Source organism: Lolium perenne, chromosome 1, assembly GCF_019359855.2.
Source record: "Lolium perenne isolate Kyuss_39 chromosome 1, Kyuss_2.0, whole genome shotgun sequence".
Classification (NCBI taxonomy): domain Eukaryota; kingdom Viridiplantae; phylum Streptophyta; class Magnoliopsida; order Poales; family Poaceae; genus Lolium; species Lolium perenne.
The window spans coordinates 108,203,258-108,275,346 of NC_067244.2; the positions used below are offsets into that span (position 1 = coordinate 108,203,258).

Consider the following 72,089-nt stretch of genomic DNA (forward strand, 5'->3'; position numbering starts at 1 on the left):
AGTAACTTTATTAACTTTTCGAAAATCAATGCACATTCTATACCCTACAACTACTCTTTGAGGAATGAGCTCATCATTATCATTAGGCACAACAGTCATACCTCCTTTCTTGGGAACGCAATGCACAGGACTAACCCATCTACTATCAGCAATAGGATATATAATACCAGCTTCAAGGAGTCGTAATACCTCATTCCTTACCACTTCCTTCATCTTCGGAATTAGACGACGCTGAGGTTCAACAACAGGCTTTGCATCATCTTCCATATTAATAGCATGTTGGCAAATAGAAGGAGAAATCCCTTTCAAATCATCAAGAGTGTAGCCAATAGCGCTTCGGTGCTTCTTCAATATTTCCAATAACCTTTCTTCCTCAATCTCTGAAAGCTTAGAACTAATAATAACAGGATATATTTTCTTATCATCAATATGAGCATATTTAAGATTATCAGGTAAAGGCTTTAAATCAAAAACAGGATCTTCCTTTGGTGGCGGTGTTGTACCCAAATCTTCCACCGGTAAATCATGCTTGAGAATAGGTTGGCGAAGAAAAATTTCCTCAAGCTCATCTCTTTCTTTCCTAAAAATTTCGCTCTCGCTATCCTCCAAATGTTGCTGCAAAGGATTATTAGGAACAAGAACAATAGATGCACATTGCTCCATTTTAATATCATTACTAGGCAAATCAGCTTTATAAGGAGTTTTAGTAAATTTAGAGAAGTTAAACTCATAAGATTCACCAGCAAATTTAGTCAAAATTTTCTCTTTCTTGCAATCTATAATAGCTCCACAAGTATTTAGAAAAGGTCTACCAAAAATAATAGGACAATAATCACTAGCAGCAGAACCAAGTACCAAAAAGTCAGCAGGATATTTAATCTTACCGCATAAAACTTCCACATCTCGAACAATACCAATTGGAGAAATAGTTTCTCTATTAGCCAGCTGAATAACCACATCAATATCTTCAAGTTCACAAGAATCAATTTCGTGCATAATCTCCGTGTAAAGCTCATACGGAATAGCACTAACACTTGCACCAATATCACATAATCCATAATAGCAATGATCACCAATTCTAACAGATAGCATAGGAACACTAGCTTGTTTGGGTTTATTAGGATGTGAAACAATATGTGAAGCATCTTCACAGAAAATAATATGACCATCCTCCACATTTTCAGTCACAAGATCTTTAATTATTGCAACAGCAGGTTCAACTTTTATTTGTTCCTCAGGTTCTACAGGTTTCTTTTCACTTTTATGAACCGCACTATTTATAACAGAGTACTCTTTCATTTTAGTAGGGAAAGGAGTTTTTTCAATATAAGCTTCAGGAATAACATGATCAGCAGTTTCAACTACTACACATTTATTAATAGATGAATCAATTTTATCTTTATACGGTTCATGATACTTATCAAAATTCTTCTTTGGCAATTCATAATGAGAGGCAAAAGCTTTATAAAGATTTACAGCAACTTGAGAATCAAGACCATATGTAGCACTCATATTACGAAATTTATCAGTATCCATAAAAGCTTCAATGCATTTATAATCATAAATTATACCTGATTCTCGATCTTTGTCGTTCTCCCATCCTTCAGTATTTTCTTGGATCCGATCAAGAAGGTCCCTTTTAAACTCTTCTTTGTTGCGTGTAAATGATCCAGAACACGAAGTATCCAGCAAGGTCTTGTCTTGAAAAGAAAGTCTTGCATAGAAATTATCAATAATAACATTACCAGGAAGCTCATGAATGGGGCATTTGAGCATTAAAGACTTCAATCTCCCCCAAGCTTGGGCAATACTCTCTCCATCATGAGGCCAAAAATTATATATGCGATTCCGATCCTTATGAATTTCACTTGGAGGATAGAACTTAGAATAAAACCGGGGCACAATATCATTCCATTCAAGAGAATCCCCATTATCCAGTAATTTATACCAATGCGCCGCCTTACCAGACAGCGACAAAGAGAATAGTTTCTTCCTCACTTCATCCATAGCAATACCTGCACATTTGAATAAACCGCATAATTCATGCAAAAACAGTAAATGATCACCGGGGTGGACAGTTCCATCCCCTTCATAGCGGTTATCCATAACACGTTCAATAATTTTCATAGGTATTTTATATGGTATCACTTCCTCACCTGGCGCCTCATCCACTACCGTTGCAGTAGTAGTAGATTTTCCAAATAAAAATTGAAGAGAAGATCTCTCCATAATGACTTATAGCAGCAGGCAGAAATAAAATCAGCACAACAGTAAAGGTTTTCCTTACCAATTCCACTTGCCAATAGCGCTTCACTCCCCAGCAACGGCGCGGAAAATAGTCTTGATGACCCACAAGTATAGGGGGTGTATCGTAGTATCTTCGATAAGTAAGAATGTCGATCCCAACGAGGAGCAGAAGGTGTTGACAAGCAGTTTCGATGAAGGATTCACTGTAAATGCTCACAGACAAGTATTCAGGGGGTTTTGATGTAACAGTTGAATAAAGTACGAGTATGTAAAGTGCGAGAGTAATAATTGCAGCGAGTGGCTCAATCCTTTTTAGCACAAAGGACAAGCCGGTTTGTTTACTTATAATGACCAAACGTTCTCGAGGACACACGGGATTTTAGTCTAGTGCTTTCGCTACATACGGCTAAATAATCTTCATTGTTGTGATAAGTGTTGTGTGGGTGAACCTATGCTAATGTACCGCCCTTCCTAGGACTAATACATACTTGTGATTATACCCCTTGCAAGCATCCGCAACTACAAGAAAGTAATTAAGAAATAAATCTAACCACAGCCTTAAACTCTGAGATCCTGCGATCCCTCCTGCATCGATATACCAACGGGGGTTTAGGTTTCTGTCACTCCGGCAACCCCGCAATTGGCAAACGAATACAAGATGCATTCCCCTAGGCCCATAAATGGTGAAGTGTCATGTAGTCGACGTTCACATGACACCACTAGAAGAATAACACCACAACTTAAATATCACACCATTGAATATTACTCATCCATAGTTCACTACTAACATTTAGACTTCACCCATGTCCTCAAGAACTAAACAAACTACTCACGAGACATCATACGGAACATGATCAGAGGTGATATGATGATGAATAACAATCTGAACATAAACTTGGTTCAATGGTTTCACTCAATAGCATCAACAACAAGTAGAAATCGATACCGGGAGAGTTTCCCCTATCAAACAATCAAGATCAAACCCAAATTGCTATGGCGGTGACGATGTCCAGCGGTGATGACGGCGGTGATGATGGTGGAGATGATGATGATGGTGATGGCGATGATGTCCAGCTCGATGACGGTGACGATGGCGTCGATTTCCCCCTCCCGGAGGGAATTTCCCCGGCGGATTCCTGCCCGCCGGAGAGCTCTTTTCTCTCTGGTGTTCTCCGCCCCGCAGAGGCGGCTGTAACTCTTCGCGAGGTACCCTCTGTGGCTTAGGTCTTCGGGACGAAGGGTTTGGCGAAGAAAAGGAGGCGAAAAGGGTCGTGGGCCCTCCACACCATAGGCCGGCGCGGCCAGGGCCTGGGCCACGTCGCCCTAGGGTGTGGGCCCACCCTGGCTGCTCCCGGCTCCTCCTTCTGGCTTCCTTCGTCATCTTGAAAAATAGGATTTTTGGTATAATTTCCTTCCAAAGTTGATCTTCCGAAATAATGCGTTCTAACGGTGCTTTTTCCAGCAGAATCCTGGCTCCGGTGTTCGATCCTCCAATAATGATGAAACATGCAAAATAGATGAAATAACATAAGTATTGTGTCCCAATATGAAATATATCAATGAATAACAGCAAATTATGATATAAAATAGTGATGCAAATTGGACGTATCAAGCATCACACGACAGAGTTTGAAGTTCTTCTACTGCGGCTTGAGCAGCCCTAAGAGCTTTATCCGGAGTGCTATACTTTGGCTTCTCTGCCAGTGAAAGGGACACCGACACAGATTTACCGGAATGCACTACCAGCACAAATCCTTATCTAAGTTACGACCTATAAGCCGGGTAGCAGCTACTCTAGCAGGATCTGCGCTAACAGAAGCAAAGCCTTGGGCTACATTGTACTCACGTAGGGTGATGTTGAGTGCCTGCTGGGCACGAGCTATCTCGTTGGCTCCAGGAAGAAGCGCCTGGAGCTGTGCCTCCAGCTCAGCTTGAGTCATCACCCCGTCGGCATCGGGTGCAACTGGCATTGACAACACGTCCATGGCGGCTTGAAGAGGAGTTGATGCCGGGGGCACGTTGGAGGTTTCGACGATGTTCTGATTCCGCTCCAGCGTTGGCTTGGATGGGCGCGCAGACTTGGTGGGGACGTTGTTGCCACCGATAGCTCATTTGCCAGCATCACCCGCGCCAGCCATCATCACCTTGACGCTGCCAGCGGTGCGATCGGTACGAACCCCGTGGGGCGCGCGTGACACCGGTGGATCCGGAGCCACCAGTGCCATTGCAGGGAACCTGCGTGCCGGCACAGTGCCGATGTAGACCCGGTGTGAGCCGAAGAGCATGACGCTGCCGTTCCTGGGGAAGGTTGTGTTGTTGGCGAAGCTGCCGGTGTTGTCGTTGATGAAATCCAACAAGCCGAGCTGCTAGATAAGACCAGGGACCACATGCTCGCCGGAGGCGGTGACGAACCACGTCCGGATATGAACCCCAATCGGCGCAGCTGCTGGCCCCATGATGGGCGCCAACTATGGTCATGATGAACAGACAGATGGCATAGGTAGGCTTATGTTGGGGCCAAATGTGCACCAAGGGATCGGAGGAGGGGGAGACATAGGAGAAACTCGCACAAACACACACGCGAAACACGGTCTACCTAGGTTCAGGGCCCTCGTGAGGAGGTAACACCCCTACTCCTGCATGTCTGTACTATATGAGCTAAACAGGGAACTACAATGGTCATGTTCTAGCTCTTGGCCAGAGGAAGAAGATGAAGTCTAGAGGGAGAAAACCCTAAGTGTGATGACCTAGAGAGCTAGATGGAACCTCCCGTGCAAGGGAGCTACCCCTCTCCTTATATAGTGGAGAGGAGGCTTACAAGATAAGGAACTATGGAAAAGGGGAATCTTGGCCTGCATCAGTCGGTCTATGACTATAGCCTTGACCCTCAGCGCGTGAAGTCCTTGCCTGTGTCTTCTGTGTGCTGACCTCTGCTAGTCTGCGCACTGTAGCACCATCATCACCTCCGCACTCTGGCTTTAGTTGGAAGCTAGTGGGGCTTCGTCATAAATTTGATCTTCTGTATCTTCTCAATGTCCTGTAGCGACAGGACCAGATCTTTGACCCTGGGACCGGTATATGACCGTTGCCCCTATGCCGGATCCACTACATTCTTATCCGGGTTAAGCCGGAGCTTCGTCTCTTGTCCTTCCTGAGACTTTGGCTTAACCTTGATATATCCGGCTTAGTTCATGCCCGTATCTCTTGTTCTGGCATAACTCTCCTAGTATACCGGACCGCACAAACTTGGTGACCTTTAATCTGGTGACCCTTATGTTCGATGAATATTAGACTTGTCTGGATTACCTATGTAAACTGCTTTCTAATCATCTGACTTAGGCACTTTTTCCATTCCCTTGACCAACCGGGGGTCATCCCCCCGACAATCCTTGCATCCAGAACACTCTTTTGCTCCAGGTAAGTTCTAATACGAATTGCTTACTTGCATTTTGGTTAGCTGAACAATGGCCTTGTGCTGACTTATTCTTTCTAGGCTGTAGCGCAGTTAATGATCCTACTGCACATATCCTTATGGATATTGAAAACTCTGGTAGTTCAACTCAGGTTGACAATGTGGCTGAAGGCATGTTTCATATATTTATTTATTTGTTTCCTCCTGGAGTAACACCATTATACTGCGATATACTAAATAGTGGTATTTTATATGTTGATCCAGACGTCGAAGGAAATGATATTCTGGAAATTGTAGAGAACGTGGGAAAAGGACCCAACAGGTTGTCGGAATCTCCGGGTGCCACACTTCTTGTCGTCATTCCAAAAAGGAAGACCATGCCGGTGTCAGCTCAAAATGTTGCAAACATTGCGACTGAATGCAACATGGAAGTCATGAAATTCGTACCTATTCGTTCGCATTGGAGTAAGTACAAGGGGGACGCTGGGCTTCTCTGTAACTATTACAGTAAACTTGCGGTAAGTACGGCCTTTTCACCGCCTATAATCTTTATTTGAAGATGCTAATTTTCTGAGTATCATTTGTTTATGCATGATATTTCATGTCACTATAAAAGTGGTAAGATGGACATTAAATTCTCACCAGTGAAAAAGCTTTGTACAAACCTTCTTCAGAAAGGCCTTCGGCAATATCGGTACCTCCTTAAAAAGAAGTACTTTGACATAGATCCAAATGACGTGCCAAAAGGAAGTCCAGTTCCATCGATGGATAACGATGAGTGGAAGGCGCTAGTAGACCACTGTAGGCATCCCAAAATGGTGGTCAGTTCCTTTCTGAACTCAAAGTTTCTGCCTTGTACATTGTAATGTACACATTTACAAATTCTACAATTCTTGCAGAAGATATGTGCTGCCAACAAAAAAATCGTTCATTACTATCAATCAACTGGGTCGCAAAGCTATGAAGTGCACTTGGAAAATTTGGTAAGAAGTGATGGATGTTTGTAGTTTGGTGGCCATTTTGATTTTATTTGGTTCAGTGCGTGTGATCATTGCTTCCATTGAACGAAATTCCTGTTTTAATTGGTAGCTATTTGTATGAACTTTTGTTCGCATCATTGCTTTCCTGCAAATCTATATGTTGGCTTCATATTTTGCAGTGTACTACTCTTGATACTTATCCACATGAGAAACAAGAATTATGTGAAACTTTGTGACCAGATCCCCATAGAGCCATTAAGCAAGTATCACGTATGTGTTTGATTTCATTGAGACAAGTACAAAGTTAAAGAACCCACTCCTCTGAATATATTAAAGGAATGCCACTTCAGCTAGAAAAATGGATTCTCCACCGCTGTAAAAGATGCAATCGTAAGTGAGCTTTCATAGGGCCCAAAAAAGAATAAGGATAGGCCTTTCTTTGCAGCCTGTAGACGGCTCAATGATGATCGACAACATGATGGGCCGCAATTAAGGTCGTAATATGAGCCTTGGAAATCATAGCCTAATTGGACCGATGGGCCATCAATGGCCATTTTGAGGTGTGCCACGTGCCTACTTCCTCGTGCGCCACGTGTCACATTGTGGAACGTCCACGACGGTACACGTGTGAAAAGCAGGATGGACATCACGTACGGTGGTAGGTTGCAACTTTAAAAATCTTTATTGGCCCATGTGGTAACTCTTAGAAACAACACATTCTTCTCTTTCATTGGGCCACCTGTCTGCCGTTTACTAGTCCACGTGCACGAAGCTTGGTCACGAGCTTCTCGCAAGACGAAAAAAATGACAGTCACCCGAAGGTACTGACATGTTAGTAATTGGCCTGACAGCCTGGCACAACGATCGCTGCAGAGGGGACCGGTGCTATGACGGATATGGCCATCACGACGGACCAGGCCGGGTGGGCTTCGGGTTTGGGCACTGCCGTCATGGATCCGTGATGCACTTCCCTAACCGTCATCAGGGCCATCTGTGATGCGAGGTTCTCCGCGGTCTTCCAAACCGTCAAGATCACGTCTCTGTGATGATTTTTGGCCATTCGGCGACGAACTAAAATCATTATGGACTTACGAGTTTTTTGTACTAATAGCTCTAGGTAGAGGACCAATCCGTGTGAAATACCTCTCGACTCATCAAAGCACACCATTCCCGCTTACTTCGTCAATCCGTGAGACGTTAATAGGCCATCACGTGTTCCTAGATTATCATTTTGACCAACATAATACAAGGTTTATATTACAAATATATATCATTACAATGTTTAGACGTTCTACTTTCTAATGATGTAATTTGTGTGTTGTATATATAATTCATGGTATGTTGGTCAAACTGATGATCTATGGACACATGATGGTCTCATAGTCTCGAATGGAGGTAGTACCTAATAAAACACCTTCTATCCAAAAAAATAAATAGCATGCACTTCCGTAATCTTAAATGATATTTGTAGTTTTTCAAAGATGGTGAGTCACATAAGACGATGACAACTTGTGAATGTTTCATTTTCTGATTTTTTAGTTAGTTAAACCTGATCTAATGAGATCGACGATAACTTCCATATATAATTTTTTTAGTACAACCTAAGAATACTTTCAAAAACATGTAATAAATTATATGTGTGTAGTAAGTGGTCTATAATTTTTATACCATATTGTGTGGTCCACTATGGTTTTGCCTTTAATTTTTGGTAAATGCTTCACAAATAAATTATTACCGACACTAAGAAAATATAAAATGAGTCTTAGTTAGAAAAAGATGAAAAATCCAATTCGTCCAACTTTTGTTTTCATTACAAGGTACGCTATAGTGTCTCAGACACGCATGACGTCCTCAATTATAGACAAACTATTTATACTTAAAGGCATTAGCTAGATCATTCGATCAAGTCGAAATGCATGCATCTTTTGGCATGAAGTAACTCGTTCGTACGGAGTTTTGGAAAAACCTATAAATACCCGGCCATGCATGTTTGAATTTTTTACTTATTAGGTCACTTAAAATAACTTCACATGAAGGTTTTACATTTTCTATTTTTTTCTAAACTAGCATAGGGGCCCTCGCAAATGAGAGGGCATCGTCTGAATATGTCTAAAAATTATTATGGTTTTATAATCACCATAAATACTATCCAGAATTAAATATCAACAATGTTTGGGAGACATGTTGGATCACTTTAATTTGATTTGTGGGAGAATAACTAATGAATAATATTAATTTTGATTTATTGAAACAAATTTATAATTGTACAACCTCCATCAGTGGTATACTATTTATTTAATTGTTTGTGTTCAAGGTTTAACCGTAAAATTTACTTTCAACTTTTTGTTAACGGTTATTAAATCGTATCCAAAGGTATTTTTATTGTTATATATGTACAATAGGCATGAAATTCACACAAGCGGGATATTAAATTGGTAAAGCTCTTTTGTAGTACACAATACCCAAAAAGAGTAATAAAAGAGAATAAGATAATAAGAATATCTAGATATCAGAAGTGCGCTCTAGGCCAAGCAAAGGAACCCACAAAAGAAATGAATAGAGTGAATCTCATCTGCATGGTCTGGTATGTCGTGTTTTATTTGCATATATAAACGGATTAGGACAATGGTTGTGATGCTATTATAGAAACTGACGGAACACGTTTCAGTTGAGACCAGATTTTTTTCTTGTCCGAGATTTCCAAAATTACGTCGAAAACCGATTTTATCGTTTACCATCGGTAAAGGGTGATACCATTTTTTGTTACTTTTATTCACACAATTACATCAAATTAAAAAATTGACTAACTTCAACCAAATTTATAAATTCATTTGACAAATGTTGCATGGTATTTTGACCAGTATTTTTGGTAATATTTTTTTAGAAACTTTAAACGAATTTATAAATTAGTTTGACAAATCTTAAGAATTATTTTGCCAGTATTTTTGGTATTTCGAAAAACTGGATTTACTAACGCCCACCAGTATTCTTTTGCCAAGGAAAAAAAACTGGGTGAAATCCGCCCACAAACCATATCAATGAGCCTGGCGCGTCCTAGTTAAAACCATAGTTTTTTTCTCGGCCAACATTTTCAGAATTTTACTGGCTACCACCGAAAAACTGTAATATCGGACGCGATTTAATTTATAAATTCATTTGACAATTCTCGGGCGGTATTTTGGCTGGTATTTTTAGTAATTTAAATGAATTTATAAAATTGTTTGATAATTCTTGGACGGTATTTTGGCCAGTATTTTTTGGTAATTTAAATGAATTTATAAATTGATTGAAAAATCTCAAGCGTTATCGATTTAAGTGGCTAGCACCGAAAAACTGTAATATCGCACGCGATTTACTTTTATTCACACAATATGATTAAACTAAAATAAATGAAAAACTGTAAATAATTTATAAATTCATTTGACAATTCTCGGGCGGTATTTTGGCTGGTATTTTTGGTAATTTAAATGAATTTATAAAATTGTTTGATAATTCTTGGACGGTATTTTGGCCAGTATTTTTTGGTAATTTAAATGAATTTATAAATTGATTGACAAATCTCAAGCGTTATTTGTCCCTGTATTTCCGAAAAGCGGATTTACCAGTGCCCACGGTATTTTTTTGCCGAGGAAAATAACCCTAACTGAAGCACACATGTCCCGTATTGTGCATGATCTCATTAGAACTGCCTAAACGCATCGCTAGGTAATACTTCAGATCTCACTTTTTTCTTAGCAATTTACTTCCCACCTTTTCGGGTGCCATCACGCTTGGCCTTATATCTAGGTAGTGTATGTTTTTTTGTTTCCCACGTTCTTATCTTGTAAGGCATTTTCTTTTATATTTTAATAGGTACCTTCAATATGGAACGTGTCAAACCACTTTAGTAATTATGCACGTAATTATTAATCTCTTGTTTAATCGTAGCCATATAATTCAGATATAGTTTTTCTTTTAGTATATAATAGATAGATAATAGATAACAAACTATATTTAAATCCTGATAAAACAAAAAAAACTAACAATAAATCTTGGTTAGAGATGGAAATTTGAAAGAAGAAACCCTAAACCACACTTAGAGTGCATGTTATGCGTACGTGTGTGCATCACATCCAAACAGTTTGACCATCCTTTTTAATCGCACACAGCTGCCTAGAGCTCTAGGAGAATACGACTAATTTAAACAACAACTTTAACCGGTCAATTTTCTTTATTAGATGACCGGTCAATCCTTATGGTGCAATAACTTGTTTTATAATCGGTACATAGTCGAACGTGTCAACTGTTACGTAACTGTTAGACTCTTATTAAATCCTAACCATAAATTTTAGATCTAACCATCAACATAATTAGGATGATGTGGATTAACCTTGTGTCTCTATTTTAGACATCCGTATTTTGCTTTTAGTATATAATAGATTAGTAGTAGTGAACCTAACCATTGATCTAAACCAAGAGAATCATCAGAAACTTAAGTATATTATTAGGAAACGGCCTATATAAATGATTTTATCCGCAAACCCAAGGTCATGTGTACATAGAAACGTGTATGCTAGTTTTTGTACCTTAATTGGGGTGTTCCTCTTTTCGGCTATGGTTTTTTTCGTCGGTTCACAACGAACCCTAGTTTTGGCACTTAGAAAATAAAAACTAGTTTTCCACGCATTAAAACAAATAATAATAGCATGGTCAAAATTGTAGGAAATTACAAAATACATGTGTGTGCGAAAATTTGACTTAATTTGACAAACTATGCTAATGGCTTCCCCTATGATCTAGCTAAAACCCCTTAACCCAAAGCCCTTACCGTTACCACACACCCCGACAAGGCAAAAATGACCATTACAATGAGACAAAGGATAGAACCGAGCATTGCACAAGGAAAAAAGTGTAGCGCGCTAGAAAAAACAATTTGGGCTATACTCCCTCTATCGTGAAATAAGCGGGCGTCTAGGGTTAAAATTTGTCCAAAAAAGTGTGTACTTCACGTTTTGCAATGCACCTCAAAATTTGTCCACAAAAAAGTGGCCGTAAAAATATATCTCGCTCATCACAAGGGATGTAGTTTCTTCAAGAGTAGTACTACCTCCATCACAAAGCTTAAGGCTTTTTTTAAAAAGTCAAACTAAGTAAAGTTTGACCAAAATTTTAGAACAATCTACAACTAGTATAATGTTTTGTAGGTACCGTACAAAAATATATTTCATTATATATTTAATGATATTATTTTTTTATTTGGCATGTTAATAGGACTTTGCTCGTCGGCTGATCTACCGTGCGAGAACCTCGTTCTCCGGCGGCTTCGGATCAATGAGGTAATCCAGGTAAGGCTTGGTCCATGCAGCAGTGATAACCATCACCTATTTTGCCAGAGATACTGCCATGTCTGAGTTTTACGAGTTATCGCCCTTCAGCGACGGTATCCTAAAATGCTCCAGGAAAGTCCGGGTGGAACTGGCTTCCGGCCGGATCCGACCTTCGATACCATATCTGCCGATGTATTGTCGTCTCTTCTGACGTACTTGACTTCGTATCAGAGGAAGCACTTGGATATCTCGTTAACTTCATCTCTGTAGGCCGCCGTGACGGAATTCATGGCGTTCCAGCTTCCAGCTACTTACTGTGCTACCAGGTCGCAGTCTCCGCAGCATATGATGTGCTTGATTCCGATCTCCTTCGCGATGTTTCCATGTAGTAAAGCCTCGTACTCAGCTGCTTGAAGATGGGAGTCGTGAGAGATCGGCCCGATGTTTGCATCATCTCAGATTGCAACACAGACCTTTTGAGCGCTCTCGAAATAATCAAGGATTCATCGGACACTGACTAGGGGTGGCCCTACCTAGAGACAAGGTGGTGAATGAAGCACATGGCAGCCAATTTTTACTCAATGTTCAAGAACAAGGATTTGTTCAAGCTATTCAAGAGTATGTGCATGCGGGAGACATCAGCAAAGATGAATGCTATTTGTGCTGGAATCAATAAAGAAATCGAACGTGTTGCTTGAAACTGAGAGAAGACCGGAGGGGCCGGAGGACTGGATTAAATTTGAGTACATGGATTAATGAGAATTTCCCTGATTTAAGTAAGTGGGTGCAAGCTAACAACACGGTGGATAAGTACGGCATAATGAACAGCAACATGTCAGAGGTGTATAATGGCATGCTGAAAGGTGTGCGAGCCCTCTCTATCACAACCCTGATTGCTGAAATTTGGAACTGGACACTGTCATACATTGCAAACATAGTGCAGGTCGTAAACGCACGATACAAAATGAACAAGCAATGGTCTGAAAAGATACAACGACATTTAGATGAGAAAGCTGAAAACTCCAAAAGTCATTGGTTTCGTCAAATTGATGCACTTAATAATAAGTGGGAAATCCACGTATGAGCCAAGTATGTGAAAGTCCACCATAGAGGATCATCAAAGCATGCTTTTCAACTTGGCCCCAACCCGTGTGAATGCAGTTGCAACCTCGCGATGATGTTACATGGATAGTTGAAGATTTCTTTGGAGGTCGTATTATGAGCACAGATGGTAGTTTGATTCCCCCAAATCTGGAATCTCAGTACGTATTTCAGACTCCGTCACCAGCACATGAGACACGTACAGAGAATGAGAAAAATCAGTACGACCGAGGTTTGGAGCAACCGTATCCCCCTCGTCTAGGGTTGTTGCCTTCCGGTCCAAGGCCAAGGCAGCACCGTCGTCATCGTCGACAGGACTGATACGCATGGGCCTTACCTGTATGTATCACATATTTATCTATGTGCAAATTCTTCTTGTCTCTTCTCATCCTTGGGTATCTTCTTGTGAATCCTAGCTTGTAACCTAAGAAGCTCTTGTCGTATTTCCACCGGAGTTTGACCAGGCATACCTGCATGCCTAGAAAAAAGCCTACCTACCTCGACGAGGAGGGTCACATTCGTGACGAGATCTTGGAGATTCTCTATGTTACTGGCACTCAAACAGGCAGAGGAGAGAAGAGGACCGGCCATATACGACTTAAAACTACAATCGCCAGGAGGAGCCATCTTGGAGCGGCTAATATTGCCTTGAAGAAATGAACGCCCGGGGAGGGGTTTTATAGCGCCCGAGGAAGAGAAAGGGAAATCTTGGCGGCAGATCCTTGCGGGAAAAATTAGGCGGCAACTTTTACCGGGAAATATTAGGGGCGAATTTTTGGCGGGAAATCACCACTACTTTATTAAGACATCTCACGAAATTAAGATACAACAGATGCTAAAATTAAAATACGGGTAAACATTACAAAGGAATTTAAGATACACCGACAAATTATAACTGTAATTAAGATACATAGCTACTACGACAAGTCACTCTACTTACCTGCGTCCAACATAGCCATTTTACGGTCTTGTCGCCACATTCTTCTGCTGCCTACGTCTCAAGAACTGTTTCTCTTAATATGTTTCTTTCCACTTCACGTGCATCCCTGCGCACCTCTTCCTCCGCATGCCTATGATTTTGAGTTTGCTCCGCCCTTAATTTTTTTATATATCCGTCTCTCTCAGCTTTATCATTAGCGGCAACCTTTTCCCAATGCAAAATTGAGCGGGAATCTCAGACAAATCACTCAGGCTCATGTCGCATGGAAATCAGGGCTAGTCACACCGACCAGAAAAGTCTGTGGCGTCGAGCGAGAGCAAGTATGTGTGCCTGCAAGTGCGTTGTGCAGTTGTCGGATGGCGAGGCCTGCCTCCACTTCGTGGGGCGGCATGCTTGACGTCAGCTTGCCGCCGCAGGGAGGGGCGGCATGGCCCACCACTATCGATGCCGGTCATGGCGCAGCTCGACGACTAAGGTGCCGCCACGGCACTGGACGGCAAGGTCCTGCCGCCACAGCACACGGTGGCATGTGCCACGTGTCGCCTGGGGGCACTGCCGCCACTGAGAAGATGGTCGTTTTTTGTCAACTACAATTCTTTTTTATCAATGAATTAGGCAGGGTGGTTTCTTTTGCCAAAAAATTCGGTCAACCAAGCGATCAAAGAAGCAGCCGCAGCCAAGAGATCACACACGTGATGATAATAGACATTGAGCACATACATGCAACCAAACACCACTCAAAGGCATACAGAAACACTAAGGCAGAGTACAATGAGTAATCATATATATAGAGGAAATAATATATTCGACAAAGGCAAAAACGAATATCACGTTTATGTATGCTGGATGGTACGAATTTCCCATAAAATTTCTCCTATAAATGTCCCTAGACTACCCAGCCAACCAGGCCATCTGAAAGGGGCAACCCAATCTGGTCCGTCCATTTCACCGCACACAGTAAAATCTTTCCCCCACTTTTCCCCTTAGCCGTCCGTTGCAGTAACTTTTCTGTTACATGCCGCTGTTCGTAAATTGTCTATGACGCTTGGGCCCATTTTTGTGCGGGACCGGCAGCAAGAGACAGCGGCTGGCGCTCGTTTCGGTCGCTCGTTTCGGTCGTGTTGCGTGAAGCGGTGAAAACCCTAGATCGGGATTGGCCACTCCTCCCCAATCCCCGATTCTTCTCTCCTCTCGGCGACGCCCACTCCTCTCCTCGTCCCCGTCCCCGTCCCCGTCCTCTTCCTCCGCTCTCGAGGTCGTCTTTCGGCGGAGCGACGACAGGGATCACAAGGGCGGCGGCGGCTGTTGGATGCTCGTACGTGAGGCACGGGAGCAGAATACGTGAATACGACCGCCGCCAGAGGGAGCGCGGCCGCCGCCGCTTCGTGCGACGTGAGGCGTAGCCGCCACGGCCGGTGCCAGCTTCTTCCTCCCCATCGGCCAGGTGACCTTGTTGACTCCTCCCTCTTCACCGGCCAGGACAACTCGCCGGCACCTCCACCTCACCGGCCCAGGAGAGATCCCCTCCCTCAACGTCGCCGCTTCCTGTGCTCGCCGCCGTCCATGAGCCGATTCCGCGGTGCAGATGAGCCTCGAAGCAGGAGGCGGGGCGGAGGCAGGTGGCGTCCATGGGGATGAGGTTGCAAGGTGTGATGCCATTAGAGCAGAAATGGCATATCCATGGTCTAGGGTTGTGTCTCATCTCCCTCTTCCCATTGGCCTCACAAGCTGAGCTCCTTCCGATTCGTGGAGGATTCGGTGGTCAGCGGCAAGGTAGGCAATCCCTATATATTTGTCTTGTGGTTTGCTGCCAATCTAGATCGTTCTAATCATCAAGGTTTAGAGTACAAGACGGTTGTCAGCCAATCAGCAGGCCTCTCCACCCTCTAGGTGATTTACTAATTCATAGGCTCATTTTAAGCGATTTATATTTGTAATTACCATTTATGTAATTTATTTGGATTTTCCCCTCTGAGATACTATTGTCTTGTTCATATGCAATTATTGTATTGAAATATTTTGCCATGGAATATTTTCTCATTATTACTTGTTTACTTACTCTAGCTTTGCAGGTTTTTTTCACTAATATCAAGATAAAGAATTTGTCTGGCATGGTCGCTTTAATACGAAAGATCGTGTTAATTTGGTCGATGCACAATTGCAGAAGATAAATAATTTTTCTGGCATGTTAGCTTCAATAATAAGGAATTTGACAGGTAAATCTTGAGTGTGTGCCAATTTATTTTTTGTATTTTGCATTTGATTCAGTTGCTACATCCAGTAGCAAAGGTTGAATGGAGTGCTGAGGACTTTTGGAGGGTGGCCAGTAGGATGAGTTGGATCTGTTCTTCGTAGCAAAGGTGATGCCGTTGCAGACAGGTACCTGAAGTAAGCACTTCTACATTTGGTCATTTATTTTTCTGTATATCTGATTTCTCTTGTTGGTTGTAGTGATGTCAAAGCAAGTATGAAGTTGTACATGTAGTTGTCTGCTTCCAAACTGTACCTAGAAAGTTATGTATAGTTCCTTATTCCCTGTATGCTGCTAAAAACGAAATAAAAAATAGCATTACTGTCTAGCAAAAATTCTTTGCTGCATATACGATGATTTTGAAGTGCTGACAGTGTATTTGAGGTGCCACTTTCTATCAATTAGATTTAGCGTTAAAACAATAAAACTCTGCCTTCATATATGAAGCTTTTTTCCTGTCATCATCGTAATGAACCTAATTTTACATGGTATTGACAATGTATTTGGCTCATATGCGCAAAGTACAGACATAGATTAAGTTCATGTAACTGTTATTACATTTGATATTAAATAATAATTATTAGTAAGTTACACATACATTTAAAGTACTAGCATTCAGAGTCAGAGTTAATTTTTTGCTGTTCGGTACGGGTCACATGAGTATTCTGTGTTAGCACGGTTGAAAATGGGAAAAATGTTGCTTCAAAGTATTTCTATTATGGTTGCATTACTTTGCGTCATTGGTTCATTGGTCATGTCCTTATTCACATGTGTTTTTAGCAGATAAAATTCACACTCATCTCTAATATCAGCAAGTAGGTGATCTGGTTGTGCCCCTGGCCCGCTGCCGCTGACGGAAATATGAAGCTGTTGGCTAGGGACAAGAAGGTTGCAGTTCCACTGCAGCCAACTGCCCAGTAGGTGCTTCTGCCCTTTTATTTTTTCTATGATTCCTTCAATTCACAACCTAAATGTGGTTGTTAATATTTTCTCATCAAATTCACAGCCAGTTTTACTGGTCAAACTACTTAGTGGGTACAAGCATGTCATTCTGGACATAAATACTACTCTTGCACCCTCCTGATGTTGGCTGGACAAAAACAAATGGTGTTGGGGGCTTGGGGCTTTCAGTTCTAGGCCTTGGGAAGCGGCCTATGGATCCATTGCTTGTGATCACCAGGGCCAATTCTACCCAAATGCAGCTAATGCCCTCTCTATGGAGGCTCATGCTATTCGAGATGGTGTGATTCTTGCGACTTTGCGAGGGATATGAAGTTTCAGAAAGTAATTATTGAAACTGATTCTCTGGTGCTCTCAAAGCGGCTGAACAATGGTAACTTTAAGCGTTCAGAAATTGCACCTATTCTCTATGATGTAATGGAGCTTAGCAAGGGTTTTTCTTGGTTCCCTATTGTTTTTATTTGAAGAGTAGGCAATGTTGCCGCACATCTCTGTGCTCATACTATGGTAAGGAAAGGAGAAGTACATTTGGACTGAATATGCACCTGATTTTATCTGTAATTGCCTTTCCGTTGATTGTAACCCTGTTGCTATGGAATGAAAAGCTCCTTAATCGCAATTTTTTCGTGTATATTTGAAGTTTTTTTCACACACATGCCATCAGCATATGCTCCTACATGTGATCCTCCTGTTATAGAAAAGGTGGTTACTACATCTGTAGCTTTGTTCTTAATCATTTAGGCCAGTGCCATTTTCTTGTGGTTTTGCATCTTTCTTCGCCCCCTTCTTAAATTTCATAGTGATAATATCCATTGCTCATGTTATGTCTAGCAGCAAGGCGTCGGTCTAGGCCTGCAACGGCGGTGACAGAAGGCATGCTGTGATTGATCTTGAGATTGGCTTGACCCCTGTGTCGTAGCGGCTGCTGAATAGAAGAGCTCTATCTTGAGAATTCAAGGACCCCTGGGTTGAGGAGGACTCGGCCAGGGAATGCATTCGTTGCTGGTGCGTGTGCTATGCTCCCTTCTCCAACTTTCGTTTTGGAAGCATTTGCAAGTAATTAAGCCAAATATTAACAATGTTCATCTTGTCTCCTTCGGGATACTCATAAATTTGGATTAACCTTTATTTTTTTATTCATAGGATATTTGGCTTCTAATACCTTCTAGAAAAAAATGTTTATCTGATTTTTTTTTGACACAGAAGCTATATTGCTGAAGATGCCTACGGTTCAGCAGCTTATGATGATTTACCTTCAGCAGCTTATGATGTCTATGGTAATGTTTGCCAGGAAATTTGTGTTTTCCCTGTTACTTTTTTGCTTCTATTTATTATCTTTGCCTATCTGTTTGTATTATTGTATTGGTGATTTTTTCCTTCGTCTAGACATAGTATGGATGTATCCATGTAAATTCTAAGCCATCTTATTTATTGTTTGTGTTGTAAAAGATGCGCTTTTGATTGATTAATTGTATATTGATATGTTACGTTTCCCACTGAAGTTTGGTCTTTCCTTTCTCACTGAAGTTTGAGATTTCACTTTACCATGCAAAATTGTGCATTTGATCCATAAAAGAACGTTCACTTCCAAAAATTGTGCATTTGATCCAAACAGTGAAAATTATATACCTTTTGTGTTGCTGATTATTTTGCAGGTTTACTGGATTTGGTTCAGATGGAAGAGATCCAGGCTTAGGAAGGTATATATTATTGGTCACTTGAAAATATTTGGATATCAATTTCTTCAACTATGTAACTTTGCCAAGAAAATGTGGCTTCAGTGAACCAATTGCTATCCCCAAAACTATCCCGAGGGGCGTTTCCATCTGGTCATCCAATCCCCAAAACCATCCTGAGGGGCGTTTCAGATTATATATTTTTTACAGGTTTAAAATATTTGGTTGTGCAATGAATCCCCAAAACCATCCTGAGGGGTGTTTCAATCTGGTCGTCCAATCCCCAAAACGCACCCAGGTTGTCCCCGCCTTTGAGGCTTTGACCATGCAGCCCATATTTTTTGTTTCTAATATTAGTACTTGCTTCAATAAACATGGCTTAAATTCTTAAGATAAATGAAGCAAGTCAAACTGTAACAACATATACATATTAGTACTGTAGTTTTGGGAGAGGGCCGGCGGTGAGTGCTTTCATTTTGCCGGAATTGTTTTCTTTTTTTATAATATAATTGTGTGTGCTCGTCGGCCGTCTCGTTCGATGGCGGGCGAGATTTGGATCCGGTGATTTGTGCCCGGGCCTGCTGATCTTGGATGCTGCGCGGTATTGGTGCAATTGCCGCTGGTCGCCGCTGCAGTGCCGCTGCTTGGTTTGATGATATATGTGTTACGGCCATTCCCTGTCATAGATCTTGCTGCAATTGAGTTGATGTGCGAGCTCTTTGCCAGCTGCCACCTTGTCGCGGGCGAATTCATGCGTAATTGATGGCCGGGTACCATGCCAAGCTCTTGCCATAGTATATCGGTAGTCAGCTGTTGAATTCGACCATCATGAATTGCCTGAGCTTCGACCTCGTGCATTCACCAGAATAATTACACATGTGTTGAGTGTTGACTATTGTGGTTCGCGTGTATGTGTTACCGATGAGCACTCCATTGGTTGGGTACGATGCTGCTATCATGTGGAAATCGTGTCAGGTGTCCATGGTTTCTGTAGCGGTCTGCACTTAATTCCGGTGGTCCGGGCATGATTTATGTACATGACTGGGATACATAGTTATGCCTGATAGATGTACGTGTCTGACTAAAGCTGAGGGTAGTGGTAGGATGTCTGTTTCACACTATAGAAACCCGTTGATCCAAGTGTGAGAGGCCCAGTTGCCTGGTGAGGCCTCAATTGCGATATAGCGTCGTTTGACCAAAAAAACAAGTAGCGACAGTGAATGATGGACATGACATACATTTATTATGCATGATTGTTTCCATTAGCCTCATGATCAGGTAGGCTAGAATAGGAAGCCAATGATTAACTGCACGAATTTGGAGTGCCGGTGTTTATAACTGTTGTATTAATATTCATCTGTGATGCATGTGACTCCGTAAAACATTTGGTCTGTTCATTCATTGAATAACGGGATTCTGTGGTATGTGTATATAAATATGCTGGGAAGATGCTATCTGTATTTGCTGCTTTGAGCCATTTATGCAAGCTTAGCTTTACTTTAGCCTCAGTATTTTTTTGGATTGAGGCGTTTGTTTAAAAACTGCAGAGCCAAAAATAAGGTATTTAACAGAACATGGTCTTTGGAATGAGCTTTCACTGTTTTGGCACTCTACAAAGTGCAACACTGCTTTTGGAATAAACCTACATAGGATACCACTAATACCATTCTTGAAGCTTGAGCTATTTTTTTTAATCTTTCTGCTTTAGGCTCGATGAGTTCACCGGAGCCAAGAATGGAGGTCGAGCAAAAACCTGTTCTTGTTGGTAACACTAACGAGCAGGTCATTATTGATGATGCTTTTAAAGATATTTAGTACAACCCTTTGACTCCATTTCTTCTTTATTGCTGATTTTTGTAATTCATTTTCTACCTCAGGCCATTCCTAGAAAGGATGAGCAAGCTGTTAAACCCACCATTTCACTCGATTCAAGTGTTATCAATCTACCAAGTGATGTACAAGGCCAAGCTGGAACATCCAACATAGGTGGGGAACATAATGCTGCATATCCACAACACTTGTATTCCCCTCAGGCACAGCCATTCTATTACCAAGGTGAGGTAAAAAAATTGCTGCATATGTGAGGTTGCATTTTTTGACTGTTAATGTTCATTTGTACATCTTTTCTCTTGTATGTGAAGGAAAGTATGTGACATTCATAGTTATGGCAAAACTAAGAAGAATAATAATTGAAAAATGTACCATCAGATGCTCTCTGGGCATAGATTGACTGGAAGATCTATTTGTATTAACTATGAAATTGCCTGTGACCTATTAAGATTCAGTTGTCCTCTTCAGTGAACAAATAATTACAATAAACTTATACTCATTTGATGTATACATAGTGTTGGACTAAGTTCACTAATTTTATTTTAAAGAGAGTATCTGATGCAGTGACGATTTTAATGTCTTCTAAAATTTGAAACTTTATTCTTGAGTTGGTGAATGATATTGTTGGGTCTGGCATGATATAAGCAGGTCCAGGATATGAGAACCCTCCAAATGAATGGGATGTATATCCTCCCTATGCGAGTGCTGAAGGATTGGAAGTGGGTCCAGCAGTAAGTTGATTTGCTTAGTTTCTGGAATATCAGGGAAGTGTTCCTTTTCTCAGTATGTCATGTCTTGAAGGTTGTATACAACGAGGACCCTTCAATGATGTACCATGGTGGCTATGGCTATGATCCTTATGCTCCTTATTCTCCTATCTCGACACCGGTACCGGCTGGTGTTAGTGGAGATGGTCAGCTCTACTCCCTTCAGCAGTTCTCCTTCTCGGCTCCTTACTACCAGCAACCAGTACAACCTGGCATGCCATATTTAAGCTCTCCTACTCCAATATCACAGGGTGAGACAATGATGCCAATTGACCCAACACAAGGAGCCTTTATCGCTGACACTCTGAGTCCAAACAGCTTCCTTTTTGGGCCAAGACCAGGTTATTATTTATTTCATGCTTTTTTTTACATTATGCTTTATGTCCCATGCTTAAGTGCGATTATAACTTTGTTTCTTGAAATGTTGTTTTGCAGAATGGTTTAGTAGTGAGCCTGTAAGGCATGAATCAACAGGAAAAATTATAGAAAGGAAAATAATAGCGGGAAGGAGGGTGAGTAGAAAGAAGCATTTATACTCTTTAACATCGATGTTGATTCATATTATCAGACCGGTTTGTTTTATTAGTTGGGTCAGCTGAATGTTAAGACGGGAGGTGGGATAGATAGTCCTCATTGTACCATGAAATTTGAAAATAACTAATTCTTTTTGTCGATGAAGCCGCTGAAAATATTGGTTCTCACGTACTTACACCTTTCAGTTAAATACAAAATCTTTCGTTATTGGAACGTTTCAACTCAATATATCAAGGAAAGGAATTAATTGACAAGATGAGATACAATATATTAGTACATTGCCAATGTTTTTTAATACTTGATGTATGCTAAAAAAAATGGTTTGTCTTTTAATAGTACCCCTCTGGCCCAAATTAATTAGTTGACACACATGGTACTAGAATCAAAACTCGACATAGTAATGGGCTGCGACAATTAATCGGCCTGAAATTAATTTCTTGCCTTGATACATGATACATGAAGAACCACATCCTCGATTTCCTGTTCCAGGTCCACAACTACTGCCTTCCCCAAGAAGGCCATCTTTGAGGCCACATCAGCAAGGTGAGCCCTTTTTCCTTCACATCTTTGCAGCATCAAGTGATTGTCCATGGTTTTATCATCTTGCAATGTTAGCTGTAATTTTGCTTAACTTGTTGATTGTTTTCTTTCTTATGAGCAGAGGAAAGTTGTGACCAAAACGTGTTTTTATTGTCTGCAGGTCACCGTCTACAAAGGACACATTTTTTGCCTCACAATTTCATTTCTACAGGTTCTAATCCAATTTAGTTAATTATTTGAGTTTGTTGTCTCTGGCATTTGTTTGATCCAAAGGAAAACTGTTAGCATTTTCCCCTTTCCCAAAGTACAAGCTATATTAACTATAGGTCATGTGCATATTAGTTAGATCACACGCATGCCCTTATAGCAAGGTTAGTAATTCTCACCTTTTTTATAGTCACTATAATTTGATCGTAATTTTCTCAGCTGTATATTTGATCGTAATTTTTTTGTTTGTTTGATAGGCTTAGTATGGGAGGATCCTGCGGTTATGATGTATAATAATTCTGGTATGCGAGTATGATAAAGACCACTTTTTGTGGCCTGCTCACATCTGTTCTTTGCTTCTTAGTTATGATCTTGGTGTATTCAAATTGAAGAAAATAACACCACTTTATATGTACTTATTGAATGTCTTGATGGCACAAAAAACATGAGATTGGCTTCTATGTTATACACATTTTTTTCTCTTTTCTATTAACAAATGGTTGGATGAAAAAAAATTGTCGCTTCTGCAGCATACATGTGTTATCTTTATATAATTGCTTGAATGTTTTTTTTTATAAAAAAAAGCTTATATAGGCTTAAGGGGTCACGACGACCTAATGAATTCTTGGACAACTAAATAAACATCAGCCGTGTAAACCTTATGATTAACTGTCTCGCTTTTGCCTCTGCGCCGGGTCTGACCTGACCTGTTAGGGGACGTGCTGCGTCTAATTTTTTTTTTAAAAACGTCGGCCTAAATGTTTTTTTTTTTGCTTAGGGAACATTCCTCCCATCGAACCTTACACATAAGAACGACACAGCAAAAAAATATTTCAAACTTATTAAAACTCCATGCATAGGTAGACAAATGTGCAAGTACCGAAATAAGAAATCGCAACCACTTTCCGGTGATGGCAACTGGATTGCCTAAAGGAAAGTGGAAGAGATATCGAGAGCATTACCCAAATGAGAGTACAAGGGCTGTCGAGGGCGTTTCCTCCAACAAAACACGCTGAATACTACTATAGCTCGCCATGGGACGGCCATCGAAAGAGCGACATTCTCTATAGCCTCCATTATTGAAATAAACCAACGGTTACGATGAGCAACGTGGTAACACGCCCCGTTGGATACTATTGTACTCGATGCAAGAGCTCTGCTCCAACCTTCGGTACTAAAATAAGCCAAACCCTATGGTTAGCCTCCGCCATTTGCGCGATAGCGCAATGGGTATTATTTGAAAGTTATTAAAACGCCGTGCATAGCACTTAAATATTGCGATGAAAGACAAATGTGCAAGTGACGAAATAAGAAATCGCAGCCACTTAACCATAATATTCCCGTGATAGCAAGTGGATTACGCAAAGGAAAGTGGAAGAGATATCGAGAGCATTACCCACATGAGGGTACAAGGGCCGTTGAGCAATGCGATAACACGCCCCGTCGGATACTATTGTACTCGATGGAAGAGCTCTGCTCCAACCTTCGGTACTAAAGTAAGCGAAACCCTATGGTTAGCCTCCGTCATTGCGCGATAGCGCAACGGATCATCTAGTATAACTAGAAGTGGCTGTATTCCCTTGCCACACGTGATGACATTACACTGGCGGATCGATCCAGTATACGACCCGCAGATTCCATGCGCCGGGTAGACGTACACAACGCCCAACTAGTAGATGCCCAACATTTCATGGTCACGTGCAGCTAGCAGGGGGCTAGCTTTTCTTATGGCACAGAAGCACTTGTTATTGATATAGTACTCTTTCAGTTTTATAATTTTATCATCGTTTTAGTTTGAAAAACCACAAAGAAAAGTATGAAACGGAGAGAGTGGTGTATACATGTGCTATGATCATCACGTGTAGTGCATGCACACGTGCAGGACTGCGGGTGTAACTATATGCGTATACAATTTGCAGAGGGAAAATAATGTGGACATTATTTTTGCAGTGCGTATACTCTATTACTGTATGGATGTGTAAATTGCATATTGGTGTCGTCATATATACGTTTGTGTGCGTATGTATTTGTGTAGGCCATCTCTTCTGCACGAGTACGTTACGTGCATGCAAGAGCATGGATCAGTCCGTCTCATTTACCGCTGTATTTGTCTTCATCAAGGAGGTCGTCGAGGAGGCTGTCGTCGAGGTACTCCAGCTCGATCCTCTCGCTGCCCCCGCGGCCAGTGCCCCTGCCAGTGCCGGAGCCAGCCGAGGCGCGCGAAGACGAGCCGGCGGCGCCCCTGCTGCCGGAGCCGGCTTCTCCGGGGAAGTTGAGCACGGCGGTGGCGCCTCGCTGGGCGAAGGCTTTGCGGTCGTACGCCCGCGCCGCTTCCTCGGCCGTATCGAACGTGCCAAGCCACACGCGGGCGCCGCCGCGCTCCGGGTCCCGAATCTCGGCGGCGAACTTTCCCCACGGCCTTGTCCTCACGCCGCGGTACTTGTTGGTTCTACCGACCCCTTTCTTGTCTCCCTCCATTGCTCGACGACACGGCCGGAGAGAGCTCAAGATCTCAGTGAGCAGGCTAAGCTCTCAGTTTGCATGCCACTAGGGTTCGCAGCGCGCAGATATTTATAGAGAAGCCAGCACTAGTAGAAAACCTCACATCCATCTAAGCCATTGGTACCGGTTCCCTTACGAACCGGTACCAATGGGGCCATTTGTACCGGTTTGAGGGCTCAGGTGGGCGAGGGGCTTTCGTACCGGTTTGGGAGGGGCTTTCGTACCGGTTCGTGTTAGGAACCGGTACGAAAGGTCTTCGGCCAAAATTCAGACGCGTGGTGGGGCCCGGGCTGGACCTTTGGTACCGGTTCGTAACACGAACCGGTACCAAAGGGTACCCAGCCATATCAAAATCGCCCAGCTCGTCCCGAGCCCCCTGCTGGCTCTCATTTTTCTCATCTTCCTCACACTCTAAATTTTTCTCCACCTCTCACACACTCCAATAATCTTTATTTTTCTCCACCATTTTAACAAGATTAACGGCATACATCTATCCAAGGGTTAGCAATATCATCCTTCCTTCCGGCGTTCCTAATTTAGCTCAGTTCTTTGGTAGTTTTAACTCGTACTATTTTTGTAGTGCAATCAAGGTGTTCGATGAAATGCCTAAGTTAGTGATTTTATTTTTTATATGCAATTTGAGCTGAAATTATGGTATGTTTTGTAGGTTTTAATTAGTATCATCCCCGTCCTCACCGCCGTCGATCGCTAGCGTCGTCCCCTAGCCGGCACGGTACCACCTCGGTGAGCCCCTCTTCTTTTTTATAAAAATAACTTAGTTTTATGTGATGAACTTGAATATTAATTAAGTTGGTCACTCATATATCCATGATGTTGTGTACTTAATGATTTTTGATATACATATAAAATGCAGATGAGTCGACAATGGATGTACGGTGACCGGTGCCATCCCGAGTTCATTACTGGCATGCATTATTTTCTCAACGTGGCTGAGGCAAACAGGCAGTCGAATGGTTTCATGTATTGTCCATGTAGTTCTGTAAGAATATGAAGGATTACTCTACCTCGAAGACCCTTCACGTCCACCTGCTGGAGAATGGTTTCATGCCCAGCTATAATTGTTGGACCAAGCACGGAGAAAGAGGAGTTATATTGGAAGACAACGAAGAAGAAGAGGATAGTGACAACTATCCCAGCTTATTCACTGAAGACGGTGGTAGTAGAATGGGGGAAGATGAAGCTGAAGAAGAGCTCATTTTCGATGAGCCGATTTTTGATGACCCGGATGACGATTTGGGTCGGGCCATTCTTGATGCGAAGATGAACTGCGGAAATGAAAAGGAGAGGTTGAAGTTGGAGAAAATGTTAGAGGATCACAACAAACTGTTGTACCCAAATTGCGAAAATGGTCAGAAAAAGCTGGGTACCACGCTGGAATTGCTGCGATGGAAGGCGAGAGAATGGTACTTCGACAAGGGATTTGAAAAGTTGCTGAAAATAATAAAGAAGATGCTTCCAGGGGAGAACGTGTTGCCCTCTAGCACGTACGAAGCAAAGAAGGTTGTCTGCCCTCTAGGATTAGAGGTGCAAAAGATACATGCATGCATCAATGATCGCATCCTCTACCGCGGGAGTACGAGAATTTGAATGCATGCCCGGTATGTAGTGCATTGAGGTATAAGATCAGGCGAGATGACCCCGGCGATGTTGAGGGTGAGTCCACCCCCAGGAAGAGGGTTCCTGCGAAGGTGATGTGGTATGCTCCTATAATACCACGGTTGAAACGTTTGTTCCAGAACAAAGAGCATGCCAAGTTGTTGCGATGGCACAAAGAGGACCGTAAGAAAGATGTGATCTTTGAGACACCCCGCCGACGGGTCGCAGTGGAGAAAAATCGACAGAGAGTTCAAGTCATTTTCAGATGACGCAAGGAACTTAAGATTTGGTCTAAGTACAGATGGCTTTAATCCTTTCGGGGAGCAGAGCTCAGTCCATAGCACCTGGCCGGTGACTCTATGTATCTATAACCTTCCTCCTTGGTTGTGCATGAAGCGGAAGTTCATTATGATGCCGGTGCTCATCCAGGGCCCGAAGCAACCCGGCAACGACATTGATGTGTACCTGAGGCCATTGGTTGAAGAACTTTTAGAGTTGTGGCGTGACGAAGGTGTACCTGTGTGGGATGAGCACGAACAAAAGGAATTTAACCTACGAGCGTTGTTATTTGTAACCATCAATGATTGGCCTGCTCTTGGTAACATTTCAGGGCAGTCAAACAAGGGATACAATGCATGCACACACTGTTTAGGTGAGACTGATAGTATTTATTTGGGAAACAAGAATGTGTACCTGGGGCATCGTCGATTTCTTCCAAAACAACATCACGTAAGAAAGAGAGGAAAGCATTTCGGAGGTGAGGCAGATAACCGAACCAAGCCTACCCGCCCTAATGGGGAAGTTATATATGATATGGTCAAGGATTTAGAAGTGATCTTTGGAAAGGGTCCCGGCGGACAATCTGTTCCGCATGATGTTGACGGACACGTACCCATGTGGAAGAAGAAGTCGATATTTTGGGAGCTACCCTACTGGAAATTCTTAGAGGTTCACTCTGCAATCGACGTGATGCACGTGACGAAAAATCTTTGCGTGAACCTGCTAAACTTCTTGGGCGTGTATGGGAAGACAAAAGATACACCGGATGCACGGCAGGACCAGCAAAGTATCCACGAAGGAAACAACCTGAATCCAGAGAAGTATCAAGGTCCTGCCAGCTATGCTCTTACCAAAGAGGAGAAGGAGATCTTTTTTGAAGTCCTGAGTAGCATCAAGGTCCCGTCTGGCTTCTCGTCGAATATAAAGGGAATAATAAACATGTCGGAGAAAAAGTTTCAAAACCTAAAGTCTCATGACTGCCACGTGATTATGACACAATTACTTCCGGTTGCATTGAGGGGGCTTCTGCCGGAAAATGTTCGAGTACCCATTGTGAAGCTATGTGCGTTCCTCAATGCAATTTCTCAGAAGGTGATCAATCCACTTACTGTCTTATAACACATTATATTTTGCTCACCGTATGTCAAAATTTTAACTAATGACTACATATTGAAACGTGCGTAGGTTTCACTTTATTCTTCTCGTCATCAATTTGGAAATTGGAGAAGTTGAAGTCTTGGACTCACTAACCAAAGAAAAGGATCTATACGTGTCTTGTTTTTTAATGCTCAGAAGGTAATTTGAATTCTTATCGGTTTGTTTCGTTAATTTCCTGCTTTGAACTAATTGATGACTCTTTTATGCATTTTCTTTTGTCGAGCAGCGTATGGCAAACTTTCATCAAGGAAGATACGTCCCGTGAATGGCCACCGAAGCTGCGATGGCGTGCGAAAGTAAGTAGTACTACCTAGGTCCACACACCTTTCAATTATCATACTTGACTATTGTTTGATTGAATTATATTCTTGTAAAGAAATGCCCGCAACAACCTCCGGGGACCGATCTCTGTGGATTCTTCGTTTGCGAGTTCATCCGCAGAATTGTCAACGAGAGAACGAATAATGAGAGAAATAAAGAGGTACAAAAACAATCTTCACAAATTTGTTTTGTTATCATAAGTTGTGCCGAGTTTCAGTAATAGTTGTTTCATGTATTCATTTGTATCTTATTCTTTTATAGTTGGCAAGAAAGCGGAACAAGCTCTCAATCGATGACCGCTTCATAGCAATAGGCGAGGAATTGGCGGGATTTTTCCTTCGGGACGTCATACCACCACTCGCAGAGCACCACAATGAATGAAGATGTACATGTTACATATATCGTTGACTCGAAGAGTACCACTATGCTACATGTAATAGACATATATAGAGTACGCCTCGGAGAGCACCACTATGCATGAAGATCGATCTTCATGCATAGTGCTACTTAATTTGCGATCTCATGCAATAACATGTGTGTTATATTATATGCACCAACTTGCTATGCATCATCTTGATCTTCATGTACTACCTAAACCCAAACGCGTTTCTGGTGCATCGACGCGATATGAATCAAACCGATATCCCTAAACCTCTCCAAAACCCTAAAAAGCCAATTCTCTGCCGCGGCAGAGATTTGGGAAAATTCCCTGCCGCGGGGGGAACCTTTGGTACCGGTTCGTATTACCAACCGGTACCAAAGATCCTCAGCCCTGAGCTCTCCTGGTGGCCCACGTGGAGGCCCGTTTTATACCGGTTCGTAAGCAACCGGTACGAAAGGGGGGGGGGGCTTTAGTGCCGAATAATTTGTACCGGTTGCAAAACCGGTACGAATGGCCCTCTGGAACCGGTATAGATGACCGTTTTTCTACTAGTGCAGGCGCAGGACTGTGCACTGCCATACTTTCATACACTCATCCGTACGTACGTACGGACCTTTTGGTAAGCCTACTTAGATGTACTGCATGTATTTCGACTCGTTAGCACGTACATACTTATGTATGTATCACGCGTACGAGCGTATCGATCGATGGAAGCCGTGTGGTCTGACTTGACAGTAAAAACGAATGCAAGCTATTATTGCTGAATGCTAAGAAACCTATAGCTGACTTGGAACCACACAATCACTAGAGGAAACGTACAAGGTGTCGATGGCCATCCTCTATGCCGACGGCTAAATATTGGGATCGTCGGTACAACCTCTCCATTTTACCACATTACTCTTAGAACAATCATAACTAAATCATTATAATTCAGAAAAATATAAATAATATGTTAAAATTTTCAGAAAATAAGATCTATCTTGGAAAAATATCAATATTGAAATATTGCAAATAAACCTTGTAAAAAATGAGATATCATGTGCGATGTTTCATGGCTTTCATGCCGAACGGCAAATTTTATGGCTAGAATCATCACATAATTTGTGATAATGTGTCCATATTATGCACACATGTGGTTCTTGGGATGGCGAACAATGTTGCTAGAGGAAGTTTTCATTTTCATCGCAAAAAAAACTCTTTTCCATTTTCTCAGTCCCAAAAACGGGGTGTTTTGTGAAGCAACCACCAAATCAAAGTTTCAAAATGGTACCACTCCATTTAAAAAAAAAATACTAGATCACCTTACACAGACAATTTCTCAACCGGAGTATCTGAAACATTTCCGTCCACCCCTCGTGAAAAAGATAAATTCCTGCCGAATCGGGAGGAAGTCGGTCAGATTTGAACTACAGGTACATGATCTAATGCTCATGATTTTCCGAAAAAATAATTTTTAGGTTCATAATATGCTATTTCATCAGAGATCCACTGCAAGTCTAGCGAGGCTCTTCCTCGAGCTAAGAATATTCATGCCCGCCGTTTTGACCATAGTTTGAAACGGGCATAAGAAATTCAAAAATGATCAAAACAATGAAAAACATTCGCTTGGTGTCATATTATGTGACAAAGTTGAAAGGAAAAATATCAAACTTGAAATGTTGCAAATATCTCAAAAAAAGTTTCCAGAAATGAGCTATCATGTTCGATGTTTCATGGCTTTCAAGCCGAACGACCAATGTTATGGCTAGATTTGTGGCATACTTTGTGCTAATGTACCTATTGTGCACACATGTGCATCTTGGGATGGACAACAATATTGCATCAGGAAGATGTCCTTTCCGTCGCAACAAAAAGCTATTTTCCATTTTCCGAGTCCCAAAAATGGCGTGTTTTGTGAAGCAGCCACCAAATCAAAGTTTCACAATGGTACCACCCCATTTAAAAAAAAATACTAGACCACCTTACATGCACAATTTCCCAACCGGAGTATCTTAAACATTTTTGTCCACCCCTCGTGAAAAAGATAAATTCCAGCCAAATCGGTAGGAAGTCGGTCAGATTTGAACTACATGTACATGATCTAATGCTCATGATTTTTTTTGGAAAAAACAGTTTTAGGTTCAAAATATAATATATATGTCATATTTGGATTCCTCTTATTTTTTCGAACGATTTAGACATATTATTTGTCAAATTCTGATTTACGGATTTAAATATATTAATTATTCCATATTAAATAGAAAAGGACAAAAAAATAAAATCATTTTACTGTCATTTGAATTCAAGATTAATATTACTTATTAATTTTACATAAGTAATTGTTTGAAATTCAAAACATAAAGAGGTGTGATATCAAGGAGTCGGTGTTAATATGATTGATATGGTAGTATTATCAACAAAGTGTTATTTCTTTCACGGAAGCTCATCCGGAAGGAACAAAGAAGCAGTGTGAAGATGGGTGATTCACCGGGAAGTTTTACCACGAGTGCTATGTGACCTAATATTAAGTGTAATTAGAGTTAAACTGGTGCATGTGAAAGATTATAAAAATGAAAAAAAAAGAATTATTTTTAGAAATATTTAGAGCCAGAATTGTCATTATGCCCACAGGATACGGCCAACCTGTGTCGATGGCAAATGGATCTAGGCCGAGGATATATTATGCCAACGGCGGCCGTCGGCGCAGGGCTGTGCCGACGGCATTCGCCCATCGGCACCTTGACTGGTTCTCATAGTGAATAATAGTAGTACACCATTGACTTGAAACCACACAAGCGATTTCAATGTCACTGTATAAGATCCCGATGATGTATAGATGATCTTTTCATCCAAAGTGGCTCCTTCCCTTCAAGGGTTTTTTTACTGCCATACATACATATACAATATAGAGCTTAACCAAAACTAGTAATCTACTACTCTCCCTAGGCATATTAGGTTTTGCTAAAAATGAAGTGTTTTCATCAGGCCTGGTTTTCATGAACTACTCCATTAGTAAGCTGTCCAGATGATACAAAATCACAACAACAACAAATTAAAACGAATCTTTTGAAATATACTTTTACCTTCCAGTACTATTTGTATGTGAATTTTCTTAATACATACTAAGTTTAATATTATGTATTTTATTGAGTTTTCAAGTACGTACTAATTCTTCTAAATTTCTTTGAAGCACTTGTCTATTATTTTAAGTTTATTAAAATGTTTATTTTCTTCAATTCCAGTTTTCAATAATTAGACCCATTTATTTCTATTTTTTGCTACCCTATTTGTCTAAGTAACATACCAAAGATTTCATAACTATTGCGTGCCAAATATAGAATAGAGTAGTTATAGTTTGTAGATCCTACTTAAATTTATTTCACTTTGACCAGCTGGTTCTATGTACCAAAGTTAACTGAATGAAATTAACACCCAAATAAAAATAGTCACTACACAAATTTTGACCACTGATTGTTAATATTATGGTATTTTATTTTTCATGAAATTTGAAAGTTAACTCAATGAAGTTACCACACAAGTAAAAATAGTCAACTTGTTATAGCTTGCTTAGTAGTGAGTTGGGAACAGGGAAAAAAAGTTGCTGGTGCTCCCCTAATGAAATAATTGGAGCAAATGATTGAGTTAACTTTCAAATTTCATAAAGTCGACACAGACAGTTAATGTTTTCAACTATAGAATACTAGTTTCGTGAAGTTGGTCACATTTGATGCGTAGCCTAACCGCAATACATGAATGTATATATTTCTAGCAATCTTGCCTTCGACTCACAACTTTGTTGCTCCAGCATCTAGATCTGGGCCATCATCGAGTCACCCGGCCGGCCTATATATATAGTTTCCTCTATATGGACAATAATAACATCATAGAAGTGCACTTTACCTAGTACACTGTCTCTTCCCCCACAAGCAAATGTCAGACGCACGGCAACGATTGCTTTGCTCTCGATAACGTTGCCGTGCGAATTTTACCGTGCGGCGTCGCACGGTACATCCTTTGTCGTGCATATAGCATCCTTTGTCGTGCAAATTCGTGCTTTCCCGTAGTGACCGTCTGTTCCCCACAAGAATATAACATCACTAATGCATGCACATATGCATGGTGCCACCCCTTTTGGCTTTTACTCTTCCACTGGCTTGTTAGTTATGGGTGGATGCATGCATGTTCTCCTACGGTTTGGCGAACATTGAACAGGAAGTCTTCATAGAGGCTACGAGCAAAATGTTAATAACTTAAAAAAGCTCTTGATCTTTGTTCTGCATGATTGAGCCGGCGGCCGGCGGCCGGCTAGTTGACGGTGCACGGTCCAGGCCGGCGCAGAATAGTCTTGTACTACTACTCCAGTACTCCGTACTCCCTAGTAGCAATCCTTCCTTTGTCGCGGTCCTCGGACTCGGAGAAAATTTGAATCCTTTTTGATTGCCCCCAGATACGTTGAAAACTCGTATCTTTAGAGTTTGGACTACGTACGCAGCGTAGTCAGGCCGCCCTGCTGCCGCGCCCGGAGAGGCGCCGGCGGAGACACACACCGCTCGCGATGCACCGTGACGTAGCCGCGCGCGCCTAGCGTACGTAAATCCCCTCGCGGCACTGCGACTTACAGCATATCCAGTTGTGTCCTCCAAACCGTCCCCAAATAGCGTTTGATCGAGCTTTTGGGGATCTGTTTTGTTCGTGTTACGTTTGAAGAACGTCGCTCCACTAGTGGAAAATAGGGCTTCCGTGGAAGCCATTTGTCGCGGGCGCGCCTGCACCCGCGACAAATGGGGTGGCCACGTCGCTCCAAATACGGCAGAGGCTTTTGTCGCGGCCTTTTGTCGCGGGCCGTATTGGGTAGGAGCGACGTGGCCACCCCTTTTGTCGCGGGTCGTAATACGGCCCGCGACAAAATGTCCATACCTATATATATAGAAGCAGCCAGCCACCCCCCACCTCATTTTTTCTTTGGTGGTGAAGGTGGAGGTGTATGCTAGCTCATTTTTTCTACATGTGCACAAGAGGTGTTTGATGTAATGCTTGTGAGAGGGATGCCACTTGGTTTTATTTGATAAGATTTCTCCTCTTTTTGATCCTAAAAGGTTAGCAACTATTTTCTCGACTATATATATATGCATAGTCCGTACAATACTAATTTTAGCAAGGTGATTGCATCTGATACATATATAATTGTACTTATGATGCAGATGAGTCATCCATGGATGTACGGTAACCGATGTGCTTCCGCTTTCAGAGAGGGCGTGAATTCTTCCCTGCTTGTGGCCGAGGCCAACAAGTCGAAGCAAGGTTTTATGTGCTGTCCATGTCTAAAATGTAAGAACGAGAAGGATTACTCTTGCTCAAGAGACATTAAGAGCCACCTGCTTCGGTTTGGATTCATGTCCAGCTATAATGTTGGGACCAAGCACGGAGAAGAAGGGGTTATGATGGAAGACGGCGATGAGGAAGAAAATAATGATGACCAGTACCGATCTATGTTCTCTGAATGCTTTGATACCGCAATGGACGACAATGAAGAAGAAGGAGGTGAAGAACAGACATCAGATGATCCTGTTGATGATGATCTTCGTCGGTCCATTTCTGATGCAAGAAGAGACTGTGGCACGAATAAGGAGAGGTTGCAGTTCGACAAGATGTTAGAGGACCACCACAAATTGTTGTACCCAGGTTGTGAAGATGGGCATAGAAAGCTGGGTAGCATATTGGAATTGCTGAAATGGAAGGCAGAGGTCGGTGTGACTGACTCGGGATTTGAGAAATTGATGATAATATTAAAGAAGTTGTTTCCAAGAAATAATGAATTGCCCGTCAGTACATATGAAGCAAAGAAGCTTGTCTGCCCTCTAGGATTAGATGTGCAAAAGATACATGCATGCATTAATGACTGTATCCTCTACCGCGGTGAGAAGTACGAGAATTTAAATAAATGTTCGTTATGTGGTGCATTGCGGTATAAGATCAGAAAAGATGACCCTGGTGATGTTGAGGGCGAGCCACCCAGGAAGAGGGTTCCTGCGAAGGTGATGTGGTATGCTCCAATAATACCACGGTTGAAACGTTTGTTCAGAAACAAAGAGCATGCCAAGTTGTTGCGATGGCACATGGAAAAACGTAAGAAAGATGCGATGTTGAGGCACCCCGCTGATGGTCGGCAGTGGAGAAACATCGGGAGAGAGTTCCCGGATTTTGCAGGTGAGGCAAAGAACTTATACTTTGATCTAAGTACAGATGGCATGAATCCTTTTGGGGAGCAGAGCTGCAGTCACAGCACCTGGCCCGTGACTCTATGTATCTACAACCTTCCTCCTTGGTTGTGCATGAAGCAGAAGTTCATTATGATGCCAGTGCTTATCCAAGGCCCAAAGCAACCGGGCAACGACATTGATGTGTACCTAAGGCCATTAGTCGATGAACTTTTGGAGTTGTGGGCCAAACCAGGTGTACGTGTGTGGGATGAGCACACGGAGCAAGAATTTGACCTACGAGCGTTGCTATTCGTAACCATCAATGATTGGCCTGCTCTCAGTAACATTTCAGGACAGACGAACAAAGGATACAATGCATGCACACATTGTTTAGATGAGACTGAAAGTAAATATTTGGAAAAAAGCAGAAAAGTTGTGTACCCGTTCAATCGTCGTTTCCTTCCGCGCAAGCATCCCTTAAGGAAAAAAGGAAAGCATTTCGATGGTGAGGCAGACCGCCGTCCGAAGCCTGTCCCCCGTAGTGGTGCTGATATATTTGACATGGTCAAGGATTTAAATGTTATCTTTGGAAAGGGTCCAGGCAATCGACCTGTTCCGAAAGACGATGACGGACACACGCCCATGTGGAAGAAGAAATCTATTTTTTGGGAGCTAGAATATTGGAAAGTCCTGGAAGTCCGCTCTGCAATCGACGTGATGCACCTGACCAAGAATCTTTGTGTGAATATTCTAGGTTTTCTGGGCGTGTATGGAAAGACAAAAGATACACCAGAAGCACGGGAGGACCAGGAACTTCATAAAGGACGAAACGGCAATCATCCAGGGCAGTTTGTAGGGCCTGCCAGCTACGCTCTTACCAAACAAGAGAAGGAGATCTTTTTTGAAGCCCTATTCAGTATCAAGGTTCCGTCTGGTTTCTCGTCGAATATAAAGGGGATAGTAAATATGAAGCAGAAAAAATTCCAGAACCTGAAGTCCCATGACTGTCACGTGCTTATGACACAATTGCTTCCGGTTGCATTGAGGGGACTTCTACCAGAAAATGTTCGACTAGCCATTGTGAAGATATGTGCATTCCTCAACGCAATTTCTCAGAAGGTAATGGATCCAGAAACTTTGTCAGGATTACAGGAAGATGTGGTCCAATGTCTTGTCAGCTTCGAGTTGTTGTTCCCACCATCCTTCTTCAATATTATGACGCACCTCCTCGTTCACCTAGTTGAAGAGATTAGAATTCTCGGTCCTGTATTTCTACACAATATGTTCCCCTTCGAGAGGTTCATGGGAGTCTTAAAGAAATATGTTCATAACCGAGCTAGGCCGGAAGGAAGTATCTCAAAGGGCTACGGAACTGAGGAGGTCCTTGCGTTGTGTGTTGAATTTCTTCCTGACCTTAAGCCGATTGGTGTTCCTGAATCTCGGTATGAGGGGAGGCTGACTGGAAAAGGCACACTAGGAAGGAAAGCAACGGTGTGGAGGGACAAGATTTCTTTCAATCAAGCACACTACACAGTTCTATACAATTCCAGCTTGGTGGCTCCGTACATCGAGAAACATAAGAATGTTTTACGAGAAATAAACCCGGGCCAGCCCGAGTCCTTGATTACACGTCAACACATGAATAGCTTCGGCAGTTGGTTGCAAAGACATCTCATTAATGACCCATCTGTTGTGGAGCAGCTGTACTTGTTGGCTAGGTTACCATCTTCAAACATATGTACATTCCAAGGGTACGAGATAAATGGGAATACATTTTACACGATCGACCAAGATAAAAAGAGCACCAACCAAAACAGCGGTGTCCGCTTCGATGCAAAAGACGAGAATGGGCAGACCACCACATATTATGGATACATAGAGGAGATATGGGAACTTGACTATGGTCCCACTTTTAAGGTCCCTTTGTTTCGGTGCAAATGGGTGAAGCTCAGCGCTATACATATTGACGATAAGTACGGTATGATAACAGTGGATCCCAACAATCTTGCGTACCTGGACGAGCCTTTTGTCCTAGCCAGCGAGGTGGCTCAAGTTTTCTACGTGAAGGACATGTTTAGCAAATCAAGAAAAAGAAATCAACAAAAGAATACATCAACCGAGGAGCCAAAGCGCCACATAGTTCTTTCGGGGAAAAGAAACATCGTGGGAGTGGATGACAAGACAGACATGTCAGAAGATTATAATAAGTTTAAAGAAATTCCGCCCTTCACGGTGAAAATTGACCCAAGCATCTTGCTAAATGATGAAGATTCTCCATGGCTACGGCGTAGAAGATCACAACACTAGCTGGCGATGTAATAATGTATTCTTCATATATAGTTCCCAAGACAATCTCTACATTTATGTAATAATGAGAACCCTTTCCCCAACACTGTTAGAGGAGACGGAGTCTTTCACGGGCTTGCATGGAAATTTTTCCGAGGAGCGGCTTCCGAAGATGCCGTAGGGCGTGTGCACCAACGACATCTTCGAGAAGCTGCGCCACGGGAGATTTCCCAACCCTTTCCTTCATCCATGGGAATGAAACTGTGCTTGGCTTGTTGATCTGCTTGGCAAGGCGTATCGATGCTCCTTTTATAGGCACGACACCGCTTCTACTTTGTCTTATTCCTTCGATAGGCCGTCGTGCGCTACATGCTTTATCTCATCGAGCAGTGCGTCCACCCACGCGTCCTTATCCTGCCAACAGCTTTAGTCGCGGTTGCAGCCACCAACCGTGACAAAAGGTTACCGACACATCCTTATCCTGCCGACAGCTTTAGTCGCGGTTGCAGCCACCAACCGTGACAAAAGGCCCTCCTAGATAACCCTCCCCCAGTCTTTTGTCGCGGTTTGAGCCTCCACCCGGGATGAAAGTTTCGCTCGCCACTTCGTTCCCGCCTATTTTCTTCCCGCATTCCCGCCATTTTGCACTATATATATGTAGGCTTGGACTCATATCTGCAAACCTCATCACTCTCTCCCATTGCTTCCATCGTATGTCTAACACCCCGGGAGGCGGAGGCGCTTTGCACCTCGAACTACCCCTACCCGCCCGGCTACCGCGTCCCGACCGGCTGGTTGCTGAGCGTCGGAGGCGTACCGGTCCCTCCTATCCCTCTTGGTGTGCCACGCGAGATGGCCATCACGAACCACTACTATTTCGAGCTCACGCCTGAGCAGCGGAGGAATCCCCTGTGGCATCCCGACTACAACCCGACTTGGGATGGCTTCTTCATCAATCGGCGTGAGAGGGCGGTTGCCAGGTACGAGGAGGACGGCCCGCCTTCTTCGAACTTCAACGAGGCCGACCGTCGGATGTGGTGGCGCGGCTGGACTCTCCAGAGCGTCCTGGCCTATCGTGGCCCCCGCCTGCGCTACCCTCAATCCCAGCCCACGCGTGCTCACCCACCGAGGTTGGACAACCGCGATCCCGATGCTAGCGACGATGACGTCGGAAACTATGATGACTACAGTGGCGAGTATTATAGGGCTAGGCACGACTATGATTGAATGGCTCCAACATTCGAATCTGGCCATGTATCTTAATTTTCAGTTGATCTCTGTACTTTAATTTCAGTTCAGTCGTAATAAATTTCGTGTCAACCACTTTATTGAACAAACAACCGTCAACGACTTTATAAACTAAATTTAAACTAATAGAACCGACAACGACTTTATTGAAATTACAATAAAATAGATAAATTACTAGTCTAGTCTCAGTCGTCGTCGGAGGTTGTCTCCATCCAAATGTCATCCCACCAAGGGTCGTCTTCGGTCCAAGTTGTATTCGGGTTCTCGAGCTCGAAGGTGGCGACGGCCCGACGGTGGCGCCTGTTGGACCTGCGTTGTGCCCTAAGGATAGCGAAGAACGCGTCGGTGTTGTCGATGTCGTTGGGGAACTGCGCCCTCCACTGGCGCATCAACTGCTCGTCGTGCTCGGTGATGGCGATCCTGCGCTGCACCTGGCGGTGCCGTCGACGGTCCTCATCGTCGACGAGGCACGGCGGTGGCGCGAGGAACTCTGCCTCTAGCGATTCAACATCCGGGAAGTTCATGTCGCGCCGTGGCCGCCGAAAACGCCACGCCGCCGCGTCGTAAGCACGCGCCGCCAGCTCCGGCGTGTTGTACGTGCCGAGGGTGAGGCGGAAGCCACTGGCGCGTATCTCGGCGTAGAACCTACCGCTCGGACGCACTCGAACGCCACGGAAACCGGACGCCCCTCGACGACTGATACGTCTCCGACGTATCAATAATTTCTTATGTTCCATGCCACATTATTGATGATATCTACATGTTTTATGCATACCTTACATCATATTCATGCATTTTCTGGAACTAACCTATTAACAAGATGCCGAAGTGCCAGTTGCTGTTTTCTGCTGTTTTTGGTTTCAGAAATCCTAGTAAGGAAATATTCTCGGAATTGGACGAAATCAACGCCCAGGGTCCTATTTTTCCACGAAGCTTCCAGAAGACCGAAGAGTCAACGAAGTGGGGCCACGAGGTGGCCAGGAGGGCAGGCAGCGCGACCCCACCCTTGGCCGCGCCAGCCTGTCTCCTGGGCCCCTCGCGACGCCCCCTGACCTACCCTTCCGCCTACAAATAGCCTTCGTTGCGAAACCCCCAGTACCGAGAGCCACGATACGGAAAACCTTCCAGAGACGCCGCCGCCGCCAATCCCATCTCGGGGGATTCAGGAGATCGCCTCCGGCACCCTGCCGGAGAGGGGAATCATCTCCCGGAGGACTCTACGCCGCCATGGTCGCCTCCGGAGTGATGAGTGAGTAGTCTACCCCTGGACTATGGGTCCATAGCAGTAGCTAGATGGTTGTCTTCTCCTCATTGTGCTTAATTGTCAGGTCTTGTGAGCTGCCGAACATGATCAAGATCATCTATCTGTAATGCTATATGTTGTGTTTGTTGGGATCCGATGAATAGAGAATACCATGTTATGTTGATTATCAATTTATATCTATGTGTTGTTTATGATCTTGCATGCTCTCCATTATTAGTAGAGGCTCTGGCCAAGTTTTTGCTATTAACTCCAAGAGGGAGTATTTATGCTCGATAGTGGGTTCATGTCTCCGTGAATCTGGGGAAGTGACAGAAATCTCTAAGATTATGGATGTGCTGTTGCCACTAGGGATAAAACATTGGTGCTATGTTCGAGGATGTAGTTACTGATTACATTACGCGCAATACTTAATGCAATTGTCTGTTGTTAGCAACTTAATACTGGAGGGGGTTCGGATGATAACCTGAAGGTGGACTTTTTAGGCATAGATGCATGCTGGATAGCGGTCTATGTACTTTGTCGTAATGCCCAATTAAATCTCACTGTACTCATCATAATATGTATGTGCATGGTCATGCCCTCTTTATTTGTCAATTGCCCAACTGTAATTTGTTCACCCAACATGTTGTTTATCTTATGGGAGAGACACCTCTAGTGAACTGTGGACCCCGGTCCAATTCTCTATACTGAAATACAATCTACTGCAATACTCGTTCTACTGTTTTCTGCAAACAATCATCATCCACACTATACATCTAATCCTTTGTTACAGCAAGCCAGTGAGATTGACAACCTCGCTGTTTCGTTGGGGCAAAGTACTTGGTTTGTATTGTGCAGGTTCCACGTTGGCGCCGGAATCCCTGGTGTTGCGCCGCACTACATCTCGCCGCCATCAACCTTAAACGTGCTTCTTGACTCCTACTGGTTCGATAAACCTTGGTTTCTACTAAGGGAAACTTGCCGTTGTGCGCATCACACCTTCCTCTTGGGGTTCCCAACGGACGCGTGTCGAACGAAAAGACAATACGTCAACCACGCGCATCAACGACGTGGAGGCATCTCGGAGATGAATGAGCAGAGGCGGTGGAGACGTGTGGTTGCGCCCGCACTCGTCGCTCTATATAGTGCACGCGGGCAGCGACGGGGCGAGGAGCGTGGAAGAGGCAGTGACACGTGTAAGCCACGGCTACACACGTCGCACGCCGGCAGCGACGGGGCGAGGAGCGTGGAAGAGGCGGCGACACGTGGCGAGGCACGTGTAAGCCACGGCTAAACACGTCGCACGCCGGCAGCGACGGGGCGAGGCGCGTGGAAGAGGCGGCGACACGTGGAGAGGCACGTGTAAGCCACGGCTACAAACGTCGCACGCCGGCAGCGACGGGGCGAGGCACGTGGAAGCGGCGGCGACACGTGGCGAGGTGAAACCTTACTCGGTGTCACTCCGCATATCATTAGGGGTGAAACATACACGACTATGTTCATTGTGAGATGCAAATAGTTATATGGATGTCATATTCATGTTCATTGTATTTTTCTGACAAATTTTCATATATAACACTTTTCTATTTGATTTACCATTTAAAAGTTATTGAAATAAGAAAAAACAAAAAAGAAAAAAAGAAAAAAGAAAAAAAACAGAGCTGATCTGTGTCCAATGGCTCCAGGCCGTTGGATTCAAACGGCCGGAGCCGTTGGATGCGCAGTGCCACGGATCGGCCAAACCCCCTTTTGTCGCGGGCGGTGGCTCAACCCGCGACAAAAGACCCCCCCTTTTGTCGCGGGTGGTGGCTCAACCCACGATTAAAGGGGGGCCTTTTGTCGCGGGTTGAGCCACCACCCGCGACAAAAGGGGTCGAGGTATAAAACCTCCGCGCGTCGCGGGCGAAGCCACAACCCGCAACGACTGGAGGCCAAACCCTAGCTACCTTGCCGCCAGGCTGCCCAAATTTGGAGCGCCGCCGCCGCCGACGCCGACGCCGCCGCGCCCTCTCTGTGCCGCCTCGACGTCCTCCTCTGCCGCCACCGCCGACGCCGACGCCGCCGCGCCCTCTCTGTGCCGCCTCCGTGCCGCTCGACGTCCTCCTCTGCCTCGCCTCGCCCTTGGCCGCCGGCCGTCTTCCCCGCCGCTCTGCGCCGCGCCTCGCCCTTGGCCGCCGCCACGCCTCGCCTCGCCCTCGGCCGCCGCCGCCGCCGCCGCCTCGCCCTCGGGCCGCCGGCCGCCTCGCCCCCTCGCCCTCGGGCCGCCGGCCGCCTCGCCCCCTGCAGATCGAGAGGTAGCGCCCTGGCCGCCGCCTCGGAGCACTTTTTTTTCTTTTTTTTAATTACTGTAATTGTTTTAGTTTTTAAATTTTTGTAATTGTTTTAGTGTTTTTAAGTTTATGTAATTGTTTTAGTTTTTAGGTTTAGTTAGTTAATTAGTTAATGTATTTAGTAGTTAGTTTTTAGGTTTTAGTTGTTTTAGTTGTTTTAGTTTTTATGTAATAATTAGTAGTTAGTTTAATAGTTAATTTGTTAGTTACTTTTTTAGTTTTTTTAGTATATGTCTTTCCATATCTGTTCATAAGCGCATGCATGATTGTAATTTCATTGTAGGTCCACTATCCGTACAACCTTGTATAGACCCGTATGGCCGCGTTGTGTTGTACCTCGTTTTTGTACATATCTACGGTCACATGCGTGTGCCGAAATAAAAATGTCCTATAAAGATCTTGCTCACATGATCTATTTTTTCCTTACGCGACGCGCACATACCGTATCAATATAGATGGGTATACATGGGCTCGATATGGGTTTCGATGGACCCAACACACAAAAAAACAAATATGCCCCCTCAACTTAGTTTAGGGGGAGCACCGGAGCAACCCTCTTTAGTTAGTTATTTAGTGTATTTAGTTAGTTATTTAGTGTATTTAGTTAGTTATTTAATGTATTTAGTTATATGTATTTAGCCCTAGCGGACGACTCCCTCTCGCGAACACCCCCGACGCCGACACCGGCCCTCTCCTCTCCCTCTCTCGCTCGTCCCGTGCTCCCTCTCCCTCTCGCGATCACTCGACGCCGCAACTCCCCTCTCTCTCCCTCTCCTCTACCTCTCGCGAACACCCCCGATGCCGACACCGGCCCTCTCCTCTCCCTCTCGCGCAATCGCCCTCGTCCCGTGCTCCCTCTCCCTCTCGGGATCACTCGACGCCGCAACTCCCCTCTCTCTCCCTCTCCTCTACCTCTCGCGAACACCCGAGCCTCTCGCAAACACGCGTCGCCGACACCCTCTCCCTCTCGCAAACACGTGTCGCCGATTAGGGTTAGGGTTTGCTTAGTGTTTGATTAGGGTTAGGGTTTGGTTTGTGTTTGATTAGGGTTAGGGTTAGAACATGTACTTATCGATTTAATTCTTTTGCAGAAACAATGGATCCATTCGAACGGGACTTGGAACAGGAAGACATGTTCGCGGACATAATCCGCGATGGTACAGAAGCCGACAGAGAAGACCGCCACTCCGGTGATGGAGAAGCCCGCGACTCCGGTGATGGAGAAGCCCGCGGCTCCGGACATGGAGAAGCCGACGGCTCCGGTGATGGAGAAGCCGACGGCTCCGGTGATGGAGAAGCCGACGGCTCCGGTCATGACAAGGTATTAATGGAATTCTATATGTACATATGTATTGAGGCATTAGTATAGAGGCATTAATGCAATTCTATATGTATTCTCTTAGGCCTCCGAAGATAAGATAGAGAAACGAGGCCCGGCAAAGAAGTTGACCAAAAAAGACCACTTCACAATTGAAGCTATATCACCGGAAGGCCAACCGGTGGTACCCGCGAATGTCGGAGTGACATTTAAAAATCAGTGCGGAGTTGTGGTTAGAGATCGTCTCCCGATCACTATCAGAGAATGGAACAAGACCAAGAATGTGTCCGAAAATCAGGTTGCCGATAGGTACAAAGACACACTTTTCAGCGACCTCATGGCACATTTCACTTTGCCAGATTTGGGATCGGAGTCTGAGAATGCTAAGCAGAGGGCGCTAGTGAAGAAATGGGCTCTTAAGAAGATGGGGGAACTTTTCCGGGCGTATAAGAACCGGTTATGGAAAAAATATAAGAAAGACAAGAAGCCTCCATTATTCGAGAACTACCTAGCGAAGCAGGAGCATAACTGGGAAGAATTTGTGAGGTACAAAGAATCAGAGGAGGCTGTGAACCTGTCAACGAAAAACAAGAAGAATGCAAGCGAAAAGAAATATCACCATCATACGGGGCGAGGGGGCTACGGAGTAGCCATGCCTAAGTGGCATGCACAAGAGGCTGAGATGGAGCTGAAAGGGATCACTCCAGAACCCACGCGAGAAGGATGGGACACTAGGGCTCGAAATTGGTTCCTCGTGCATGGCTGTGAGTATGACATGAAGACAGGGAACATTGTTGAAAGTGACACCAGGGTTAGGGTACCCAGGCAAAAATGGATTGAAGTGACGACAGATATAAAGGCGGGAAAACTAAAGTTTGCTCCCGATAGAGAGAAAGACTTGCTGACGCTTGTCCTCGGTAATCCTGAGAAGGGAGGACGAACAAGAGGCTTCGGCCCTAGTGTTCCGTGGTCGCTTGGGTTTCCGGCCGACGCGGAGACTTATAGAAGCCGAGCGAGAGCTAAACAACGCCAGCTGGAGGTGCAGAATGACCAGATGGCCAAGTTCCAACGCTGACTTGACCAGCAGCAGCGGGAGCTTCAGCAGCAGCAGCGGGAGATAAATGAACTAAAAGGACAGCGCCCGCCAGATAATACCGCTGACATATCTCAGCGACGAGACAGCAGTGTGGCCGACTCGGAGGCCCTTCCTACACGGATGATGATAGATGCTGGTCCTGGCGACCCCTTGGATGGAATCAAGGAGCAAACACCTTGTGATCTCCATGAGGTGTTCAGGAAGGTTTCTGTTAAGGTGGCGGTTGGCTATGTCTTACCGGCATTTGGACCTGAAGGTGAGCCGGCAACATGGCATGGCAATCCGATTCCAGCTGGCTATGCTCGTGTCGGGGTGGATTCAGTTGTCCCGTCGTGGGAGACATTGGAGCTCGATATCTCTGGAGGTGATGGGGGGCTTACACTCAGAGAGGTGCTGGGAGAAATCATTCTCTGGGAAAAGAAGAACATCAGGCTGCCAGGCTGGGTAGCACCTAGTACCAGTCGTCCCAGCAGGTCACCATCACCTCCTCCAGGTGATCGCAGGCCACCATCACCTCCTCCTACTGATCACATGTCGCCACCATCACCCCGTGGGTACGACGTCGACCACGACAACGGTAGTCCATCTCCATCTCCAGCGCCGCCGCCTCCGCCCACTAAGACTCGGAATGCACCCAGCCGAAAGCGTTTCAAGAGTCCTGTCCGCAAGATGTCGCCCCTCCCAAAAGTACCAAAGGTCCCCCCCCCGTCCTTACGATCGTACTGAGGAGGAAAATGATGCCATTGTTAAGAAATACAATTATGATTTTTTTCATAAGCCAAAACCTCCAGCGCCAGAGCCATACACAGAGAAGAAAATAGAATATGCTACTAGTTTTCTGAACACACCATCGCAGTATGAGTTACACGAGAAGAAGGATAACTATACACGCACTCTTGCGAAGGTAATTGACCAAAAGAAGGATGAAAAGGCTAAGGAGAAGGACATTGCTGGCACGAGCAAATCATCAGCTAGAAGTGCAGCCGAGAAAAAGTCAAGTTCAACAAGTGCACCCCTCAAGGCCAAGCAAACGACAAAACGCAAAAAGAGAAAGGAAGTTCCCCTCCTCGGTGCTCAGCCCAAACAATCGATCCCAGCACTCAAAGTGTTTAATGTTCCCAAGGTGTACCAGGAACATGGTGGTCTCGATATGGAAGAAGCTGCAAGGCTAGCGGCTGCTTGTTTAGTTACCGTGGAGGAATTGCTGTCTGCAGCAGATGCTGCACTACCCACTGCTGATATAGCTCCTAAATTTGTCTACGGGGCCGACTTGGTCAGCAGAGAGCAGCTGCATAAACTGCCAACACATATGCGGAATTTGCATCAGTGGTACCTTGATGCATGCAAGGAGAACATAATGTACATCGTGGCGAGTATACCATGGGAATATTACTACCGAAAGGAGGAGATCCATATTGAGATGAATGAACTCTGGCAGTTATTCAATCTAGATGCCCTCGACAAATCTCTCATGAGTTGCTATTGCTTGTAAGTTGTTAACTACACATAAGTTCATTTTCATTCAGTTCATGTTCGTTTTCATTGCATATATATACTCATTATATCTTATGTGTTCTCTTATGCAGACTGAAGATCAGTGAATGCAAAAGTAATAATATTATCAATGTTGGGTTTATTGACCCAGATAAAATACATGTTGAAACGGTGAAGCATAAACGCGAAGAAACGGGGGGAAACCTACTAAGGTTTTTGCGGCAGCAATATTTCTGTGATTCAATATTGTTTCCTTACAACTACGAGTGAGAGTCTTAATGATCTTTTATGCACATTCAATTTTTCTTACTCGATGTTAAGTGTAATTCCTGACGTATATGCATAACATGTGCAGCTTCCACTGGATTCTACTAGACATTCAACCTGATAAGGGAATAGTTGAAGTAAGAGACCCACTGAGTAGAGGCGTGGACGGGTTCCAGGACTTGCAGAAGTTGCTCCAAGTGTAATTTCCTTCATCGCCGCGCTTTATCTTTCGTGAGATATCAATTAATTATCCACTCATTCAATCATTCTTTTGTCTGGCAGGGCTTGGCAAGCTTTGAAGAATCATCATAAGGAGATTACCTTTGCAAAGAAGTTAACATTTACTCCTGTACCGTGCCCCCAGCAGCCACAAGGGACGAATCTATGTGGATACTACGTTTGCGAGTCCATTCGCATGTTAACCACTGAGAAGCAGAACAAAAATAAATTCGACGTAAGCAATAACATTCACAACTTTATTTATTATCATCAATATTTCGTTATCAAGACTGATATAGTCATACTCATCTCATTTTCGTATATAGGTCGACTTCATGCGGGACAGACTCCAACCAAAGGAACACGCACTAGGAATCGCGGAGGAACTGGCGGGACTTTTGGTTAGAGAAGTAATAAACAACAAAGGATTGTTTAGTCCAAATAGATGCTCTACCTCCAAATAGACGGTCGTTAGTACCGCTTGTCGATCGTGAGCTCCATGTATATATGTAGGGAATCTACGAATATGTGTAAGGGGAATCGATACTTTTGCTTCCAATATTTGTTTGATCGATCTATATATATATATAATGAATGAACGTGTACAACTTCTAGTAGCGTACAAATATATGCAACTTTTATTTTCGAATGAAAAAAATGAAATAACAGGCGGTCGGTGGCGGGGGGGGGGGGTGCTGCACCCCTCAAACCCTAAAGCAGCAGCGTTGTGCGCGCGCCACGTAGAGGGCCTTTTGTCGCGGGTGGTAATACCGCCCGCGACAAAAGGGCCTGTGCCCTGCGCGCCCCGCGGCTGCCACGTGGTGGACCTTATGTCGCGGGTCGTAAGCGACCCGCGACAAAAGGTGGACCCTTTTGTCGCGCCTCTCTTGTCGCGCCTGGCCGCCCGCGACAAAAGTGTCATACCACCCGGATCAAATGCCCTGTTTTCCACTAGTGCTCCTCAGTCGCGTTCCCCAAACAAAATTTCGAAAATTTAAACTTGAGCGAGATTCGATTAAATCCGTCAAAACTTGCTATATATTAAATAGATTCGAACGAGATTCGATTAAATTTAAACTAAACCTAATCTAGAAGTACTTGCGGCGGGCCGGAGGCATCGTAATACTGGTGGAAGTTGTACATGTCGTCGGTGATGACTCCTGCTTGACGCGCTCGTCGGGCTCATCCTTCACTAGCCCGCTTGGGGTCCTGCCTCGCCGTCGTTGGTGAGGTCCACGAGCGGCTTGCCGGTGTCGCAGATGGACATGGCGATCGCCGTGTCGAGGTCGCCCATCCAGGCGTCCTTGTCGATCAGCGACGCCAAGAACGCTGCTCGTAGTCCTGGACAGTCCTCGAGGTCGTCGCAGCTGCCGATGAGCCGCTGCTGCTGCTCGTACTCCGCCAGTAGCGCCGCCTTTTCCGCTTCCTCGTTGTCCTGCTCCTCCTTCACCTCCGGCTTCGGGATGAGGAGGGAGTTGCCGCCGCGCCATTGTGCTGCTGGCTGCCTCTGCCGCGGCGCCTTGGATTGACGGGCGTCGCCGGCTCCTCCTTCACCACGCGCTTGGGGACGGTGTAGGACGCGGGGCGATGCGACGAGGACGACATCGATCAGGCCGGTCCAGACGAGGAAGAATCGGAGGAGGACGAGTACGTCCTCCGCGGCTGCTAGCGTGCTACGGGAGATGGTGGCGGTGAGGACGGCGCCTCAAACCTTGGAGCGCCGTTGTGGATGTCGTTGATGACGTTCTGCAGGGTGCGCCCCGGAACACCCCAGAACAGGAGGCGCCCATCCCTGTTCCAGCTGTTCGGCCCGCCGACGAGGCCGGTGGTGTTGTGCATCTCCATATCGTATTGCGCCTGGAAGCAGGCGATCCACCAGGAGTCGTTGCCGGTGGCTGATAACCCACAAGTATAGGGGATCGCAGCAGTCTTCGAGGGAAGTAAAACCCAAATTTATTGATTCGACACAAGGGGAGGTAAAGAATACTTATAAGCCTTAACAACTGAGTTGTCAATTCAGCTGCACCTGGAAAAGCACTAGTAACAGGGGTGATTTGAAAGTAGCAGTAATATGAGAGCAGTAGTAACAGTAACACAGAGGCGATGGCACCAGAAAATAGTTGATACTACTTCCAATGACATATAGAACGAGTATATGATGATGAGAGATGGACCGGGGTTCCTAGCGATCTACACTAGTGGTAACTCTCCAATAACAAGTGACAAGTGTTGGGTGAACAAATTACAGTTGGGCAATTGATAGGATTGATAAAGCATTAAGACAGAACATCAATTCATTAATTATGTAGGCATGTTTTCCATATATAGTCATACGTGCTCGCAATGAGAAACTTGTACAACATCTTTTGTCCTACCAGCCGGTGGCAGCCGGGCCTCAAGGGAATCTACTAGATATTAAGGTACTCCTTTTAATAAAGTACCGGAGCAAAGCATTAACACTTGGTGAAAACATGTGATCCTCACATCACTGACATCCCCTCCGGTTGTCCCGATTTCTGTCACTTCGGGGCCTTTGGTTCTGGACAGTGACATGTGCATACAACTTGTAGATACAATCTAAGCAATAAGTATAGAGCTTAAATCTAAGATCATGCCACTCGGGCCCTAGTGACAAGCATTAAGCATAACAAGATTGCAGCAACAATAACTTCACAAACTTTATAGATAGACTAATCATAATGTATCATCCATCGGATCCCAACAAACACAACACCGATTACATCAGATGGATCTCAATCATGTAAGGCAGCTCATGAGATCATTGTATTGAAGTACATGGGATAGAGAGTACCAACTAGCTACTGCCGGAGCATGATGGAGGCAGTGGCGTCGATGGAGAAGGCTTCCGGGGGCACTTCCCCGTCCCGGCAGGGTGCCGGAACAGAGACTTCTGTCCCCCGAATTGGAGGTTCGCGATGGCGGCGGCGCCCCTGGAGTCTTTTTGGAGTTTCGTCAAAAGGTCTCGTGTTTTTAGGTCGAAAGGGCTTATATAGGCGAAGAGGCCGCGCAGGAGGGGCAACAGGGTGCCCTCCCCATATGCCGGCGCAGTCAGGGGCTGGCCCGCGCGGCCCTATGGTGTGGGGCCCCAGGCCTCCCCTCTGACTCCCCTTCGGTGTCCTGGTCCGTCTCGGTGAATTATGATGTTTGGCGTTGATTCGTCCAATTCCGAGAATATTGCCCGAACAACCTTTCTGGAACCAAAAACAGCAGAAAACAGGAACTGGCACTGTGGCATCTTGTTAATAGGTTAGTTCCGGAAAATGCATGAAATCATCATAAAGTGCAAGCAAAACATGTAAGTATTGTCATAAAACAAGCATGGAACGTCAGAAATTATGGATACGTTGGAGACATAACAGCATCCCCAAGCTTAGTTCCTACTCGTCCTCGAGTAGGTAAACGATAAAAAGAATAATTTCTGTAGTGACATGCTACTTACATAACCTTGATCATACTATTACAAAGCATACGAAATGAATGAAGTGACTCAAGGAAATAATCTATAGTTGCTAACAAATAGATAACATATAGCAAAACTTTTCATGAAGAGTACTTTCAAGACAAGCATCAAAAGCCTTGCATAAGAGTTAACTCACAAAGCAATAGATTCAAAGTAAAGGCATCGAAGCAACACAAAGGAAGATATAAGTTTCAGCGATTGCTTTCAACTTTCAACATGCATATCTCATGGATAATTGTCAACATAAAGTAATATGATGAATGCAAATAAGCAAGTATGTAAGAATCAATGCACAGTTGACACAAGTGTTTGCTTCTAAGATGGAAGGAAGTAGGTAAACTGACTCAACATAAAGTAAAAGAATGGCCCTTCGCAGAGGGAAGCAGGGATTAAATCATGTGCTAGAGCTTTTCAAGTTTTGAAATCATATAGAGAGCATAAAAGTAAAATTTTGAGAGGTGTTTGTTGTTGTCAACGAATGGTAGTGGGCACTCTAACCCCCTTGCCAGGCAGACCTTCAAAGAGCGGCTCCCATGATGTTTTCATTTTTGGGTGACACTCCTTCCAACCTTTGCTTTCACAAACCATGGCTAACCGAATCCTCGGGTGCCTTCCAACAATCACATACCATGAAGGAGTGTCTATTTTATTTTAGTTTTATTTAGTGATGACACTCCTCCCCACCTTTGCTTTCTCAAGCCATGGCTAACCGAATCCTCGGGTGCCTACCAGTCATTCACATACCATGGAGGAGTGTCTATTTGTGATTAATTGGGGCTGGGAACCCCGTTGCCAGCTCTTTTTGCAAAATTATTGGATAAGCGGATGAAGCCACTAGTCCATTGGTGAAAGTTGCCCGACAAGATTGAAAGATAAAACACCACATACTTCCTCATGAGCTATAAAACATTGACACAAATTGAGAAGCATTTTGAATTGTTTAAAGGTAGCACATGAAGTATTTACTTGGAATGGCAGGAAATACCACATAGTAGGTAGGTATGGTGGACACAAATGGCATAGGTTTTGGCTCAAGGTTTTGGATGCACGAGAAGCATTCCCTCTCAGTACAAGGCTTTGGGCTAGCAAGGTTATTTGAAGCAAACACAAGTATGAACCGGTACAGCAAAACTTACATAAAAACATATTGCAAGCATTATAATACTCTACACTGTCTTCCTTGTTGCTCAAACACTTTTACCAGAAAATATCTAGACCTTAAGAGAGACCAATCATGCAAACCAATTTTAACAAGCTCTACGGTAGTTCTCCACTAATAGGCTCAAACTACATGGTGCAAGAACTTAATCATGATCTACTTGAGAGCTCAAAACAATTGCCAAGTATCAAATTATTCAAGACAATATGAGGCATTTTCTGTTTCCAACTAAATTACAATAAGTATTGTAGCTTCCAACTTTTACCATTGAACATTAAAAGTAAAACGAAGAACAAGTGTTCATATGAAAAAGCGGAGCGTGTCTCTCTCCCACACAAGGATTACTAGGATCCGATCTTATTCAAACAAAAACAAAAATAAAAGCACACAGACGCTCCAAGTAAAGCACATATGATGTGACCGAATAAAAATGTAGTTTCAATAGAAGAAACCTGATAAGTTGATGAAGAAGGGGATGCCTTGGGCATCCCCAAGCTTAGACGCTTGAGTCTTCTTGAAATATGCAGGGATGAACCACGGAGGCATCCCCAAGCTTAGACTTTTCACTCTTCTTGATCATATATCATCGTCCTCTCTTGACCCTTGAAAACTTCCTTCACACCAAACTTCTCATAAACTTCATTAGAGGGGTTAGTACTCAAAAAATTTGAATCCACCTTGGTCCTGTAGTGACACATTGCAAGAACTCAATAAAACATTAGCTACAGCCCTCAAAGTCTAGAAAGCCTTGCTTAAAGTCCACAAGAGACAATGCAAAAAACAGAGACAGAATCTGCCAAAACAGAACATCCAGTAAAGACAAATTTTAAAGAGGTACTTCCGTTGCTCAAATCAGAAAACTCAAAACTAATGAAAGTTGCGTACATATCTGAGGAACAGGAACGTAAATTGGCAGATTTTTCTGAGTTTCCTACAGAGAACCCTGCCCAAATTCGTGACAGATAGAAATCTGTTTCTGCGCAGAAATCCAAATCTAGTATCAACCTTCGATTAGAGGCTTCACTTGGCACAACATTGCAATAAAATAAAGATAAAGAGAGGTTGCTACAGTAGTAACAACTTCTAAAACACAACAAAACAGTAGCAAAATAAATACATGGGTTATCTCCCAAGAAGTGCTTTCTTTATAGCCATTAAGATGGGCTCAGCAATTTTAATGATGCACTCGCAAGAAATAAGAGTTGAAGCAAAAGAGAGCATCAAAAAGCAAATCCATAACACATTTAAGTCTAACCCACTTCCTATGAAAAGGAATCTTGTAAATAAACAAGTTCATGAAGAACAAAGTGACAAGCATAGGAAGATAAAACAAGAGTAACTTCAAAAATTTCAGCGTATAGAGAGGTGTTTTAGTACTATGAAAATTTCTACAACCATATTTTCCTCTCTCATAATAATTTTCAGTAGCTTCATGAACAAGCTCAACAATATAACTATCACATAAAGCATGCTTTTCATGATCCATAAACACATAATTTTCATCAAGTTCAAAAATAGTAGGATCAAAACTTTCAAATCCACTTTTATCAATAATATAACATGATGATTGATCAATCTCAAGAGATATGGGACTCATACATGAAGTCAAGAACTCTCCAATCCCATTTTCATTAGTAGTACAATTAATATTATCAAGTAACATAGGACCATCATCTAGAGCTTTATCATAAACATTTGCCATGCAAAATTCTTTAGTACCATGCATTTCGATATCAGGCACAAACAAAGCATTATCATAAGATTTATCAAAATAGCATGGATTATCATAGATAACAGTAGCATAATTATTTTCACAAGTTTTACTCATAGGGAATATTTCAAGAGAATCCACGGGAACATAACATTCAACCTCTTTCGGTAAGCATGGAGGGCAATCAAATAGTGTAAGAGATAAAGAGTTACTCTCATTATAAGGTTGGCATGGGTAGCTAATCCATTCTTCCTCCTTTTGTTCATCACTCTCCTCTTCTTTTTCATCCAATGAGCTTTCAGGTTCATCAATTTCCTCCTCTTTTTCATCCAATGAGCTTTCAGGTTCATCAATTTCTTCTTCCACAGGTTCCTGCAAATTGTGAGTGCATTCTTGTGCATTAATGAGTCTCTCTTTATAATCAATGATATACGGATTATCACTGTAACTTTCATTGCAAAAATTAAGGATAGAATAGACATAATCTTTAAGGTCCTTACAAACAACACAAGTTTCATAATTCTTAACCATGAAGGATTCGATCTCAGAGGCTCCCATAAATATGACAAATTGTTCTACCTCTTCAAACCCAAGATGAATATAGCTATTCCAATTATAGTTCTTAATTAAAACTTCTTCACTAAAGCCACATTGAAATTTCAGATGTTTAGTATCCTGTTTAGAGCAACAATTTATATCATGGCGTTTAAGCAAAATTTTAGCAATTGTATTCAATTTTTCTATCACAGCACTCATCACTTCACCCGCTCTTGATTTTCTATAATTATTATAATATTCTATGAGCTCCAAATAGGTTGTGGGTTCTCCCATAACAACAGTTTTTAATTTTTAGGTTTTTCAAATTTTTATGGATTTTTGGGTATATAAGAAAAATAAAACAAGACAAAAACAAACTAGATAAAAGTAAACTAAGCAAAATAATACTAGACAGAAATAAACTAAGCACAAATAAACTAGACAAAACTAAACTAAGCAAAACAAAATAAATAAATAAAAACAGAGAGAGAGGTAGAGTGTACTCCCCAGGTGAACTTATGAGTAGAGCTATGCCTCCCCGGCAACGGCGCCAGAAAACAGTCTTGATAACCCACAAGTATAGGGGATCGCAGCAGTCTTCGAGGGAAGTAAAACCCAAATTTATTGATTCGACACAAGGGGAGGTAAAGAATACTTATAAGCCTTAACAACTGAGTCGTCAATTCAGCTGCACCTGGAAAAGCACTAGTAACAGGGGTGATGTGAAAGTAGCAGTAATATGAGAGCAGTAGTAACGAATACACAGCAGAACAAAGAATACGTAGGCGATGGCACCAGAAAATAGTTGATACTACTTCCAATGACATATAGAACGAGTATATGATGATGAGAGATGGACCGGGGTTCCCAGCGATCTACACTAGTGGTAACTCTCCAATAACAAGGGACAAGTGTTGGGTGAACAAATTACCGTTGGGCAATTGACAGGATTGATAAAGCATTAAGACAGAACATCAATTCATTAATTATGTAGGCATGTTTTCCATATATAGTCATACGTGCTCGCAATGAGAAACTTGTACAACATCTTTTGTCCTACCAGCCGGTGGCAGCCGAGCCTCAAGGGAATCTACTGGATATTAAGGTACTCCTTTTAATAAAGTACCGGAGCAAAGCATTAACACTTGGTGAAAACATGTGATCCTCACATCACTGCCATCCCCTCAGGTTGTCCCGGTTTCTGTCACTTCGGGGCCTTTGGTTCCGGACAGTGACATGTGCATACAACTTGTAGATACAATCTAAGCAATAAGTATAGAGCTTAAATCTAAGATCATGCCACTCGGGCCCTAGTGACAAGCATTAACCATAACAAGATTGCAGCAACAATAACTTCACAAACTTTATAGATAGACTAATCATAATGTATCATCCATCGGATCCCAACAAACACAACACCGATTACATCAGATGGATCTCAATCATGTAAGGCAGCTCATGAGATCATTGTATTGAAGTACATGGGATAGAGAGTACCAACTAGCTACTGCTAGAACCCATAGTCCATGGGGGAACTACTCACGGAGCATGATGGAGGCGGTGGCGTCGATGGAGATGGCTTCCGGGGGCACTTCCCCGTCCCGGCAGGGTGCCGAAACAGAGACTTCTGTCCCCCGAATTGGAGTTTCGCGATGGCGGCGGCGCCCCTAGAGTCCTTCTGGAGTTTCGTCAAAAGGTCTCGCGTTTTTAGGTCGAAAGGGCTTATATAGGCGAAGAGGCGGCGCAGGAGGGGCAACAGGGTGCCCTCCCCATAGGCCGGCGCGGCCAGGGGCTGGCCCGCGCGGCCCTATGGTGTGGGGGCCCCAGGCCTCCCCTCTGACTCCCTTCGGTGTCCTGGTCCGTCTCGGTGAATTATGATGTTTGGCGTTGATTTCGTCCAATTCCGAGAATATTGCCCGAACAGCCTTTCTGGAACCAAAAACAGCAGAAAACAGGAACTGGCACTGTGGCATCTTGTTAATAGGTTAGTTCCGGAAAATGCATGAAATCATCATAAAGTGCAAGCAAAACATGTAAGTATTGTCATAAAACAAGCATGGAACGTCAGAAATTATGGATACGTTGGAGACGTATCAGTGGCCTCCCAGGTCTCATCGGCCTGCTCCTCGGCGTCGAGTGCAGACCACCGGGCCCTGATGGCGTCCCTCCAGCGCTCTGTGCCCGGCGACGGCAACGGCGGTACACCTATGCCGTTCACGGCACTACTAGGAAGAGGCCTATTGCCGACGCACCAGAGCCCGCCGGTGCGAATGGACCGGTGATAACTGGCTACTACCGGCGCACCGGCCAGTGCACCGGCGGTAGTTCAGTTATTGTCGGTGCACTGGACCAGCTTCGCCGGCAATAGTTGTTTACCGCTGGCGCACATTGCAGTAGGGCTATCAGCAGTGGTGCATGTGCTGTGCGCCGGGAGTAGGGGATGGAGGTGCGCCGGAGGTATAATTCGAAAATCTAATTTTTACAGCATTTTCCAGCATATTACAACGCATATTTATATTATCCAATACAGTATATATTTATACAACAGTACACATGCAATATGAAAAGCACATAGAGAGCCAAGTCTCATTTTCGGTATCAATACACAAATAGGCAAGTCTCGTTACGAAATGTTGATTCATACAACAAACATGCAACACCTAACGATAAAGTTTCACAAAGTTAGAAGTCTCGGTACATAGTCATCACAAGTGTCGTCATACACCTTTCAATGTAGCTACTAACCTAAGCTACAATCACATAAAATATTACCATGGTCACGATGAGCATCATCACGAAGGCCATGGTCTTCATCCAGTTCCTCCTCATATCCCTCATCTCTCCCGCTAGATAACACTCATATCTTCCTAGTAGGGTATCCCTTGTAGCTGTTGCCGCTGAAGCGGTGCACCTGTCTCCGATAGTCCTCCCAGTCGTCGTAGACTACATGAACTCTCCGCTTGTACACGACATATGTCATCGGCATCTCCATGCACAAGACAAATAAAACGTCAGTACCAAATCATAGATGATATATATCTATTTGCAACATATAAGTATATATGAGAAGTGTGACGAAACACTCTAATCATCGTCCAATGCAATTAACAAGTGCCAACTCAAATAAGAGACAAGTAGTATGAACTAAATAGAATGCCTCATACTCTGTTGGTCGAAACAAATATTAACATTCAGGAATGGAGTCAGCGAGACCAGGTAGGATGCACAAGAGATTGATATTTGTGGTAATCACACCAGGCTCACTGGCTCCACCCTCGAGTGTACGAGCGACCAAACTTTCTAATCATCGGCGTACTCTAATAAGAGCCAAGTAGTATCAAGTAGATAGCATATGCCTCATACTTTGTCGATCGAAACAATATTAACATTCAGGGTTGGGGTAAGTGAAGCCAAGTAGGATGCACAACAGATTGCTATTTGTGCCATCATACCAGGTTCACTCACCCCACCCCAGAGTGTAGTGACCGAACATTCTAATCATCAGCCAATGCAATTAAGAAGTGCCAACTCAAATAAAAGACAAGTAGTACGAACTAAATAGTGTGCCTCATACTTTGTTGGTCGAAACAAATATTAACATCCAGGTATGGAGTCAGTGAGGCCAGGTAGGATTCACAATAGATTGATATTTGTGGCCATCACACCAAGACTCATTGGCTCCACCCCCGAGTGTACGAGTGAACGAACATTCTAATCATCAGCGAACTCCAAATACGAGCCAAGTAAGGGTCAAGTAAATGCAAATGATTAAGGTAAACACGCCATAATCTAGAAATATATACCAAAGTAAATGAAATTATAGACGCAGGTTCACATGCACATCCATACAAACTAAATAAAAGCGACAAGTCGATTAGACCTGAATATATAGCAATTATAGTACTCAAGTTCATCGACATATCGTTCAAGCTTAAGCAAAAGAGTTCCCTTCGTAGGATCAGGTTGTAGGCCTAGGGGGGAATGGACAGCAGCCCTCCAGAGAGTTGAATGGCATGTCCTCACGTGACATCTCCAAGCGGAGTTCTATCTCGTCATTAGGTGGTTGATCGTAGCCGTAGAAGAACGCGCCAGACCTATTTTCAACATCCTGCACAATTATCGTGCAAATCATCTGCTGGACACGACCCCGGTTGAGTCTCAGGTCTGTATCGTTGGCATCTGCCATGTGTTTTAAACCTTTTTCTAAGAGTATGTGCAACAACATGTCATCTGTGTACTTTATGTACTCCTGCATATGAAGAATGGTGTAATGCCAAGCATCCTTGTACTTTCCTCTGTACTTTGAGGGGGCCTGTCTTGGAGGCGAAGCCGGTGAGAGCATCATTGAGAACGCCCTTGATGTCGGTGTAGCATTATTCGGGAGGTATTCACCGATCGATATGACGGTGTCACCGACCCTGAAGATGATGAAAGCACAACTACAATATATCATCAAATTTGCGCAATCGGGGAATCGAGCCGACAAGAGGACGAAGCGTTGGAGGCTTTCGATGACTTGGGCAATCCATACATCGACCCTACAGATATCACGCGGGGAACAGGAAACAAATACATCGGGTCCACGCCGCGAGAAAAGATACAACTGTCACAAGCAGCTTGGGATAGAGCTCAGAGATCCATGGATGGAACAGAGCCGATGACTACCGCGGCTACACCGGAAGCGTTGCAAGCATATACATATAAACTCGCTCGTGCTAGACGAGAGTTAGAAAAACAGAGAATAGCACTCGAAGCAAGGAAAGCTGCGGCTTCTGTGTCAAGTGCGCGCAGGGCCGCCCTGAGTCAACAATCAAGAATGTCGGGAGACAGTCATAGAGACGCCCGTGCAAGAGGAAGATCTCGACTGGCAAATATGCCTGAGCATGAATGAGAGAACTTGATCCAAAACCTTGATATGTCCTTTATGTCAATACACACGAGAGGGAACATCATCCCAAAAACACCGGAAGCGGGATATATGGCGACACATGTTTTCATATTAGCATCCAAACCACCTGCAGGAGATCCTAGGGAAGCATTGTATAACATGGCATTGGCAGGAGTTGGAATCATGGGAACAGCAATAGCAGGATCAAGTACACCGCAACCTGAAAGTGCTCCAAGAAATAGTCCAAGGCAAAATAGTCCTCGACCCACTACAGCAGCGCGAGATCCTCCACGAGAAGGTGACGCGAGAAATACGGTGACGCAAGCACGATTCGATAGAGCACGACAGGAGAGGGACCATGAAAATAGAAGAGAGCGTCGGTACTCACCGGAAGTTAGCGAGGAGGATTTATGCGGGCTCCCTTGTTTCACCCAAAGGGTTCGCAAGACTATGGTGCCTTCTAGTTTTAAGTTACCTGGTAGCTACAAGAAATTCGATGGATTGTAAGATCATGAGGATTGGATAGTTGATTACTTAGAGACAGTGAAGCTGATGGGTGGAACCAGAGCAACGGCCATGCAGAGTATTCAGGTTCACCACAGCAGAGCCGCAAGATCTTGGATGAAGAAATTACTGGAAGGAACCATCGACAGTAGGGAAACTTTCGAGGACTTGTTCGTGAGGAATTTCCGTTCCACGTGCAAGAAACCCGCGTCAACAGGGAAGCTAAGGACCTGCAGACAAAAGTCGGATGAATCAATGAGGATGTACATCCAGAGGTGGAGCATCATAAAAAAACTCGACTGTGAACGTGTCAGACGAATGAGCAAGCGACGCGTTTGTCGTAGGAATCCTAAGAAGTGACCTAATCGAGGAATTGGGAAGAGCTAAACCAAGAACAATAGCTGATATCATGGAGATAGCAAATCGCTGGGCTGACGGAGAAGATGTTGTTCATAACAAATGGCAGAGGTCACCCGATGAGGATCGTAACATGAATAACAATCAAAATTGGCGACGTTTTCGACCCTTCATAGATTATAACGGTCCCAGCCAAGTGGTGGCTGGCTTCTGAGGAAATAGTGGAGGAAATCATCGGGACGATTACCAACGGAACAATGACCAGCTCAACGATCACAAAGATGCGCCGAGTTCTAGCAGGCAAAATAACCGGCCTAGGTTCCCAAGGCCATACAACATGTCACTCGAAGATTTGTTGAATGGCCATGCCTGGTGCATTTTTACCTCGACAACGAGGGAAAGAGACAGTTGGGTCACCTTTAGAAGGACTGTCAAACTTTTCAAGCTCTGCGAAGGTACGAAAAAAACACCAACACGCAAGCCGCAAACAGGAGGTACGTGCAGGGCCCAAGGAGTGAAATTCACCTACCACCACCACCCGCAATTACCAGCGCAAATCAGCATCAGTTGCAACTTTCGGCACCTCAGGGCGATGTCAGTGGCTTCATAAATACAGCGGGAGCAGTGTCGGTGATACAGAAGGGCAGACCCTCGAACAGGGTGCATAAGTTGATTTCACGACAGGTATACATGGCAGAGAAGATGCCTCCACCAACCATCGATTACCTTAATTGGTCGGGACAGGCCATAGGATTCACCCAAGAGGATCACCCAGCTCAAGTTGCATGACCAGGACAGTCAGCTATGATCTTGCCAGTGGTGATTGCGGGATTTGAGGTCTCTCGCATATGCATCGATGGAGGAAGCAGTCTGAATCTCATATACGCGGATACGTTGAGGAAGAAACTAATAGGAAAAAGCCTATAGGTGGAAGATATGTTGCTGGCGTACCACATCCTGCACGTGCCGGTGGCATGTGGTGCCGGCGCACCACCTTTCAGCCACGCCGGCGATGCAGGCCTACTGCCAGCGCAACAGCAGAAAAGACGCGCCAGCGGAAGTTTCTGGCATGGGCTCGTCCGATTCGGGCCAAGCCCAAGAATCACTGTCGGCGCACTAGCCCAGGAGTGCGCCGGCGGTAATTTTCTATTGCCGGTGCGCTCCTGGGCTGGTGCGCCGGCAGTGATTCTTGGCCCTGGCCCGCAGCAGATATAGCCGGATGGGCTATATACTGCCGGCGCACCTAGGTCATGGTGCAACGGTAGTAACCTGGCACTTATTTTTCCCGCCAACCAGCACTCACACACCCACACTACACTCCACTCCTCCACACAACCCGAGCCTTCTCCAAACCCAGCTATTTTTTTCCCATTTCTACCCCAAATTTGGCCAACTTGACCAAACAAAATAATATTTTTTGAGCAAATCTTCACTTCCTACATGCATCTCCCACATTCCTATGTAGATCTAGATCTATGTATCCCGCATTGACCGCTCAATCTAGATCTAGATCTAGAAAGTTGGCTTCCATAAGCCGTGGTCGCAGTGCGTCGTCTCGATCTCGCCGATGAATATATCAAACAAATAGGTGATTAATGAACAAATTGACCAATGAAATTGACGTATATTGGACATTTGAAGCAAAGATCGTGTGTGGCATATATGTTGTGTTTGTGCTTGTGTGTTGGCATTGAAAATGAGTTGCCAACGTTGCGCCAAAATGTTGATTCATTAAGTTTCCGTTTCGGCACATTTCTGGCGCTCCTATGTCCTACCGTGTAGGAAGGTCATGCCAAAATTTTCCGTGAAAACTACCGACGGATGCATGGTTCTAATCGATTATATAATCTTGCCGTGCAGGCGATAATGGTTATCAAGATGAGTGAAAGTATCGTGATGAGATATCTGAAACACGCGATCATCGACATGTATGAAAATAACCTCACGGAGGTATTGTGTCCGTCTCGAAGATGCAAACTAGGGAAATGGTTTGACCCCTATTCAGGAAAATTGCAGGGGCACCTGCTCACTAATGGTTTCATGCATGGACACACTCAATGGATGAGTGATGATGGCGCGGAGGTCAATGGGGCGACGGCAGCATGTGGCAATGGCCGGCAAGAAGGAGGGCATCAAGATATTGATGACGATGAATAGTTTGTCGCACAGGATGATGCAGATCAGTATAATGGTGAACAAAATGTTGAAGACGCGGACAATAATCTTGACGATGATGAAGAGGTGCCGCAAGCTTCAGTCGTGCAGGACCCTCATCTGCAAGATCTGCTTCTCGAAAAGACGAAAGGCGCCAACCGGAAATCAAAGCTTGAGAAACTGGAGACAAACTCAAATACTCCATTGTATGACTCAGGTCGCGAGTTGGAGGAGTCCCGCTTGAGAGTAGCGCTTGATGTGCTGCAGATGAAGGCGAAACACGGATGGACATACACAAGCATCGACGACATTCTGGAATACATGAAAGATCTCCTTCCTGCCGGGAACACGTGTCCTGGTAGCCTAGCCGAGGCCAAGAGAATCACGTGCCCTCGACTTACCCCACAAAAAGTATCACGCATGCATCAACAATTATATCATGTATCGCAAGGAGCACGTGGACGAGACCAAATGTCCTGTGTGTGACGCTGAACGGTACAAGAAAGGAAGAAGAAAGCTCCTCGGAAAGTTGTGTGGTACTTCCCGCTCGCCCCCGGCTGCAATGGTTCTACGCGGACCGCAAGGAAGCAAAGCTCATGCACTGGCACGCTGAAAGAAAGGAGGCATTGATAAATGATGTAGAGCGGATTGAACACCCAGTGCTGACACACCGTTCGGATGCAAGCCAGTGGAACGCATTAGACAATGAATTCGGAAGTTTCGGGGCAGATCCCAGAAACATTAGGTTGGGTGCGAGCATGGATGGATTCAATCTGTTCGGAAACCGGAGCATCACACATAGCACATGGCCCGTGTTTGTATGGATTTACAACCTCCCGCCCTGGCTGTGGATGAAGAGGAAGTACATACAGATGAGTATGCCAATTCAAGGGCTGACACAGCTAGGAAACAATATCAACATGTATCTCGAACTATGAAAGGAGGAGCTTGAAATGTTGTGGGCGGAGGAAGGGGCAGATACATGGGACGCCGTCGAGGAAGAATATTTCCCTTTGAGAGCCACGTTGATCACGATGGTTGATACGGCTCAAACGTATCTATAATTTCTTATGTTCCATGCTACTTTTATGACGATACTCACATGTTTTATACATACTTTATATCATTTATATGCATTTTCCGGCACTAACCTATTGACGAGATGCTGAAGAGCCAGCTGCTGTTTTCTGCTGTTTTTGTTTTCAGAAATCCTACAAAGGAAATATTCTCGGAATTGGACGAAATCAACGCCCAGGGTCTTATTTTTCCACGGAGCTTCCAGAAGACCGAAGGGGATACGAAGTGGGGCGACGAGGCGCCCAGACCACAGGGTCGCGCGGCCTGGGTGGGGCCCGCGCCACCCTATGGTGTGGGGCCCTCGTCAGCCCTCCGACTCTACCCTTCCGCCTACATATACTCTCCGTCGCGAAAACCCTATTACCGAGAGCCACGATACGGAAATACTTCCAGAGACGCGGCCGCCGCCAATCCCATCTCGGGGGATTCAGGAGATCGCCTCCGGCACCCTGCCGGAGAGGGGAATCATCTCCCGGAGGACTCTTCATCACCATGATCGCCTCCGGATTGATGTGTGAGTAGTTCATCCTTTGACTATGGGTCCATAGCAGTAGCAAGATGGTTGTCTTCTCCTCATTGTGCTATCATGTTAGATCTTGTGAGCTGCCTATCATGATCAAGATCATCTATTTGTAATGCTACATGTTCTGTTTGTTGGGATCCGATGAATATGGAATACTATGTCAAGTTGATTATCAATCTATCATATATGTGTTGTTTATGTTCTTGCATGCTCTCCGTTGCTAGTAGAGGCTCTGGCCATGTTGATACTTGTAACTCCAAGAGGGAGTATTTATGCTCGATAGTGGGTTCATGCCTCCATTGAATCTGGGACAGTGAAAGAAAGTTCTAAGGTTGTGGATGTGCTGTTGCCACTAGGGATAAAACATCAATGCTTTGTCTAAGGATATTTGTGTTGATTACATTACGCACCATACTTAATGCAATTGTCTGTTGTTTGCAACTTAATACTGGAAGGGGTGCGGATGCTAACCCGAAGGTGGACTTTTTAGGCATAGATGCATGCTGGATAACGGTCTATGTACTTTGTCGTAATGCCCTGATTAAATCTCATAGTAGTCATCATGATATGTATGTGCATTCTTATGCCCTCTCTATTTGTCAATTTCCCAACTGTAATTTGTTCTCCCAACATGCTATTTCTTATTGGAGAGACACCACTAGTGAACTGTGGACCCCGGTCCATTCTTTTACATCTGAATACAATCTACTGCAAACATTGTTCTTTACTGTTCTTCGCAAACAAACATCATCTTCCACACTATACATTTAATCCTTTGTTTACAGCAAGCCGGTGAGATTGAAAACCTCACTGTTACGTTGGGGCAAAGTATTTTGGTTGTGTTGTGCAGGTTCCACGTTGGCACCGGAATCCCTGGTGTTGCGCCGCACTACACTCCGTCACCAACGACCTTCACGTGTTCCTTGACTCCTACTAGTTCGATAAACCTTGGTTTCTTACTGAGGTAAACTTGCTGCTGTACGCATCACACCTTCCACTTGGGGTTCCCAACGGGCGTGTGCTTTACGCGTCATTGATATGTCTCCAACGTATCTATAATTTCTGATGTTCCATGCTTGTTTTATGACAATACCTACACGTTTTGTTCATACTTTATGATGATTTTATGCGTTTTCCGGAACTAACCTATTGACAAGATGCCGAAGTGCCAGTTCCTGTTTTCTGCTGTTTTTGGTTTTAGAAATCCTAGTAAGGAAATATTCTCGGAATTGGACGAAATCAACGCCCAGAACCTTATTTTTCCCGGAAGCTTCCTGAGAGCCAGAGAGGGACCAGAGGGGAGCCCTGGGGGCCCCACACGTGGTGGCGGCGCGGCCATAGGGGGCGCGCCCCCTATTGTCTGGCCCCACCAGGGCCCCTCCGAGGCTGCCCTTCCGCCTACTTAAGGACTCCGTCGCGAAAACCCTAAACGAATAAGCCACGGTACGAGAAAAGTTCCAGAGCCTCCTCCATCGCGAAGCCAAGATTCGGGGGACAGGAGTCTCTGTTCCGGCACGCCGCCGGGACGGGGAAGTGCCCCCGGAAGGCATCTCCACCGCCATCTTCACCGCCATCGCTGTCTCCATGATGTGGAGGGAGTAATTCTCCCCTGGGGCTGAGGGCTCTACCGTAGTTATGTTGTTCATCTCTCTCTTTGTGATCTAGTTGAATATCATCTATGTGCTACTCTAGTGATGTTATTAAAGTACTCTATTCCTCCTTCATGATGTAAAGTTGACAGTGTGTGCATCATGTAGTACTTGGTATAGGTTATGATTGTGATCTCTTGTAGATTATGAAGTTAACTATTACTATGATGGTATTGATGTGACCTGTTCCTCCTTTCATAGTCTGTCGGTGACGGTGTGCATGCTATGTTAGTACTCGGTATAATTGCGTTGGTCTATCATGCACTCTAAGGTTATTTAAATATGAACATCGAATGTTGTGGAGCTTGTTAACTCCGGCATTGAGGTTCTCTTGTCGCCCTACACAATTAATGGTGTTTGTCATCCAACAAGAGACTGTAGAGTGGTTTTATTATGTGATCAATGTTGAGAGTGTCCACTAGTGAAAGTATGATCCCTAGGCCTTGTTTCTAAGCATCGAATCTCCGTTTATTTACTGTTCTGTTGCATGTTTACTCGCTGCCATATTTATTTCAGATTGCTATTACCACTCATATTCATCCATATTACTTGTATTTCACTATCTCTTCGCCGAACTAGTGCACCTATACATCTGACAAGTGTATTAGGTGTGTTGGGGACACAAGAGACTTCTTGTATCGTGATTGCAGGGTTGCTTGAGAGGGATATCTTTGATCTCTTCCTCCCTGAGTTCGATAAACCTTGGGTGATCCACTTAAGAGAAAACTTGCTGCTATTCTACAAACCTCTGCTCTTGGAGGCCCAACACTGTCTACAGGAAAAGAAGTGTGAGTAGACATCAAGCTATTTTCTGGCGCCGTTGCCGGGGAGGAAAGGTAAAAGGTACTCACACTCCGGATCCCGGCAACTAAGCTATTTTCTGGGTGAGTGCTCGAAGCTATTTCCTTTAGATCCTACAATTGCATCTTTTTGTTTCTTGTTAAACACTAGTAAGGCATAATGGAAAACAACTATGAGCTTTTTAATCTATTTCCTGAGTTAAGACATAAATGGTGTGTTGCAAAAATTAAAAAAGCTATGGAACCTTATTTGCATGCTAATGGCAATGTTATTAGTATGAACGCTTTGAACACCATTGTTGCTAATGATATACAAAGTTCTAAGCTTGGGGAAGTTGGCTTTGATGAGCATGATATTTTTAGTCCCCCAAGCATTGAGGAGAAAATTTTCTTTGATGATACTTTGCCTCCTATTTATGATGATTATAATGATAGTGGTCTTTTGGTGCCGCCTACTATGGAGGATAAAGGTTATTATGATTACACTATGCCTCCTATATTTGATGATTATGGTGATGAATTTGCTCCCACTATTACTAATAAAATTGATTATGCTTATGTGGAGAGTAATAATTTTATGCATGTAGCTCATGATAAGAATGTTTCATGTGATAGTTATATTGTTGAGTTTGTTCATGATGCTACTGAAAATATTTATGAGAGAGGAAAATATGGTTGTAGAAATTTTCATGTTACTAAAACACCTCTCTATATGCTGAAATTTTTGAAGTTACACTTGTTTTATCTTTCTATGCTTGTTGCATTATGCTTCATGAATTTGTTTATTTACAAGATTCCTTTTCATAGGAAGTGGGTTAGGCTTAATTTTTTTTTGAATTTGCTTTTTGATGCTCTCTTTTGCTTCAACTCTTATTTCTTGGGAGTGCATCATTGAAATTGATGAGCCCATCTTAATGGCTATAAAGAAAGCACTTCTTGGGAGATAACCCATGTTTTTATTTTACTACAGCAACTTTGTTTTATATTTGTGTCTTGGAAGTTGTTACTACTGTAGCAACATCTCCTTATCTTTATTTTATTGCATTGTTGTGCCAAGTAAAGTCTTTGATAGTATGGTTGATACTAGATTTGGATTACTGCGCAGAAACACATTTCTTGCTGTCACGAATTTGAGTAGTATTCTCTGTAGGTAACTCAGAAAAATCTTTCAATTTACGTGAGTGATCCTCAGATATGTACGCAACTTTGATTCAGTTTGAGAATTTTCATCTGAGCAAGTCTGGTGCCTCTAACAAATTATTCTTTACGGACTGTTCTGTTTTGACAGATTCTGCCTTTTATTTCGCATTGCCTGTTTTGCTATGTTGGATGGATTTCTTTGTTCCATTAACTTTCAGTAGCTTTGTGCAATGTCCAGAAGTGTTAAGAATGATTGTGTCACCTCTGAACATGTGAATTTTTGATTATGCACTAACCCTCTAATGAGTTTGTTTCGAGTTTGGTGTGGAGGAAGTTTTGAAGGGTCAAGAGAGGAGGATGATACAATACGATTAAGGAGAGTGAAAGCTCTAAGCTTGGGGATGCCCCCGTGGTTCATCCCTGCATATTTCAAGAAGACTCAAGCATCTAAGATTGGGGATGCCCAAGGCATCCCCTTCTTCATCGACAACTGTAAGGGTATATTGCCCCTATGTGTGGTTTTGGTAATCAATGACAACCCCTATGGACTAATGTTTTCATTGAGTTTATATGAAGGAATATTCCATAGGTACTACTTGTATTCCATGTGTTGGATTAAAGTATGGATGCCATGAAGATAAAGATACACCTTGTGTATTGGCATCAAGATCATCGATTTAAAGACATATATGTGATATGATCAAGAAGAAGAAACGAAGATGGAGTTCTTATGTGGAACTCAATATTAGCCATGCTCTATCTTATGTGAGTATGAGAAGATACAAGGTAGAGTTGGGCAAGTTCAAGATGAGCATCTTGAGCGGATCACATGCTTCAAGCTTGTCAACCATTTGGTGATAATGGACATGTGAAGATGTGCATCAATGGAGCTTTCCCATCATAGTGTATGGAGGAGTATTTGTGAGTCTTCACGAAGCAACATTGATCAAGTGTGGCATTCCGGCTTGTGTAGAGCTTGAAGTGTTATCATCAAGATCAAGCGGGATGCGCAAGGCAAAGGTATGACCTTGCTAGGTTTTCCTTTTACCGGTCTCAAGGTGGTTGATGGGAGACCGGATTATAGGATAGATAGCCGCACTATTAAGAGGGGCTTTCGGTTGAGTAACTTGATCACATCGTCTTAGGGAGCTCAATCCTTTGCATACTTTGCATATTCTTATTGCTTCTTGGTGGTTTTTGTTGGGGTTCTATTCGTCGTTATCTTTCCAACAAAATTGGTTTCATGTCAATCGGAGTTCGGGAGCATTAGTTATCACAGTTTTTGTATAAACATGTTTTCCTGCTCACCCGGTCAGGGACCCGGTCGGACCGGCCCTTGCGCCGGCCGTTCCGGTATGCCGCCCGGTCAGCCGGCTTCACAACCGGCCTGCCCGGCGTGCCGACCTTTCAACCGGGCGCCAACCGGGCGCCAACCGGATGACCTCCTGGACGACACAAAGTGACCCTGGTCGGGGTCCGGCCTGCCGACCGGTTTGGACCGGCTGGTCCGGTCTGTGGCCCGGTTTGACCGGGCCCTGGACCGGATGGCCCGGCCCCAGGCCCGGTTGACCGGCCTCCTCGACGGTTGACTCAGCCCAACTTTTCCCCAACGGTTATATTTGCTATTGGGCTATAAATAGCCCTTCTTCCACCTTGGGCTGAGTTAGTTCTTCCCATTCTCTCTCCTCCATTCTTCCATTTTAAGAACTTGCTCTCTCTCTTGTTCCCCCCCATGATTCTTGCTATTTCTTGAGGGATCTAAGAGAGGAGATCTAGATCTACACTTCCTCCAATCCTTTTCTCCTCTAAGTGAGGGAAACTCTTGGGATCTAGATCTTGGAGTCTTTTGTTGACTTTCCCCATTGTTCTTCCTCTCCAATCTCATCTTAGCATTTGTTGCTTGGGTGGGATTTGAGAGTGAAGGACTTGAACACCTCTAGTGTTCTTGCTTTGCATCATTGCATAGTGTTGAGCTTTTCACCATGATTAGTTCGAGTGAGAGACCGTGAGCTTGTTACTCTTGGAGGGAGACCTCCTAGTTGGCTTTGTGGCTGGTGCTCTGGTGATCTCTTCAAGAAGATTGTGAAGAGGCCTGGGCTTCTCCTTCGTGGAGCTTGTGAAGTGGTTGTGGAGCTTGCCATCTCCGGAGCGGAGGAAAAGCTAACCATAAGGAAAGGGCCATTATCCTTCGTGGGTGTGGTTCGGAGAATAGGGTGAGCCTTCGTGGCGCGGGGAATCCTTCGTGGGACCTCCACTCCTCCAAACGTGACGTACCTTCTTGCAAAGGAAGGGAACACGGGAATACATCCTCGTCTCCGCGTGCCTCGGTTATTTCTATACCCGAGCTCTCTTTCCTTGTGATAGCCATCGTGCTTGAAGTACATATATCTTGCTATCACTTGTGCTACATATATCTTGTGCCTATCTTGCTTAGCTCTAGTTGCTATTGTTACACTTAGTTGAGCTTAGCATATTTAGGGGTTGTGCTTGTAAACTAAACGATAGTTTAATTCCGCATTATTACAAGACAAATCCGTAAGAGTTTTTAATTGCCTATTCACCCCACCCTCTAGGCGACATCTCGATCTTTCAATTGGTATCAGAGCAAGGTCTCTCCTTGTTTAAGGCTTCACCGCCTTGAGAGTAAAGATGTCGGCTAGTATAGTGCACAATGACACAATTGTCTTTAATGGCACAAATTATCTTTTGTGGCGAAATTGCTTGCTTTGTAATCTTCGGACCTTGTGTCCACATATAGAGCAATTTCTAGATGTCGGTTTTTCTCCTCCGATGGATTCTCAAAATCTATCTTTAGAGGATGAGAAAAACTTACATCTTGAAGCTCAAGTATCTAATGAGCTTTTATTCTCCTTGAGACCCGATTTTTGTAGGTTCTTGATATATATAAAGCGAAAATCGTCTCATGAGATGTGGATCAAGCTTAAGGAAATGTTTGGTGGATCCACTTCTCAATTGGTCGGTGGTGACTCCGAGGAGCTCTCTTCCCCTTCACATCATGAAGAGCTCCAAGTTGCTTCCACCTCCGGTCGTGATGAGTTATCATCTTCTTCCACTTCACCAACGTGTAGCAAGACACGAGGTAATGATATGGTGAGTGGTGAGGATAATTGCAATGTTGATATTGTGCTCAATAGTTATGATTCTTCATCTCTATCCCATTGCAATGCTTCCTCTTTGGACTTAAACACATCTAGCATTGAAAATAATCTACATACTTGTGTTGATAGTCCTTGCATATCATGTGTAAATTGCTTACATAGATCTCATGATGATATGCTTACCTTGTCTTGTTCCCATAATCAAAATGGTTCTATTTCCTCTAGTTGGTTGTTGACTAACAATGTAGAGGAAACCGAACACTCTATGGATCAAGACACGATTTCAAATGAGGATTCAAGAATATCTTCATCTTCATTCTCCGGTTTGCACATGTGCCTTATGGCAAAAGGATCAAAGGTATCTCCTACTTTTACTCCTAACACATCCTCTAATGATGAGAATGATGATGATGATAATGATGAAGAATATAATACCTTGGTGCATAATATGGCAATGGTATATGCTTCTCTTCATGGTAATAAAGAAGCTCGTGCTAATCTCGAACACTCTGTGGATACCTTGAAACCATAGTGGAGTTGGAGTCCCATGTTGAAAATGAGGAAATGAGATTCACTCTCCTCAAGCATGAGCTAAAATATGAGAAGCATACTAATTTTATGCTTACACAAAAAATTGAATCCTATATGCATGAAAATGAGAAAACTATTGTTGATGCTTGTGCTACTAACTCTACTTCTTGTGAAGCATCTATCTTAAAGGAGAATGTTGAGTTAAGGGCTCAACTTGAGTTGCTAACTAGCAATTATAGGGAATTGGAAGAAAGTCATAAAAAGCTCTCGGGCTCTCATGATGACCTTCTAATTTCCTATGATGCGCTAAAGTTAGCTCATGAGGCTAGTATCACTAAGGTAACATCTTGTGAGCCTCATGTGGACATTAGCACAATCTCTACTACAAATGCTAAATTGCCATGTGCTAGTCCTTGTAATCCATCTAGTCAAACTAGTGATACACCTTGTGTTGGATTACTTGCTTTGCCTTGTTGCTCCAACAATGAAGCTTCTACTTCCTCTAGTACTTGTATTTCTACTAACCATGTAGAGGAAATAAAAGAGCTCGAGGCCCAAGTCCTTTCTTTGAAGAAAGACTTAGAAAAGCGTCATGAAGGGAAATCCGCACTTGACAAGATGCTAAGTGTGCAACAATCCCCCAATGACAAGAGTGGACTTGGATTCAACTCCAATAACAAGAACAAGTCCAAGAGCAAGAGCAACAAGAAGAAGGGCCAAGATAAAGTCGATGATCCGGCCAAGTTGGTTTGCTTCAAGTGCAAGGTTGAAGGGCATCATGTTAGATCATGCCCATTGAAGAAGAAGAAGCACTTGAGTGAGAAACAACAAGGGAAACGGCCACAAGGTCAAGGTCAAGCTCATGCTCGACGTCAAGTTGAAGATAGGCCACTTCCCAAGAAGAATCAAGATATTGTTCCCCAAGAGAAGAAATCAATAAAGAAGAGAAAGGGGAACACTTGCTACTTATGCCGTGAGAAGGGGCACTTTGCTTCTTCTTGCTTAGGTGGTACCTTATCTAACCCTATAATTGTTGATTATGATTATTCTCTAGGGAAGGATAAGGATGGCAATGTGTTTGCCAAGTTTGTTGGAACTCAAAGTGGTTTCAAGAAAAGAACCATTTGGGTTGCCAAGCCTATTGTGACTAACCTCTTAGGACCCAACTTGGTTGGGGACCAACAAGCTCAAATTTGACCAATAGGTGTATGTGGAGGTCATTGGAGACTTGGCTACTTCATGAAGAATTAAGGGATCTTCATATATTATACTTTGACCAAGCCAAGTCGTATGGATCATTATCTATATCTTATATCCAATGTTCCTCCTTGCGGTAACTTATACTTCAACTCATCATATTTATTGTAAGTTACTTGCCCCTTTGCATGTTTGGTTTTGTACCAAATATTTGTGTGTATGTGTTGTGTCTTACTTACCTATCTTGTGTAATGCATCTTGATGATATCTTATTTGGCTCTCTTTGAGTTATTAATGAAACATCCCATTTTGGGGGAGTGATATGCTTTGTGCATCTCTCCTTCTATAAAATGTGGGTATATGGGTACCACCACTTAGTATTGATATTGCAAGATTATCTAGTCACTATGTGGTGTGTCATACTCATGAGAAATTCAAATTCTAATGTCCATTAATTATCTCTAGTCGAATTTTAGTTGCCTCTTGTTTAGAAGAAATGCTTTATCACATTATGGGGGAGTAATATGTTTTGTACATATCACAAGCCTAGAAAATGTGAACATATGAGGTTA

General features: G+C 43.8%; 2 protein-coding genes and 1 long non-coding RNA gene across 3 annotated transcripts; 2 read left to right on the top strand and 1 right to left on the bottom strand.

Annotated features, from left to right (window-relative positions):
* Positions 1-19,326: 19,326 nt before the first annotated feature.
* LOC127298847 (uncharacterized) lies at positions 19,327-22,725 on the top strand. Its single transcript, XM_051328709.2, has 7 exons — positions 19,327-19,334; positions 20,582-20,655; positions 20,751-20,928; positions 21,352-21,434; positions 21,505-21,811; positions 21,906-22,547; positions 22,705-22,725. Exons 2-6 carry the CDS (start codon positions 20,587-20,589, stop codon positions 22,067-22,069), a joined length of 801 nt encoding a protein of 266 aa, XP_051184669.1. The 5' UTR covers positions 19,327-19,334; positions 20,582-20,586; the 3' UTR covers positions 22,070-22,547; positions 22,705-22,725.
* A 2,117-nt stretch (positions 22,726-24,842) lies between these two features.
* On the bottom strand, positions 24,843-25,229 carry LOC127298857 (ethylene-responsive transcription factor ERF095-like). Its single transcript, XM_051328719.2, has one exon. The coding sequence runs from the start codon at positions 25,227-25,229 to the stop codon at positions 24,843-24,845; it is 387 nt and encodes a 128-aa protein (XP_051184679.1).
* A 3,073-nt stretch (positions 25,230-28,302) lies between these two features.
* On the top strand, positions 28,303-28,950 carry LOC127298867 (uncharacterized). Its single transcript, XR_007850165.2, has 3 exons — positions 28,303-28,445; positions 28,534-28,603; positions 28,684-28,950. It is a non-coding gene; the product is annotated as an uncharacterized lncRNA (long non-coding RNA).
* The last annotated feature ends 43,139 nt before the right edge of the window (positions 28,951-72,089 follow it).

Bases quoted from the DNA above. Each gene is read 5' to 3' on its own strand.
- LOC127298857 (XM_051328719.2), bottom strand. From the start codon at position 25,229: ATGGAGGGAGACAAGAAAGGGGTCGGTAGAACCAACAAGTACCGCGGC.
- LOC127298847 (XM_051328709.2), top strand. From the start codon at position 20,587: ATGAGTTCACCGGAGCCAAGAATGGAGGTCGAGCAAAAACCTGTTCTT. The intron at 20,656-20,750 runs GTCATTATTGAT...TTTCTACCTCAG, and splicing joins TTGGTAACACTAACGAGCAG to GCCATTCCTAGAAAGGATGA. The intron at 21,435-21,504 runs GTAAGTTGATTT...CATGTCTTGAAG, and splicing joins GATTGGAAGTGGGTCCAGCA to GTTGTATACAACGAGGACCC.